The 61,504-nt window shown below is 41.5% G+C and overlaps 3 protein-coding genes and 1 long non-coding RNA gene across 6 annotated transcripts in view; 2 read left to right on the forward strand and 2 right to left on the reverse strand.

Annotated features, from left to right (window-relative positions):
- Positions 1 to 1,061, reverse strand: part of LOC311445709 — a 1,433-nt gene extending 372 nt beyond the window's left edge. Inside the window, exons 1-3 of the long non-coding RNA XR_014698593.1 lie at positions 1,001 to 1,061; positions 685 to 738; positions 1 to 584 (exon numbers count right to left, since the gene is read on the reverse strand). The exon at positions 1 to 584 is cut by the window's left edge and continues 372 nt beyond it. This is a non-coding gene — a long non-coding RNA (uncharacterized lncRNA). The remainder of the gene's footprint in view (positions 585 to 684; positions 739 to 1,000) is intronic.
- LOC311445708 (uncharacterized protein) overlaps positions 1 to 3,036 on the reverse strand; it is a 13,338-nt gene extending 10,302 nt beyond the window's left edge. Inside the window, exon 1 of the mRNA XM_084538060.1 lies at positions 2,984 to 3,036. The gene's annotated coding sequence lies outside the window, so the exon portion shown is untranslated. The remainder of the gene's footprint in view (positions 1 to 2,983) is intronic.
- A 23,638-nt stretch (positions 3,037 to 26,674) lies between these two features.
- Positions 26,675 to 39,228, forward strand: LOC311445706 (protein-glutamine gamma-glutamyltransferase E-like). 2 transcript variants are annotated; one of them, XM_084538057.1, is made up of 13 exons: positions 26,675 to 26,788; positions 28,673 to 28,840; positions 29,147 to 29,389; positions 29,618 to 29,736; positions 30,241 to 30,369; positions 31,107 to 31,284; positions 31,466 to 31,601; positions 32,507 to 32,610; positions 33,719 to 33,964; positions 35,446 to 35,751; positions 37,466 to 37,623; positions 37,840 to 37,973; positions 38,846 to 39,228. In XM_084538057.1, the coding sequence occupies exons 1-13, from the start codon at positions 26,779 to 26,781 to the stop codon at positions 38,991 to 38,993; spliced, it is 2,079 nt and encodes a 692-aa protein (XP_084394183.1). In that variant the 5' UTR covers positions 26,675 to 26,778; the 3' UTR covers positions 38,994 to 39,228. The 2 variants fall into 2 exon arrangements, with proteins under 2 accessions (XP_084394183.1, XP_084394182.1); XM_084538056.1 differs by lacking the exon at positions 26,675 to 26,788 and adding an exon at positions 27,017 to 27,182.
- LOC311445705 (protein-glutamine gamma-glutamyltransferase 6-like) lies at positions 34,768 to 60,698 on the forward strand. Of its 2 annotated transcripts, none has more exons than XM_084538055.1 (15): positions 34,768 to 35,012; positions 41,590 to 41,792; positions 42,691 to 42,805; positions 44,823 to 44,996; positions 45,223 to 45,462; positions 49,891 to 50,009; positions 50,632 to 50,760; positions 50,924 to 51,104; positions 51,313 to 51,448; positions 53,335 to 53,438; positions 53,518 to 53,760; positions 54,857 to 55,174; positions 55,850 to 56,013; positions 56,756 to 56,880; positions 57,892 to 60,698. In XM_084538055.1, exons 3-15 carry the CDS (start codon positions 42,799 to 42,801, stop codon positions 58,040 to 58,042), a joined length of 2,091 nt encoding a protein of 696 aa, XP_084394181.1. In that variant the 5' UTR covers positions 34,768 to 35,012; positions 41,590 to 41,792; positions 42,691 to 42,798; the 3' UTR covers positions 58,043 to 60,698. The 2 variants fall into 2 exon arrangements, with proteins under 2 accessions (XP_084394181.1, XP_084394180.1); XM_084538054.1 differs by lacking the exon at positions 34,768 to 35,012 and adding an exon at positions 41,151 to 41,406.
- The last annotated feature ends 806 nt before the right edge of the window (positions 60,699 to 61,504 follow it).

Genomic DNA, 61,504 nt, shown 5'->3' on the forward strand with positions numbered 1-61,504 from the left:
AGATGACTTCTGCAAGAGTGAGGATGGAAACAGACGCGATCTCAAACAGAATACGATGCACGAGACCTGAAACAGAACTGCATTTCAAGCAGCGACTGCAAGACAAGAAGTGCTCGGATCAGAGCCACGATGACAAAACAAGCACTGAGGCCCTTCAGCACCGCTACCAAGTCCCCTGTCTGGTCAGTCCAGTGTCAAAAGCTAGGAGGATATCAAGACCCGAGAAGCACAGAACAGACGCTGCAGAAGCAACACTACAAGACAGACGGACAGAAGGAAACTGTCCTGCCTGGCGCACGCACTCACGCTACAAAATAATCCCGCTGCTTCTATCAGCCTGGTGACCCAGCCACAAGCAGCCTGAACGTGACCCAGCCTGAACCACCCTCGCAGTGGCACCAAGTATTTTCAGCCAGCTGGCTCCACGCTGCTCTGACTCCCAGCTCCCATTAGCCACCCCAGATATGCAAATACCAGGTGCCCCCCAACTTAGCTCTCAGGTTGCTGCATGGTAAATTCCCTCCGCCTCAAGAAATGCACAGGCACTGGTCGTCATCTTAGGCAATTGCCAGGCTCATCATCAGCTGCAAAAACAGAGTACCAGCATTCACTAGCATGCCGGTCATGATGCCCACCTTCTCCACAATGCTGACTACTGCTGATGCAACATACAACTACGCTCACCTGTTCCTCTCCAAATCCAAGCTCCAACAGTGCAACCAGTATCATCCACACCACCTGGGAAAACAAAGGGATTAAATGATCGTTGCGTTCACAACACGTCACCCAATGGTGGTTTTTTTTTGTTATTGTTGGTTTTTTGTGTGTGTGTGTGTTTCCTTTATTTATTTATTTTTTTTGGTCTGCTTTAGCTCAACAGCATGCAGAGTGCAAACAAGAAAACTGGGGTGTTTCTAGAAGCAACAATCCCCATGCTTTTGCTGCAGCTTTGAATATTAAAAGGACAATACGACCCAGCAAGTAACTGGAACTTTCTTACCTGGAATTAGCTCAAACTTTTCTTCACATTGAAAGAAAAATCTAGGAGCAGAACACATTATACACCAACAAAATTAATTCCATTTCATCCCCAGAAAAAAAAATAAAAAATCACATACTCTCATCCCCTCCTGTACCTCAGCCGCTTGCCTACCCCACGTGGCACACACTTCCATCTGTTCTCTTTACCCACTTATAGCACCTCTAAAAGACAAACTGGAATTTTACTCTATTGGATGTACGAAAATAACTGCAGTGACAACCGCGCCCCAAAAACAACAGTTACCTCTGCTCATCACGCACCAGAGTCACTGCAGAGGCAGCTCGGGTCAAGACGTCCTGCACTGCGCACTGCGTTTCAGCCTGAACAAAAGGAAAAACACAGGCAGAAGATAAACATTCAGCTGACAGCAGTAGCACCCATCCCTCAACAACAAAAGGGACCCCATCTTTAGTTTTATCCTTTCAAAACAGCAGGCCACTTGCCTCTGTACCTGCAAATTAGGTCCAAGCTTGAAAGGAGCGGCCAGCATCACCCACGCCACCTGGGAACACAAAAGGACACAATGACCACTGTGCTTGCAAGCAACCACCTGCCACACTGCTCCTCTATCCCACACAGCCTCACCTCGGACCCTCACAGGGAAACACCTGAGCGTCTTCCCTTCGCTTCGGATAAGGGATGACCAGGCTGACAACACTCACCTTCCCTCAGTGCTTCGTGACATGAGGATTTCCCTTCCCTGTCCACGACTGCACAAAGCACCTGTGGAGACGAGAGAAAAGCACACTCTGAGGCACCTCACAACCACAGCGTACCTGCTGCAATACCTCTCTCTTCCCAGCTCCTGTACTTCAGTTGCTCAACAGCTCTAACTCAGATTCTTCGCTCACAGCGCCACAGCAGATTCTGCCCGGGCCACACAAGCTACATTGCTTAGGACACACAAGCTGGAACGTTCCCGCCCAACAATCAGTCACATCGCACAGGATGGATGCCGCATACTCCTAGAAACCAAACCTACCAGTCCTGAGCAGCTCCCAACCTCCACCTGCCTACCACGTTCAGCACACTAACTGTTTACCCCTCAGAAAACCAGAAACTTAGAACATACACACACACAAACAAACAAAAAAACCACAACTCCACAAACGCCAAAAAGACATGCACACACAGCAACCCCGGCAGGAGTAATCACAGACTTACCCTTTGCAGATGAAAAAGGTGACTCTGATACAACCCTGCTCAGTCTCTTGGTAATGCTGCATCTACGCTGCCAAGCCACATGTAGCATGTAATCAAGCTGGTGTAACTCTCCAGGAGACTAAAACAAGTGGTTTTAAACATGTAGAGATTAAAATATATCTCAAAAACAGGAGATTATGCGGCCATCCTAAAAAAAAGTGAGCCAGCAGCCTCTACTAAATATCCCTCTATTTCAAGTACTTAGAGATCTAGAATTCCAACCACTTAGAAATCCAGAAATCCATAGACTCCAGCCTGCCTAGAGAACCCTGCAACTGACTGAAGGAAACACAAAGCGCTGCCCCCAAAGAGCAGCCCAGGCAGAAGGAGCTCTCTGATGCACTGTCTGGGGCTCATATACCTTTTGGCCCCGCCCAGCACCCAAACCCAATCACCTGGGAAAGGGGAGGGGCAAAGCACAAGAAAGTAGAAATAGAGCAAGAGAAGTAGCTGTTTTTCTTTTTGTTTCTTTTTTAAAATAAACTTTATCTCAAAAGCATGCAGAGAGCAGACCAAATATTTGCAGTGATTCTAGAAGCAAAAATCGCCTTTGGCTTATTCTGCAGGTTTTAATATTGAATTGACAATATCACCACGCTAATAACTGAAACTTTTTGAACTGGAATTAGTTTACACAGGCTCATCCCCATCTGTAAACACAGAGAACCAGCATTCACTACCATGCAAGCCCTAATACCCATGTCCTGCACAACGCACACTACAACTAATGCAACATACCATTGTGCAATACTTCTCTGTTCCCGGTTCCTTTACCTCACCTGCTCAGTAGCACCACCTGAGTAATGGGCCCGGGCGGCGCCGCGCCGAAAAGGGCCCGAACAGACTTATTCTTCAGTGATGAAGAAGGTGACCCTGCTCAGTCTCTTGGCAGTACTGCACTTATGCGGTCAAGAAACCGTACCCCACGGTTTCCCTAAAACAACGTACCTGGCAACCCCTCATAAACATACCTCAAATATGTGAATTCCATGCACATAAAGCCTAGAAGGCTTTATGGTCTAACGACTCGACAGACAGCAAACACACAGGCAAAAGCTCCAGAAATACAATAAACTGTCCCTAAACCTGAAACAGAATACCCCTTACATGCCCACTGCTGCCATTTTCAGATACACGCTCACACAGGGAGCTTCAATGATACATTTCTCCTAAACCATGCTCCATCACTTTGCCACCAAGGTTGTGACTTTGATAAGATTTGACATAAAGGCAAAGACTCACAGAAAACCCCATAATTCTGCAAAAATCATAAGGGACCCAGAACCACAAAGCAAACACACAAAGTAACATCACCATACTATCCGTAACACTGCTATAACAATTACTCACCTGAGGAAGAGCTGCATGCAATACAGGCACCTACTACTAGATTGCTTTACAATGACAGATCCTGCCAGTTGCCACCTCAAAAAGATAGGAGTACTGGTTTCTACTTGAAAACACATCAGTCCATAGACTGACCCACCTAACGAACCCTCCAAACAACTGAAGGAAAACCAAAGCACTTACCCCAAAGTGCAGCCCAGGCAGAAGGAGCTCTCTGATGGCATACCTGCAACTCAGTTACCATTAGGTCCCACCTGGAACCTGAAGCCAATCACCTGGGAAAGTGCAGGGGGAAAGCACAAAAAAGCAGAAAGAGGAGGAGGAGCAGCAGCTGTGGTTTTATTAACTTCTTTATATGGCTTAGCTCAACAGCATGCAGAGTGCAGACAAGAGAACTGGGGTGTTTCTAGAAACAAAAATCCCCATGCTTTGCTGCAGCTTTGAATATTGAAAGGAAAATACAAACAAGCAAGTAACTCTTTTTTTTTTTTTTTCCACCTGGAATTACCTCAATCTTTCATTTACAAAGAAAAATCTAGGAGCAGAACAGATTACATGCCAAAAGAAGAATTCAATTCCATTCCACTCGCAGGAGAAATCACTTACTTCAGTAGGCTATCTGAGAACCAAAAGGTTATGCTGATGTGTTAAAACACACTACAGGACACTGGGGCCAGGCCCTCCGCTGCACCCACTTAAAACCCATCCCTACACTCACCAAGGTGCAACCCCAACCAAAACACAGACACAGCATTTCAGCCTCAACACAGTTTTGAGAACTGCTGGAAAGCAAGCTTCATACTCAGCGAGGCGTGCCCAGGCTACACAGGACAGGGCTTCGGGCACCTCTTTGCCTACCAAAGAAGACTGCCATCAGCACCTGCTTTGTTCCGATTCTAAATACTAACATCACAGCCCACATTGCCTGGGACACCTGATAAACAGAAGAGAAAGCAGCCATACCGTTTTCAAGCCGTCCCTGCAGGTATCACTCCTCGATGATCTGCAACCTCTTCTCAAATCCTCAACCGCTTCTGTGGAGAGCCTGCCATGGCACCTGCAAAGCAAGATGGATACCCTTCGCAGTCACCTCGTGCTACTTGGCAGTTCTGCTCCAATCCAGCTCACAAACAGCCCGCCCTTCTCGTGCTGCTCTTCAGAGTGCAGCTTGGCCCCACTCAGCCTGTGCAACACACCTGCAAAAGAAAAAGAAAAGCATAGGCTGAAGCAGCATCCAAAGACACAGCACAGATAGGACAGTTACTCTCATCTGCTCCCTTACCTCTGCTCCCTCACCTGCCCTAGAGGCAGGTGCTTCCATCTGCTCTCTTAGGCCAGCTACAACACACCTCTGAAATATAAACAGGATTTTTACTGTACTTTGTGCAGTTAAGTAACTGCAGTGACAACTGCACCCCTAAAGTAACTGCTAGATCTGCTCATCGCTCACCTTGCTAAAAGAAGCTGTGGTCAAGTCCTGTGTTGTACACTGTGTTTCAGCTTTAGCAAATGAAAACGGTCACAAGATAATTATTCAGCTGCCAGCATTAGCACCCATCCCTCAACAACAGAAGGGACCCCATTTACAAATTGTTTCAAAACAGCAGCCCCCTTACCTCAGCACCTCAGAAGTAGATCAAGCCAGTCACCGAGCTGCCTACTGAGTCCTGGACAGTTCCAGAAGGAGCTCTTTCCTGTGAGCAATTCCTACTAAGGTTCACACTCTGCTGGGGACAGGAAAGATATAAAAATAAAAGTTTCAAAACCCCGTATCTGTAAGCTTTCATGATTCAACAGTGCACCGTTCAAGCATTATGGGAGCAGCTGCTCGCAAGCAGCTCAACTCTGCCAAATCCACATCTACCAACCTCCAGAGATGACTGTGCCAGCTGCCCGTCAGTACGCGCCCAGAGGCAGACCGGATGTCTTTGCCAATACAGTCCGGACAATGTATTAGTACACCCATGCACTGCCACGTTAGCTGTCATCACTAACTGCCAGGCAGGACAGCTTCAGTACTTTATGCAGTTAAGTAACTGCAGTGACAACTGCACCCCTAAAGTACCTGCCACATCTGTTCATCGCTCACCTTGCCAAAAGCAGCTCCGGTCAAGTCCCGCGTTGTACACTGTGTTGCAGCTTTAACAAATGAAAACAGTCACAAGATAATCATTCAGCTGCCAGCATTAGCACCCATCCCTCAACAACACAAAGGGACCCCATTTACAATATTATAATTTCAAAACAGAAGCCGCCATACCTCAGCACCTCAGAAGTAGACCAAGCCAGTCACCGAGCTGCCTACAGAGCGCTGAACAGTTCCAGAAGGAGCTCTTTCCTGTGACAGGTTCATCCAAAGGTTTACACTCTACTGGGGACAGGAGAGAAATAAAAATAAAAGTTTCAAAACCCCTTATCTGTAACCTTTCAAGATTCCACAGACCTCCTCCTCAAGCACATCGTTCAAGCACTATGCAAACAGCTGCTCACAAGCAGATATACTCTCCCCCCCCCCACATCTGACAAACAACACTGAGATGACTGTGCCTGCTGCCCTTCAGTACGTGCCCAGATGCAGACCGGATGTCTTCGCCAAAACACTCCTGACAATGTATTAGCACACCCATGCACTGCCACATTAGCTGTCATCACTAACTGCCAGGCAGGACAGCTCCAGACCAAACACATACACACACAGCCACGCCACAAACACTACAAACAAAACACACAACACAAGGCGCAAGAAAAAGAGACCCCCGGAGGGAAGCCCTATGGCAACAGCAAGTCAGAACAGGTGCTCTGCACCAGACCCTAGAGGAGACTCAAATGTCACGACACGCGACTGGAAGCAACTGCCAGAACTGGGATGATGGAGGCCGAAAAAGCCTGCCTTCAAGACAACAGACCAGAAGGATGGGGACTGAAAACCCCATAAGACGACGCTTAGGAAATCAATTCCCAACAAGAGCTCCTGATGCGGCCCAGATGACTTCTGCAAGAGTGAGGATGGAAACAGACGCGATCTCAAACAGAATACGATGCACGAGACCTGAAACAGAACTGCATTTCAAGCAGCGACTGCAAGACAAGAAGTGCTCGGATCAGAGCCACGATGACAAAACAAGCACTGAGGCCCTTCAGCACCGCTACCAAGTCCCCTGTCTGGTCAGTCCAGTGTCAAAAGCTAGGAGGATATCAAGACCCGAGAAGCACAGAACAGACGCTGCAGAAGCAACACTACAAGACAGACGGACAGAAGGAAACTGTCCTGCCTGGCGCACGCACTCATGCTACAAAATAATCCCGCTGCTTCTATCAGCCTGGTGACCCAGCCACAAGCAGCCTGAACGTGACCCAGCCTGAACCACCCTCGCAGTGGCACCAAGTATTTTCAGCCAGCTGGCTCCACGCTGCTCTGGCTCCCAGCTCCCATTAGCCACCCCAGATATGCAAATACCAGGTGCCCCCCAACTTAGCTCTCAGGTTGCTGCATGGTAAATTCCCTCCGCCTCAAGAAATGCACAGGCACTGGTCGTCATCTTAGGCAATTGCCAGGCTCATCATCAGCTGCAAAAACAGAGTACCAGCATTCACTAGCATGCCGGTCATGATGCCCACCTTCTCCACAATGCTGACTACTGCTGATGCAACATACAACTACGCTCACCTGTTCCTCTCCAAATCCAAGCTCCAACAGTGCAACCAGTATCATCCACACCACCTGGGAAAACAAAGGGATTAAATGATCGTTGCGTTCACAACACGTCACCCAATGGTGGTTTTTTTTTTGTGTGTGTTTTTTTTTGTTGTTGTTGTTATTGTTGTTTTTTGTGTGTGTGTTTCCTGTATTTATTTATTTTTTAGTCTGCTTTAGCTCAACAGCATGCAGAGTGCAGACAAGAAAACTGGGGTGTTTCTAGAAGCAACAATCCCCACGCTTTTGCTGTAGCTTTGAATATTAAAAGGACAATATGACCCAGCAAGTATCTGGAACTTTCTTACCTGGAATTAGCTCAAACTTTTCTTCACATTGAAAGAAAAATCTAGGAGCAGAACACATTATACACCAACAAAATTGATTCCATTTCATCCCCAGAAAAAAAATCACATACTCTCATCCCCTCCTGTACCTCAGCCGCTTGCCTACCCCACGTGGCACACACTTCCATCTGTTCTCTTTACCCACTTATAGCACCTCTAAAAGGCAAACTGGAATTTTACTCTATTGGCTGTAGGAAAATAACTGCAGTGACAACCGCGCCCCAAACTGAGCCAGCAGCCCCTACTAAACATCCCTCTCCTAAGTGAATTCCAAGCACTTAAAATCCAGAAATCCATAGACTCAAGCCTGCCTAAACAACCCTGCAACGGACAGAAGGAAAAACAAAGCACTGCCCCCAAAGAGCTGCCCAGGCAGAAGGAGCTCTCTGATGCCATGCCTGGGGCTCATATAGCATTTAGCCCCGCCCAGCACCCAAACCCAATCACCTGGGAAAGGGGAGGGGCAAAGCACATGAAAGTAGGAAGAGAGCAAAAGAAGCAGCTGTGTTTTGTTTTGGTTTTTTTCCTTTGTTTTTTAAAATCTGTTTTATCTCAAAAACATTCAGAGAGCAGACAAGAGACCTGTGGTGTTTCTAGAAGCCAAAATCCCCTTTTGCTTTTGCTGCAGCTTTTAATGTTGAACTGATAACGGCACCAAGCAAGTAACTGAAACTTCTTCAACTGGAATTAGTTTAAACACGCTCACCGTCATCTGCAAACACAGAGAACCAGCATTCACTAGCCCTAACCCTAACCCCAACCCGCACCCTAAATTCTAACCCTAGCCCCAGCCCTAGTCCCTAACCCCAACCCTAGTTCCCGAGAACTTCATTTCCAGGCATGCTCTGGGCGCTCAACATGGCCTCCCGGAGGTCCGGAGTCCCAGAACTACATTTCCCGGCATGCTCTGGGCACCCAACATGGCCTCCCGGAAGTTCGGAGTCCCAGAACTACATCTCCCGGTATGCTCTGGGCAGTCAACACGGCCTACCGGAAGCCTGGTGCCGGAAAACTACACCTACCAGAATTCCCTGGACAGCCAGCACGGCCAATCAGAGGCCGAGTTTTCGAGAACTACATTTAACAGCACTCACTGTAACCCTAGCCCTTCCCGCCCTTACACAAAAAAGCCTCAAGCCCTATCCCTAAACATCCTCGAAACCCCTACAGACCTAACCCAAACTATTTACCACACTAAACCCCTGAAGTCCTATGCCTAAAACCCCTAACCCAATAAATTAAGACGCTCAAATACCAAACCCGCAAAATTGAGATGCTCAAATCCCAAACCCAAAAAAATAGGACGCTCAAATCCCAAACCCCCTTCCAAAAAAGAAAAAGAAAAATCAAGAAAAAAAAAATCAAACAAAACAAAAACAACAAAAGGGGTAGATCTGGTGGCATCTGCCCTGTAACCCTGCAAAAATCACGAGGGACCTAGAACAACAAAGCAAACGCACAAAATAACATTGACATCCTATCCATAAATGTGCTATAACAATTAATCACCTCCAAAGAGCTTCAAGCAATAAATGCACATACTACTAGATAGGTTTCCTCTAAAAGATCGTACCAGACCCTGACCCACCAAAAGAACCCTGCATGTAGCTAACAGAAGCATCAACAAAGCACTGACCCCAAAGAGCAGCCCGGGCAGAAGGAGCTCTCTGATGCCGTGCCTGGGGCTCCTATACCATTTGGCCCCGCCCAGCACCCAAACCCAATCACCTGGGAAAGGGGAGGGGGCAAACCACAAGAAAGAGAGCAGGAGCAGCAGCAGCTGTGTTCTTTTATTTATTTATTTATTTGTTTGTTTTTGTGCCTATCCCTAGTTTACAGCATGCAGAGTGCAGACAAGAGAACTGGGGTGTTTCTAGAAGCAAAATTTACTGTATTTATGCCTCAGCTTTGAACATAGAAAGGACAATACAACCAAGAAAGTAAATGAAATATTTTCCACGGGAATTAGCTCAAACTTTAGTGTTAGGTCAGAGGTTGGACTCAATGATCTTGAGGTCTCTTCCAACCTAGAAGATCTGTGATTCTGTGTGATTTACATATGAAGAAAAATCTAGGAGCGTAGGAAATTACACAGCAAAAAAAACAACGACATAATAAGCAACGCGCATGCACGGCCCCACGGCCGCCTGCAGTACTCGCTTTCCACCAAAAGGAGGCGGAAGAGGGAGCCCCTGGGCCCCAACGCGCATGCGCCCCCCTCGGCCGCCTGCAGTACCCCTTTCACACCAGCAGGTGGCGGAAGAGGGCGCCCGCGGGCGTCACCGCGCATGCGCGCCCCCCGGCCGCTTGCAGTACTCGCTTTCCACCAGCAGGTGGCGGCAGAGGGCGCCCGCGGGCGTCACCGCGCATGCGCGCCCCCCGGCCGCCTGCAGTACCCTTTTCCCACCAGCAGGTGGTAGCAGAGGGCGCCCGCGGGCGTCACCGCGCATGTGCGCCCCCCGGCCGCCTGCAGTACTCGCTTTCCACCAGCAGGTGGCGGCAGAGGGCGCCCGCGGGCGTCAACGCGCATGCGCGCCCCCCGGCCGCCTACAGTACCCCATTCCCACCAGCAGGCGGCGGCAGAGGGCGCCCGCGGGCCCCTCCACGCATGCGCGCCCCCTGGCCGCCTGCAGTACCCGATTAACACCAGCAGGGGTGGCGGCAGAGGGCGCCCGAGGGCGTCTCCGCGCATGCGCGCCCCCGGGCCGCCTGCAGTACTCGCTTTCCACCAGCAGGTGGCGGCAGAGGGCACCCGCGGGCGTCTCCGTGCACGCGCGCCCGCCGGCCGCCTGCAGTACCCTTTTCCCACCAGCAGGTGGCGGCAGAGGGCGCCCGCGGGCGTCTCCGCGCACGCGCGCCCCCCGGCCGCCTGCAGTACTCGCTTTCCACCAGCAGGTGGCGGCAGAGGGCGCCCGCGGGCCCCTCCACGCATGCGCGCCCCCTGGCCGCCTGCAGTACCCTTTTCCCACCAGCAGGTAACGGCACAGGGCGCCCGCGGGCGTCTCCGCGCATGCGCGCCCCCCGGCCGCCTGCAGTACCCTTTTCCCACCAGCAGGTGGCGGCAGAGGGCGCCCGCGGGCCCCTCCGCGCATGCGCGCCCGCCGGCCGCTTGCAGTACCCTTTTCCCACCAGCAGGTGGCGGCAGAGGGCGCCCGCGGGCGTCACCGCGCATGCGCGCCCCCCGGTCGCCTGCAGTACTCGCTTTCCACCAGCAGGTGGCGGAAGAGGGCGCCCGCGGGCCCCTCCACTCATGCGCGCCCCCTGGCCGCCTGCTGTACCCTTTTCCCACCAGCAGGTGGCGGCAGAGGGCGCCCGCGGGCGTCACCGCGCATGCGCGCCCCCCGATCGCCTGCAGTACTCGCTTTCCACCAAAAGGAGGCGGCAGAGGGCGCCCGCGGGCGTCTCCGCGCACGCGCGCCCGCCGGCCGCCTGCAGTACTCGCTTTCCACCAGCAGGTGGCGGCAGAGGGCGCCCGCGGGCGTCTCCGCGCATGCGCGCCCCCCGGCCGCCTGCAGTACTCGCTTTCCACCAGCAGGTGGCGGCAGAGGGCGCCCGCGGGCGTCTCCGCGCACGCGCGCCCCCCGGCCGCCTGCAGTACCCTTTTCCCACCAGCAGGTGGCGGCAGAGGGCGCCCGCGGGCGTCTCCGCGCACGCGCGCCCCCCGGCCGCCTGCAGTACTCGATTTCCACCAGCAGGTGGCGGCAGAGGGCGCCCGCGGGCCTCTCCGCGCACGCGCGCCCCCGGCCGCCTGCAGTACTCGCTTTCCACCAGCAGGTGGCGGCAGAGGGCGCCCGCGGGCGTCTCCGTGCACGCGCGCCCCCCGGCCGCCTGCAGTACCCTTTTCCCACCAGCAGGTGGCGGCAGAGGGCGCCCGCGGGCGTCTCCGCGCACGCGCGCCCCCCGGCCGCCTGCAGTACTCGATTTCCACCAGCAGGTGGCGGCAGAGGGCGCCCGCGGGCGTCTCCGTGCACGCGCGCCCCCCGGCCGCCTGCAGTACTCGCTTTCCACCAGCAGGTGGCGGCAGAGGGCGCCCGCGGGCGTCTCCGCGCACGCGCGCCCCCCGGCCGCCTGCAGTACCCTTTTCCCACCAGCAGGTGGCGGCAGAGGGCGCCCGCGGGCGTCTCCGCGCACGCGCGCCCCCCCGGCCGCCTGCAGTACTCGATTTCCACCAGCAGGTGGCGGCAGAGGGCGCCCGCGGGCCTCTCCGTGCACGCGCGCCCCCCGGCCGCCTGCAGTACTCGCTTTCCACCAGCAGGTGGCGGCAGAGGGCGCCCGCGGGCAGTGACCCTTGTTCACTTCCCCTTCAAGCGCAGTGTGGGGGAAGAGAACCAGAAAGGTGGAAGCAAGAAAAGTCACGGTTTGGGGTCAAGGCAGCCTAAAAGGTACAGCAAAAGCAGCATGCGGAAGCAAAGTAAAAAAAAAAAAAAAAGGAGTCCAGTCCTCCTCCCCCCATCTCTGTCTTTACCCCAGCTTTTACTGCTGAGCACACCACACATTGTGGTCAGCCGTCCTGGCTACATGCCCTCCCAGCTGCTCTTGGTAAGTACAACCCATCACAAGTATAGTTGCTATAATATGCTTAAATTGTAATCCATCGTGAGGGTTTTCACTGCCATAGTATTGCCGTGTTTGTTTACTGTGTCATAATAAGCTCTATTTGCTGCAGTATGACCCCTCTACACAACATCAAGTTGCCTTTTGATTACCTCTTAATGCCGCTATTTATTATGGTTATTCCCTCAGTATGCTACCTGCATTTATTTACTTCCTGGGAATATCCTGTTATCAATACTCACACATACCTTTACAATAATCACGATGTGTCTGCAAGTGGTGATTTGTGGTAAGCAGCAACAAACAGAAATTTGAGACAATAAAGCCTCCACGTCCATCTGTAGAGGGGAATCCTGCGAACCCTGGTCACAAGTATCGCCCCCGACAGCGTGGAAGCCCCGCGGGCGCGAGCTGGCCACACAGCCAGCCCGGCACATCAACCACATAAGGGAGTCCTCTTGCAAATACAGAGGGTTTGGAATGGCAAAAAAAAAATAATAAAAGAAAAGAAAAAATAAATAAAATCTTGTAGTCATCTACATGTCCACCCATCAACAGCCTTCACCAAAAAATGCTGTAAATTTCTTCTCCTTTAAAAGGCTGCATAGTGAAGGAAGAGAGAAAGGTGTCGTTCGATATTTATTAGCACACCTTTTATAAATTAATATATTACTAATAAAATCCTGGCTGTGTCCCCTCCTAACCTCTTGCCTAGTCACAGCTTACTCATTGCAAGGGGACAGAGTGAGAAGAGGCTCAATGCTGTTCAAGCTCTGTTCAGCGAGAGTTTAAACACTGGTGTCTTATCAACACTGTCTTAGTCACAAATCTAAAACACAGCATCAAACAGGCTGCTATGAAAAAAATTAACTCCATCCCAGCCAGACTCAGTACAGCCCCCATCCATAACTCCATGGTCATCTGCGTCATGAGTCCTGTACATGAGCCTGGACTCCCTGGGGACACAATTAAACACACAGTTGGTGGTATTTGTTTATCTGTATAGGCTTTCTCATCACCAGAGAGCAAGATATTCTCAAGGAAGGAAAGTTTCTTGTGGGTGATTTACAGGAAAGGCTGGAGGCTGGCTCAGGAAGGCCTCGTGCAGCAGCCTCTGTAAGCTGAGAGGGGCTAGGAAAACATGCTAAGAAGAGTTGGTTGTGGAACACTTGCCCTCTTAGGCACCTGCCAAAGCCCTCTGCTATGGGGCACTATCATACAGCTAACCACGGGCCAGAGAGGGTATCTCCATCAGACACCATGGCTAGCTACAAGCTCTTTGGGAGGGAAGTTAGTAGGAGTCTTGCTGCTCTCCTGTGGAGAGTGATAAGAAAACCGTAACTCCCAAAAGATAAACAAGCAGCACAACTGATAGCAGGGCCTGCAAGATACTGCCTAGCCTAGGCCTCCGATGTTCTCTTCTGTGTCTGCCTCTGAGAAACACTTGTCGCAAGTCATACTCATTTGAAATTCATTATCTACAGCTGTTTTTCCTTTTTGCTTGTGGGTATTTTGCCATGAATAGGGCCTTTCCTTGCAGCCACATCTCTACCAGTCTGCTACTAGGCAGCTGAGGCATGCCAACATATTCAGCACTGTTCCCCACCACCACCCCAGCAAAGCCAGAATCACTAGGTGAGGTTGGGAGGAAGGGAACCCTCTGGAGATCATTCAGTAAAATGCTTCCTGCTCAAAGCAGGTTCAACTAGAGCAGGTTGCTTGGAATATTGTCCTGTTGGTTTTGAGTATCTCCAAAACTCGGGACTCTACAACCTCTCTGGGCAACCTGTTACAGTGTTCTACTATCACTGTAAAAAGCTTTTTCTTACAATTAAGCAGAATTTCATGTATTTCAGTTTGCACTTTTTGCCTCTTGTCCTGTCACTGTGCACTGCAGAGGAAATTGTCTCCTCTTTACTGTCTCCTTTCCAGGCATAAGATTCCTTCTGAGTCTTCTCCAGGCTAAACAATCGTAGCTCTCTCAGCCTCTCCTCATATGTCTCCTCTCCAGCCCATTAATCATCTTTGTACCTCTAAACCAACCATCCCCTTTCCTGTTCTGATCTGCCCACCTCTTGTCCTATCCTCTTCCCTCTCTTGGCTTCAAGAGAGAGAGGGAACTTCTCATACTATATGAAGGAGCAAGTGCGGTTCACCTAGCATGGTCAGGGCACTTCCATATCTTCAACAGCATTCCTCAATAAAAGGAAAGGCTGCTTGGTAGGACTATAGAGAGAGCCTGGTGATAAGGGTAAGTGTGGTTGCTGGTGGCAACAGATAAGGTGAAGGCAGCTGTATACTGCAGGGAGGAGGAGGATCAACCTCCAGAAGGTAGAGGGAGGACTGTTGCTCTCTGTTACATTATTTCCCACCTCTCTAATCTTCATAGCTGTCCACATTTCTGAAAATGTACTGCTGCCAAACACCACAGACCTGGGTCCCTGAAGGGTACAAAAGCCACATCCAGAATGACCAGACAGTTGACTGCAAAAAGAACCCACAAAACATGATGATGACTCCAAATCTGTCATCCTTTATCCTCTGTTTCACCACAAGTAATCCTGGCCAGACATACACATCTTGATTCTTGCTAAAATGTTGATATAGAAAACAAGTATGACAGATTAGCTGAATGAAATCTATATGAAAATTAACATGAGAGATTTAAATCAGTTTCATTTAAAATAAAATCAGCCTCCCCTCTTATACAGCATTACTACTAGCTTTGCTGTATTCATTTTACACCACGGCCTACTCCTCATAGATCACTTAAAATTTTCAATAAATCCTAATAGTGTGTGGTTACAGTAGCATGTCAAAAAAGGGAGGGAGCTATTTAGGGAAGCAAAGATGCAGCGAGCTTGCAATAGCTCGTCTTTCTGAGGCAATATTTTTTTTACATGTTTTGCACAAAGGAAGAGATTTGGCACATTTACAGTTTCTGCTATTACACCAAGAAGTTCTTAGTTTTCAGTTCACAGAGAAGAAATAACTGTTAAAATAAGTTAGTTTCTCAAAAGTAATGCCAAGTATGAAATTACAGGAAATGTCCTAAATATTTCTGTACAGTGATACCCATACGATTACGCTAATACAAGCACCCTGAACAGAGTGAGGGCCAGTAAAATGAGTATTTCTGTCTACCTGAATACATGTGAGGCTTAGAAACCAGATTTCAAATACAAAATACAATTTGCAGATTTCATGGATTCTCAGAATGTTACTATTTTTAATTGGATGGAAAAAGGAAAGACAGAATCATCTGCAATAGTCAGTATCATTACTGTTAATACCAACAGCAGTTGCTTAAAATTGAGGGATATTTGGTACAAGTGACTTGTTCTTTTCCTGGGTTGCCAAGTCATACCAATGATTATTTTTGTTCAACACAAGGAAAAAAAAATACTGCATTCTCATTTATTATAATGTTATTTGCTTCAAAATTTTCCAAATAGAAACAATGTTCCAATAATTTATCATAAAAGACAGGATTAAATAGGACAAAAGAGCTGACAATAATGTGCTGGGGTAGGACTTAGGTGTCAAGTCGTGGCACCTATCTCGTCAGTTTCCCCTTCTACTCTGTTGTCATAAGATTCCATCTACATTCCATCTACAGTACTGCTTTCCGTTCTGGGGCCTCCAATGTAAGAAGGACACAAATCTACTAGAGTGAGTCTGGGTGGGGGGTGAGAGAGGGAGGGGCAATTAGGATGAACAGAGGGCTGGAACACCTCTCCTATGAAGATGGGTTGAGAGATCTGGGGTTGTCCAGCCCAGAGAAGAGAAGGCTCTCTGGAGACATCATTGTGGCCTTGCAGTACCTAAAGAGGGCCTACAAGAAAGCAGGAGAGGAACTCTTTGTCTGGGAGTGTAGTGATAGGACAAGGAGTAATGGCATTAAACTAGAAGAGGGTAGGTTTAGATTAGATATAAGGAGGAAGTTCTTTACTATGAGGGTGGTGAGGCACTGGAACAGGTTGCCCAGAGAAGCTGTGGATGCCCCATCCCCCGAAGTGTACAAGGCCAGGTTGGATGGGGCTTTGAGCAAACTGGTCTACTGGAAGGGGGTTTGGAACTAGATCATCTTTAAAGTCCCTTCCAGTCCAAATAATTTTATGATTCTGTAAAATAGGGATACTATTCACTAAGGATACTAGCTTTAAAAAATAAGAGTTTAAGGTAAGCTAATTGTGGTATGGATGCTCTTACCATAGCAAATTGTTACGTGTCCAGAGACACAAAATATATAGTAACAAAGCCAGAATATCTGCAGATAAGAACATAATCCTTACCTGTGTTTCTTCCCCTCTTTTGCAATTAAAAGTGCCTTTAAGCTTTCAAAAGTAAATCTTGTCCAAATAGTAAGTTTCTCACGTCAAATCTAACTCATGGTTACAAATGACAGAAGTCTCTATGTTTTTACAACAAAAGGCATTTTCTTTCCTGTACAGCTAGAGAAATTTTGTTTACATTTTCCATAAAGACAAACAAATGGTCTCTGTGACACAATGCACCTTCTTTGATGTGTTAATGCTTCCTTAAATCTGCAGTGAGACTGACCTAACTCTCTAAAATGCAAATATAGGCTGATCTTTTACCTTGTAAATAATCCTCAGCTAGGCCCTTCTTTTGCTTGTCATGTTTTGTGTTCTCCAATCTTTTCCCAAATCTTGGTCACTCAATTCACGCCAGTCAGACTGATAGATTCAGTCTATTGTGGGAATTAAATAGATAATACTCTATTTTAGCCATAGCTACATGTTCCAAACTGACTTTATGTTTTATTGATGGGGAACTCAAAACAAGCACAGGAGGGCCTTGAAACTAAGTAAGATGTCAAACTGGTGGCCAGAAATATCCGGTCTGATTTGAAACTGACAAAAGTGGTGTGGCTGTGAGTAAAGGTGAGTTAAGGAAAAGGGAGTGCTAGACAGTCTAGCACTGTACAGTGCTAGATTCTGAAAAACAGTTTCGTTAGTTTAGGTTTATGCTGTGCCAATGTCTGGGGAGAAAAACTTCTCAAAACCATAGCACAGTGTTTGTTGGCCAATATATAGTAGGCATGACCTCTTCCTTGCCACACACAGATTCCAGAGAATTGTCTTTCAGAGAGCACATCGGGCACAATTATTCACTAATGCATTTATAGCAAACTTCTAACTATCTATTTCAGGTCTTTTAAACTCTTAAACTCCTGTCTGACTGCCCCTGCTGAAAGAAACAGAATTTGGAAAATGACAGTAATGCACAACAGAGCTGTAGAGACAGCCCAGGAGAAAAGGGACAGATGGTATGGCAGGAGGTGTGGATGGTAACCACTGCTTTGGGGATGGGCACCCCATACTGCTGCAGAAGTTATTGCTGCTGACTGGATTTGTAGCCTTGGCAGCAGCAGTAACAATTGCCAGGCTTTCCAGCACTCTCACACAGACAGAGGAGGCATCTTGCTGACACCCCAGCAGTCTTTGTACTCAGCAGTTCGTTGCTTTGTCTACTACTGGAGCTAGTCCGCATGGCCAGCCCTCATCTGTCAAGGGAGCTGACATTGTGGAATGCTGCTACCTTAAGCATACTAGTTAAGCACAGCTACAGTGTATAGTGCTACATAATGTCCTGGGGGGGGGGGGGGGGGGGGGGGGGGAGGAAGTCTAGTTAAAAATCATAAGATTTGTGGTCAGAGAGGCAAGCGCTTAGTTCCAGATGAAGTACTACTTAAAATTCTTTGAAAAATTTCAGCTTTGCCAAAAAACATGCTCTTCTAATGCTAGTGTTGCTTTAGCCATAATGCTCTGAGGTTACAAAACAAATAAGATTGGCAGGGTGATCACATGCAACTAGAAAACATTTTCAGATTTCAAATATGCACTTCGCTATTCATCTACACATCTAAATATCTTGTCCAGGGTCTTATTTTATATCCCATTATGGCAGCATTCGTTTGTAAAGGATTCAGAAGTAGAGTCTTCTGGGATGCTTAAAACAAACAAAGCCACCAAAAACTGGATTAATGAAATACAGATCTAGAAATTCTAAAAAGTATTATAATGCTATTTATTGATGGTGTATTCTTCCTGCTGTATCACGTTCAATACTACACATAAAAAAATATACATAAGAAATTAAATGAGCTTCAGAAATGCATGACATAGTCCAACTAAGATATCAGTGTGACAGGAGACTGAAAAGTCTGAAATTATGTAATTTTAGGGATAAAAATATAATATTTTACATGAATATAAAATACTGAACAGTAAGTGAAGCAATGCCATGGGTATCTCTTAACTTTGACAGCAAATTTTAAACGTGAAAGGAAATGTTTAGAAGACTGTTTACACAACTCATAATTACTATGTGAAATTCATTGCTCTAAGATACAGAAAGCCAGTGAACTTTAATAGATTCTAAAAAGGAGGCAGCTTTTCTCTGCACAAGAAGAAGATGAGGTTATTTTAGGGTCATATATAAATGCCTTCTTTTGGGGAGCAAGTGCCAAAGTGTCTGAAGGTAGGACAAATTTTACCTTTGTGAAGTAAGCAATAAAGACTGCTGTGGGGTTTCCTGACAATTCTTGGGAACTGAGCTGTATTGACAGAAATAAGAATCTCAACTGATGTTATATTGGGCAAATACTGTGCTAACATTCTTCTGTTTTTGTGCAAAACTTTACATTCCTTTCTTGAAATGAGCATTTAAGATGAATGTGACATGCAAGAAAACTACAGGCTTTTGTATTAGGAAGTCAGGAATTCAGAAACTTTTCACCATAGGACACAATAGGAAGTTATTCACTATGGGTAAGTAAGTCACAGCAATGAAGCAACAGCAAGGCAAACAAGACAGCCTAAATATTGGATGCAGACTACTTAGTTTCCCAGCTAAGTCCCTCTCTACATCATACAGTTCAACTTCTAGTACTAGGAGTACACAACAGGGGCAAAAAGTCACTGTGACAGCTTTGACATCAAAATAAATTCCAGAAGATAAGATTGACTACAGATATATGCATTATCCTTGACAAATGTGCATTCAGTCCATTCTTAATATCCATGAGAAAAAAAAATATGAATATTTTCACAAGCTACCTATAGTGTCAAGCTGAATACCTATCTGCATTGCCAACATTTTATTTGGTACTTAACCTTAATATTTTTAGTCACAGACTAGAACTTTTTAAGGTCATGACTCCTTGACTGGCCTCCACTTTCAATAACCACTTCTCACATTTTTGAAAAATTGTCATCATGTATTCCCACTTGCCTCTGTTTTAGACTGATCCAACCTGATCCCCAATAGAAAGAGCATATTTAAAAGACATAAAAGTTCTAAGGCATCTTTTCATGGAAATTCAGTCACTACGTCCTTCCACTTTGACAGTGAATCTTTGAAACAACACTCTATTTATTTTATTTAAACCAATTATGCCATTACCTAACAGAATTTTTGTGTAAATACCGTTTCCAAAGTATGAAAATGCTATGTTGGCTCTTGTTGCAAACAAAAGTCAATGTGGATGATCTCATTTGTCCTCCGGTTTATTGATCTGTCTAGGAAAAAAATTAGATGAGCGTAGCCGACTCCTTGGCAAGTTCATGCTAGCTGTTAATCATCTTCTAGATGCTAACAATTTTATCTATTCCAGTATTTTCCAGGAAATTACGTCAAATTAGTTGATGTAAACTAATTTCTAGGCTCTTTCTCATGGCTCTTACCTCATTTTATTATATGCAGGTATTATGCTTGTTCATTTCTGATCTTATGAAACCTCCACTCTTGAAGATCTTCAAGATAAGCACTAACATTCCCGAGATAACTTCAGGTTCTGCTCCTCATTGTAGATAAGTGAGATAAAGTGATAATAAAATGAGACAAAATACCTTATTCAAATATGTGTAAAGGTAAAGAAATGGAAGCTCCAATATAAAAAGATACAGAGATCCATGACCAACAAATCATTTTTTCCTTGTATATATAAAATGCCCTGTACATGCAGATCAAAGTATTTTAACTTATAATGTTGTGCCTTTATAGTCAGAAACTAGATGAGTAACCATCTAGTCTTAATAGTCTTAATTTGTACCTGCTACAAAATTAGTGTTTTCTTTAATTTGATGAGGATGAAGTTTCCCTTTGTGCAGGGAGAATTACTATTTGAGATCTACTCCTCAGAGCTATTCAGCATTCAGTACTTTGTCAAGTTAATAGCAGCTTATATTGCATTTACAGCATTAATGCTATTCGTATTAATTCACAGAGACTCTAAGGAGGGACTGACACAAAGGCATTACTGTGGTGATCCCAAAAAGGGGACTGATGAGGTAAATGAAAAGGTTTTTTTTGTTTGCTTGTGTTTGTTTTTTTTAAGGCTTACGAGTATACTCATAGGGAGGAAACCATATAAATTTTATTATGAATACATACTTTTATTTCATTAATAATCACCTGTGGATCATGCTAGGAAAATATATTCATTCATACTGACTCAAAAAATACCCTGTCCTCTTCCCAAGTGATGCATCAGTGTATGTGAAACTCTGGATTCCAAGTATGCAATTAAATGTTCTACTTTTCTGAACATCTCAGTCAACCCTCTGGATATGTAGCCTGAATTGCATAAGTGTGGTGTGTTAAAACCCATGAGCTAATATATGGTCACTAGGAAGTTTACATGCCCACTGGTATGACTTACCTGCCTCACCCACCTAATGTGAATTATAATTGGTTTGAACAGAAGGAGAGGCCTAAAGTTTTCTCTATAAATGCTGCCACACAACCAGAGCTTGAAGTCTTATCATATAACCCTACAGTTGCTCACAGAAATACAAAGTCCAAGACACAGAGGAGCAAGGAAGCATGGATGGTAAGTAAAATAAAATAAAATAAAATAAAAATTAAATTTAAATAAATCTCTTCATGGATAAGGAATGGGCAAGTGAATAATTTACCATACTTTTTTTTTTCCTGTGGAGTTATTGTTTGTAAAGGGTTCTGAATTGTTGGAATACACTACATGCAGAGATTTTGAATGGGTTATTTCAGCATTTTCTTTCCTGAATTTTCCAAAAGACACAAGCAAGGAAAAGAAGATAATCCATCCACTACCATACTGGAGCTAAATATTATAAAACTGCAAATAGAGTAGAAGTACTGGCAAACTGCAAGCCATCTTTTATTGTGAAACATAATGAATCAGAGAGTTCAGGTATGAATGAGTCTTGTGTTAATGGTCACATCTATGCTGAGAACAGACTATGGACTAGATTCCTTCATGGAGATTCAGAGTCAGCAGAATGCAATGTGTGAAAAGCAAAGGGACTTTAAAATACAGACAAATCAGTACAGATATCTTCAGCAGGACAGATATTGAATCAATACACTTTAGCAAGGTCGGCCTTGTACTTGCTTAGACCCAACTTGTTGGGACCTCTGTAAAAATGTATAATGAGGCATGAGTGCAGATACCACTTTACCTCTTCTAGGCACGGAGCTCATGCTATGCAAGCTTTATGTGACACAGGTTTGAAAAGTTCATGAAATTAATGAAAAAGCAACAATCCACAGAACAGAGGATGAAATGCAGAAATGAGGGGTATTGTTTCTCCCTCATGGAGATTAAAAGAGGCACAGCTACCTCATTGTCAAAAAGTTTTAAGAGAACTGATTGCATAAATTCTTAGGACACAAGTATTCATCTATTTACAAGCATCTCAAATAATTTATGCTATTGACCTGAATTACTTGTGCTAGCATCCCTCAACAGCGTCTGCTCTTTGCCTGGCCTGACTGTGCTTACTTAATGACTGTCTCAGTCATTAAGCGTAATGCTAAATGTAATACCATTTAAATGTTCGCTTTTTAAGCGCTTAACATGGTCTGGGAGGGAATCAGGTGCATGCAATGACCATAAGGCTGTTGTTTCACTCATAAATCTCCACTGAGCAGAACTTAAATAAATGGCAAAATACGAGTCAGTCTGAAAGTCATTGGAATGAGTAGAAAAATCCTTCTTTTTAACAAAAAAAAAAAAAATATGTACTGTATAGTAGATAGTAAAAACCTTCAACACCAGCAGTGGTGAAATAACCACAAACCAATTGTTTCTCCATTGCAACATTTCCTTTTAAGTAACAATGTGCTAATAACTTAGCCAAGCCATTTTAGCAAAGCAATCCTTAAAAACTTCCTTTTAAGGTGTCATACAACAGTCTGTCCTTCCTAACCACAATTTTCTCATCATACTAAATGCAAGAAGCAATAGCAGCATTTAACGAACAAACTGGCATTTGCTGATCATGGTCAACTCTTGCTTGTGAAATACCCAGGTCATATTGCATGCCCAAGTTCATGTCAAAAGTACCCAGAGGATCCTGCTCACAGTACCATGCAGATTTTTAGTGTAAAAAGCTGTGAGTGTGTCTGTGCACGCAGAACTGTTTTCACACATGCACATGTTCTAGACACACACATCCTGCAAATATAGTCTTTTTATTCCAGAAAGTTTTTTGCATCTGTGTGCCAATCTCTAATGGATTAACAGAATCCAGAAAGAGAAATGAAGGAGGTGCATAAAGAAAAGGGAAAACCTACAATGATCATATAAATTTGATAACTTTAAAAAAAAAAAAAAAAAAAAAAAAAAAAGATTTTATCAATCTGCAGCAGCACATTACTTCTACTAGGGAGTCAGCAATTTGTTTAATAGTCTCACACTCAAAATAATTTCTCAGCTTCTACCTGTCACCTCTGTGTCATTACTACTGAGGCATGAATCACACCTGCAAGCATCTTGTTTGTAAGGTAGAATTAAGAGTGCTTGTCCACAGAATGGGACAGTATGCTGGATTCATGTTCTTAGAATAAATGAGCAGAGCCACGTAGTGAATGGAGCTTGCAAAGAGGTATTCTTTGCTGATGAGTGGGCAGCTGTAACTGGAAGTTACAACTTCCAAATAACGTCTTTACTCCATTCCAGTGGAAGGGATGTGTGCGTAAGAGGGAGAGGTAGGGAAATACCTTTAAATATAATAGGTTATAAATAACAGGTCATGTGTGACTATGTGGGAGTTGGCTGGGAAGCCTGGCATAGGTTCAGCCCAGTGTGTGCGCCAGTGTGTTTGATTCATTCCTGGGTGCTGGTCCCCTGGTACTTTATGAAGTTCACACAGTAGTATATGTCAGTAATATGTCACTGTCAGTTTCCTGTCTGGAATGAGCCATCATATTCCTGCCAAGATCCTGATGGAAAATCTGAGCCCAGCTAAGAGGGGAGTTTACCCTTACACAAACAGTATGAGTGCTGACTGTTCCAAGTTTGGCTGCCTGCAAAGCTGGGCTATTGTGAACTTCAGGAATAATCCTCTGGGAATTTCCTAGCAGGCTATGCCCTGCTAGTTAGGGCACGTTGAATAGAAAAGGAAGAGAAAAAATAAGAACTATGTCTTGGACAATATGTAGGGCCTAGAGGAGATCTCAACCAAGTGCTTTTCCATGTGGACTTGACCCATCCACATCAGAGGGTGTCAATAATGAAGAGCATTGACATTAGTCAGTCCATACCACTATTCCAGGGTCCCAACTCCTGCCCCAGTGTGGTTTACCAATATAGTAATAGCTGCAGAAAACCACTTGACTTCCAGCATCTAGAATAGCAGGAGTGATTTTGGTGATGAAATTCCTTGCTGAATTATCCAACAAAGGAATGAGAGGGGAGACAGAATAGTTCAGACTTCCCAGGGAACTGTGATGGTCTCCAGTGAGTGATGGCCAGATGGTTGTTACATCGTGTTTTAGGGATATGAATGGAAGAGCTATTCTCAGAAAGAATAAAGGGGCAGAAAAAGACTGATTTCCCATCCTCAAAAAAAGGCACAATTATTCATAGGTGACATTTGATAGAAATCAAGTATCGCTGTAGATTACTACAGAGTTGGTGGGGAAGAGAAAGCTAACTGAAAGAAGGGTCAAAAGTAATAACAAGGGTAATTACTACAAATCATGTCCTTTGCTGTTCAGTGCTGAACTCTTCCTCCTGTATATTCATTTCTTTAACACAGTTACTGGAGTGAGGGAAGAAATCTGCATGTTACTAGAAAAGGTTGTCATGAGTTATGCAACTGAACCAGTCTGCAAAAGATGATTCTGATACAGCTCATTCTGTGTACATGAAACAAAATACTAGTACGGCTTAGAACTTGCTTTTTGTGAGCTCCATAATAATCTTTTCTAGCTGACCACCAAGCATATCAATTGCCTACCTGTGTACGTGTATTCTTCACATTTACAGCTGCAATGTAAGCTCTGCAACTATCATTTGGCTTACAGGAAGGTGTGTGGGTCAGATGCATTCTGCTTGACTACTATTCTGACTAGGGCTAATGTTTCTCCATAATTCATCTCTCATTCTCAACCTTTGCCCATCATCTTTAATACACAGGTCTGGTATGTATCATTCATAAGTTTTACAAATGAAGCAAAGGAGAAGCCTGCAAGGCAACTTAGCCAGAATTAGGAATATAACACAGGAAGCTGCTGCAACAGAAACAACTTGTTTTCCTCGTCATACTGTCTTCCACAATATTCACAGAATCACAGAACCATCTAGGTTGGAAGAGACCTCCAAGATCACCAAGTCCAACCTCTGACCTAACACTAACAAGTCCTCCACTAAACCATATCACTAAGCAATGCATCTAAACGTCTATTAAAGACATCCAGGGATGGTGACTCAACCACTTCCCTGGGCAGCCTATTCCAATGCCTAACAACCCTTTCAGCAAAGAAATTCTTCCTAATGTCCAACCTAAACCTCCCATGGCTCAATTTAAGTCCATTTCCCCCCCATCCTGTCACCAGGCATGTGGGAGAATAGACAACCCCCACCTCACTACAGCCTCCTTTAAGGTACCTGTGGAGTGCGATAAGGTCGACCCTGAGCCTTCTACCTGTTTTCCCTAATGTACTGTTTATAACTATACTATCATACCATCAGGTACCAAAAACAATTACGCCATTGACCTATGGGACAATACCCAGTACACCACTGCTATCAAAAAAAAAAAAAAAAAGAGAGAGAGAGAAAGAGAGAAACGTGACCGTATATGAATTGACAGCTATCTCAGGAATAAGTAATGACCTTTTTGTTTTTCTTTCAGTCATTGTAACTAATCTTTCTATTAAAGAGAAAAGGGTTGCTATGTCTCCAATGATAGGCTCAAACACTACCAAGAAAGTATTCTAAAAATTGTTAGTGTGTCATTGAAGATAATGTAGAGTATGGGAAGGAGAAGGTAGCTTAACATCTGAAACCTTCATAGTTTGGACTTAATATTTTAAAATCAGATTCTAAAATAAAATAAAATAAAATAAAATAAAATAAAATAAAATAAAATAAAATAAAATATAGGAATTAAAGTTATATCTTTGAAAAATCACAGTTGGATATATTGCATGTGATAAAACTATGGTCCCCCCTGAAATTAAATATCATTAATAAACAGAGATTCACAGCAGCAGTGTGAATTACACCCAGGTAAAAACTGTTTCTTCTAATAAAACCTTTTTATAGGAAATATGAATAAAATAGTTGTATGTGAAATGGATACAGCAACTTTCACTTCTAGACTTTTCAGAAATCATCCAAACTTGAGAACAGAACTATTTGGGCTGCTGAATACTATGTCCAGCCAATTAAAACTCTGCAGTTGGGAATACGTACAGCTGTGGCCAGCCCAGCATACTGGGTCTCAGTTAGAGGCATGCTTATGACTGTGCAGTGAATACATCAAATTTAACACATGGTTTCAAAGAAGCATCAGAATTAGAAAGAAAAAAAAAAGAAAAGAATTTTCTTTTTTGCCAGAAAATGGAACTGCCTTCAAAGCACGTGTAAAAATTTTTCTCCTTGAAATGAAGTGAAAGATATTTGTGCACAACTGCATGTTGCCATCAAAAAATAATAGTATACCAGTTGGAAACAATGGTAGCTATTTTATCACAAATCACAAATGTATTTATTTATCATCTCTGCAGTGTATCATGCAAATATGACATTGAGTGTTTGTCTACTTAATGTTGTTAAACAGTAATTATGTGATAAATGAAGAATTGGTTCTTTAAATTTTGCATGATTAGATTTGGACAGAGACAATAGCTTGTTCATTGTTTTGCAACTACTACACTGCAGAGAAAAAATAATGTAATTACAGTATGAGGTACACTCATTGTTTTTCTATTCGGGGAAATAAACTAAACTAAACTATTTACATGGTATGCACTCTGATTAGCCCCAGCAAGAGACAATGACCTTCTTCTTCCTCAGAAGACCTGGAAACAGGCTTTATGTGCAAGGGCATAAATTCTTCTGATCCTCATTTAGACCTGTGATAGATTCAGAAACATGGGGAGCAAAGGAGGCTATTGAAGCTCCACCCCCAACCCCCACCCCCCCACAGGAAATGTAACAAACTGGCAACTTTACAACTAGATTTTTAAAGAAGTGAAAAGCATCACACATTCCTTGAGTCAACAGTAGTAGAGGCAGCCATTCAGAGGAAACCTCCAAAAGCTGTTCTTACAGGACATAGTGATCAGATATGGGCCAAGGTGAGCAAGGGGCAAGCCCCTTCTGTGGTGCTCTGTTATTTTCTTACATTGATACCTCATATTCAGCTCTGTAATGGTCACTGAAGGATCACTATTCTAAGGATTTTTGATCAAAAAAAAAAGGGGGGGGGGGGGGGCTTTTGTTTGCTTGTTTGTTTTTCCACTTAATGTGCATATGGAAAAAACAAGCTTATGAGAACAAAATTTGGGAGACCAGATGTTATCCAATATAGACATGTTGCATTTTGCAAATAGTAAGGAAAGGAATTCTGCAGCTATTTGAAGTTGTCAGATGAGTGCAAATGAAGACTGACAAATCTGACACAGAAGGCAACACAGATCTTGGAGAAGTTATCATTGAAAAGGCTGACGGAGGCTACAATGAGAAGAAGAGGTTGATACCTGAAGTTAAGGCTGAGAGGATGCAAAAATTTAAGGATTTTGTTTGTCTGTTTTTTCTGTTTGTTTGTTGTTGGTTTTTTTTGTTGTTTGGTTGGTTGTGTGTTTTTTTGTTTGTTTGTTTGTTTTTGTTTTTTACTTGCTAGTATTTATATATAAGCAGTTTGCCCAATCTAGTAATTATTATAAATTGTCCCATTTATAATAGTCTTTGCCTTTCTAAAGACAAGTCTCCCCTACCTCTGGGCTTGCTTTACAACAGATGTGCTTCATTGCTAAGTTTCTGAATTCTTTTTTTTTTTTTTTAACATAAGTATGTTCCTGAAAAAAAATCAAAGTACATGCTGCTTGCCTAGATACTATGAAACACGCTCCCCCCATTTAAACTGTGACTACCTTGCTAAGTTATTTGCTATAGTTGTTTCAAGGCTTGCCTAAACTTCATAAGCTTAAGATCATGCTGAAAACAAACAAACAAACAAACAATCTTTCTGTGGGTGAATCTGTTTGACCATTGCATAGCAATTTTTTACTCAGTAACAGCACAGGGTACTTCTGTTCCACTACTAAGAACTACACTGTTACTCTTAACTGTTATCCCTCTTTTTGGGGGTGAGTAGAGGAAGAGGTGGATAGAGATTAATAAAACAATTTAAAGAAAACATACAGTGCCATCTTTTTCTTCTGTACTGCTACACTTCATTTCCACCATCAAGGTGTCTTCTACTAGTTAACCTTCCATAGACTGCTGATATCAGAGCCAAACCAGCCTCAAATACCTGTTCTCTGGCCTCTGATGAAGCCATAGCTCACACACAGGAGCTTTCTGCGGCTTATTTCGCATACATGACTTTAGTAGTGCTCTCTCTCCAATTCTGTCATTTCTCCCACTGCCAAATGACAGCCCAGTGTCCATCAACACATTTTTGGTAAGTGCTTCCAAAAGATAGTGGCTGGTAGTTATATCAGAGGTACATGTAACATAAACGCATCTAGAGATTACTTATCACAATTTAAAATGCAGAAATCTTTCTCAGGTCATTTAGGTTTCTTTGTTTCTTGTTCTGAGACAGCAAATCTGTGACTTTGTTAGTATAACATCAAGTCATGGAATGAATGAAACCTTGAAAGAATTAGCAGAGTTCAGCTGGAATCCTTATTCAAGTAACTCACAAGTATTCAATTCTCTCATGGTTCTCTCCTCTTAGATTTCTTTCCGATTTTTCTTTACTACTGGATATACTTCACCTTTTTTACTGAATTTTGCAGATAGCCTCTAAAGTCTCTGCAAGGTGGAGGATTTCCAAAAGAAATAAATAATATGCTTATAATTAAATTATTTGTATTTGTGGTGCAAACCTCACATGGCTACTAGTCAGCTATAGAAAGTAACATGCAATTTGTAAGAGTGTTTGTGTGCCTCTTCCTCATTTTAAAATCTTGGATGTACTGTAAAATTTTCTTGCTCTTGTCACTTTTTCATAGCTGCAACGCAGCCAAGTACCAATTGGCACCTGAAAGAAAATACAAGAGATCACCACACAAGTAAATTTTCTAGCAAAGAGCTGATTGTGAGGAGAGGTCAAGCCTTTGTTGTCACCTTCAATGGAATAGAACAGCCTGAGCAAAACTTAACATTCATCGCAGAAACAGGTATGGCTCCCAACTTCTTTCACAGAAATTGTAATGCCACATAGGCCACATTCTTCTGGCCTGATATGTGCTATATGGTAGCAAGATAATACCTCAGAACCTCCCTGCTGCTTTTACATAGGCATGGAAATCTTTGAGTTCTTTGTTGTATTATTCCCTCCCCAGCTAGCAGTGATAGTGTACTTCAGTTTCAAACATGTGGCAAATTCATCTGAGGGGAGGGTTACACCTCTGCTGAATTTCTTGACAACTAAATTTCAGTAAGCTGGAAAAAAAATACTAATAATAGTTTATTTTCCTTAAAAGGTCCAAAACCCTCAAAGCAGGCTAAGACCCAGGCCACATTTGGTATTTCCAGCACAGTGAGTAAGGAGAATTGGAGTGCAGTTCTGCAGTCCACCAGTTCCAACTCTGCAAGCATCGCCATTTCCAGCCCAGCTAATGCTGTCATCGGACGTTACAAGCTGAGTGTTCAAAGTACTTCAAGTGGCAGCTCATCTCCAGCAACCCTTGGCACTTTTGTTTTGCTCTTTAATCCTTGGTCTTCAGGTATGAATATGTTGGCATTCCCCTGAAAGAACTCACTCATTTGTAGTTTGATTAATATTTGTAGCTTCTCCGTTTGATCTATACTTTAATACAGGGGCTGAACATTCACCACATAATCTAGTACTGAGAAAAGCAAAGCATATAATAGTTTCTTAGGACCAAAACTCTGGAGGTTTTGGATTTATTTTGCCTGCTGTGGTGGTACATGCTTCTGTTTTGTCTTTTCAGGTGATGATGTGTTCATGTCTAACAAGGCTGAGTGTGAGGAATATGTGCTGGAAGAGTTTGGCATCATTTTTTCTGGCAATACACATCATATCAACAGCTTTGGATGGAACTTTGGCCAGGTAAACACAGCACTGAAACACCAGACAGTGTTTTGTGCTCTAGTTTTCACATAAGGTGGGTGACCAGCTTGTTTGCTTTTTCCAGTTCATCACAGTCATACACCTCTGAAAAGCAGGGGTCTAGTATTCCAATTAGAACCCCTGTCAAGCCCTGTCATGCTGATTAATAAGAAAATTTGTAATTGACCAATCAGTTATACGATCTAGGATTCAGAGATGCAGCCAGTAGAAATCCCAGTGTCTGCTGGGTAGTATTGTGTAGCAACACTGTATGGCACAGGCTTGGCCTTCATTCCACAGATTCTGACTTTTGAAAAGCTCTTTGAATTTTAATACTTATGTTTTTTTGAGGCTGTGTTTTTATGTGCAATTCCTGGCTGAGCTGCAAGATTTATTTTAGAGATTAAATAAACATTAAAAGCTTATGTAGCTCTACTTATCCTGATTTTTAGCACAGTAGCATAATCTGTGGTTCCAATACACTAACTTATTTCTATAACATAGTTTCAAGGAGATATTCTCAATATTTGCCTTTCCATGCTGGATCGAAGCTTAAACTACCGTCAGGATCCTGCCACAGATGTATCTCACCGAAATGATCCCAAATATCTGGGCCGAGTTCTCAGCGCAATGGTAAGCAATGTGTTCAAAAAGTCCAAACTACTAAACATTATTTTAAAATAGTTAGTTAAAGGAAGTATGAAGAGACTTCTCAGAAAATTTTAGGCCACTGTTTGTATATACCAGAAACATAGGTCAGAGAAATCCCTACGTAGCTGTCTGATCTGAGCCTTCTAGATTTATGTCATCTGTGGTATGTCTGATACTACAAACTTTAATATCCAGCAGTCAAACTGAAAGTTAAGTTGTGGGGTGGTATACAAAGGCCAGTGCTTTGTAGGCCTTTAGTCCAATTTCTCCATTTGAAGTGGGATGTGGTGGCACTAGATCAGGTAAGCCATGGATTTGTCAGGTTGTCTTGAAAATCTCCAAGGATGAAAAATTTCATGGCCTCTCTGGGTGACCAGTCGAGAGCTGCCGTAGCCTCTTAGTGATTAATTTTTCTGTTATGTCCAATATGGTTTTCCCAAGCTACAACTTAATGCTGGTGCCTCTTGTTATATAATATGCCAGTACAGAGAAAAGTTGGACTCAAAACTTGTTGGACTCAGAAATGCTCCTCATTTATGAGGACACATACATGTATTTTATTTCCCTGAAAAGATGAGACTTCCTCCGGAAGACCAACTTCAAGAAGCAATGACTTTTGTCCACTAAAATGTCATTCAATGCTTTTCTCCTTTCCTACTGCCACTTAATCTATTATAAACTCTTAATTTGTCTTATAAATTCAGTGAATATTTTTACAGGTCAATGGCAATGATGATCAAGGAGTGGTACTAGGAAACTGGAGTGGAAATTATGAAGGTGGGAAAAGTCCAAGCAGCTGGACTGGAAGTGGTGAAATCCTGCAAAACTGGAAGAAATCAGGATTCAAGCCTGTTAGATATGGACAATGTTGGGTTTTTGCAGCAGTACTGACCACAGGTATGCTTTATGTAATGCATATAAAGACAGTGCACAGATTCTGTTAAAAATAAATAAATAAATAAATAAATAAAAGAATTATGAATAACACTTTCAATATGAAAGTCTATCCAGACATTAGTATGAAACAATATGATGGAATACAGTGTTTTCTGACTATGGGTTTCTATTTGATCTTTAGTGCTTAGATGTCTGGGGATTCCCACTCGAACGATTACAAATTTCAGCTCTGCCCATGACGCAGATGGAAACCTGCGTGTGGATGAGTTTTATGATGCTTCTGGAAATCATTTGGAGAGAGGAGCTGACAGTGTCTGGTAAAGTTCTACAATACTTAATAATAGGATCTATTAGTGATTATAGTCTTCAGGTACAGAACATATATTCTAATGACAGATGCTGCATTAACTTATTGAAAACTGACCTAAAAACAACTGCACACACAGGATCAACAAAAAATCGGAGAACTACAAAATTTGGTATTTTCACTCTTTCTTAATTAAGCATGACTAACAACAGCAAATTGAAACGAAGGCAGACAAAGCTGTAGCTAGTTATGACACAAATGACTGAGAATTTGGGATATTACACTGGAAATATCAAACAGTGGGACTTCATTTAGTTTGGAACTATTCTTCAGAAGCAGCTCCTGTTATACTATTAAAATTTTGACAGAACCTGTCCCCCTTCCCCTATCTTTTTTTTTTTTTTTTTTCCCCTGCAGTGAAGTCATTTGCAGTGAAAATAATTTAATTATCACTCCTGAGCATCGAATGCAATTGAAACAAGTTTGCATTCAGCAAGGAACAGGTGCACCCCTTCACTTCTTGCCTTGATTACTTCCCTGCTTGTTTTGAAACCATCCTAAATATAGGAACAGAAATAACTGTGTCATTGTGCTACAAGGAAGACACCTGAAACTAAGAATGTGCACAAACTCAGAACTTTTCTGGGAAGAAAAAAAAAAAAAAGGCTCAGGAATTTGTATATAATTTCACAAATTTGCTTTCTCCCCTTGAACATTTATGTCTGTTCCACAATGCAATTTTCAGCTCCTGCCTAATTAAGATAGCTAGGATCAGAGTAGAAGTGGTTGGTCTCAGATAAGAACCTTTACAAATTAAAATATTCAATACATTTAACTAAGATGACTGATTAATGGATGTGAATAGGAATTTGGAAACACATAACACTGGTTTACTTTGTCCATTCATGAATGTAGGAATTTCCATGTCTGGAATGAAAGCTGGTTTTCCCGCAGTGACTTGGGCCCCTCATACAGTGGATGGCAAATTCTGGATGCAACTCCCCAAGAAGAAAGTGGAGGTACACAGATTTAATTCCAGGAATAATGACAAAAAAATTATGAAGTCAGCCACTTTCTGAGAGAAAAGGAAATTATAAAGCCATTGTAAAAGTAATTTCTTTACCCGCTCGGAAATAGTGACAGTACCTGTCTAAGTAAAAAAAGCCTCTTATGGGGCTGCCAAGAAACAAACTATGCTTCTAGGAGCAGTTTTTTGTAGCTGTTCCTGTATTTCCAATATAGGCATCCAGAGCTATTGAAGATTGATGAATACTAGAAAAACAAATCAAGTGTATCTTCAGAATAAATCACACATTGGTGATCAGCCTGGTATGAGGATCTGCTTCTGTAAGGTTTTTGACATGGTCCCACATGACATCCTGATCTCCAAATTGGAAAGATATGGCCCAGAATGCTAACTGTGTCCTGGGCTGCATCAACAGAGGGGTGACCAGCAGGTCAAGGGAAGTGATTGTCCCCCTCTACTCTGCCCTCGTGAGGCCCCACCTGGAGTACTGCATCCAGGTTTGGGGCCCCCAGCACAAGAAAGATGTGGACCTGGAGTGAGTCCAGAGGAGTGCTACAAAGATGATCAGAGAGCTGGAGCATCTCTCCTGTGAAGAAAGGCTGAGAGAGCTGGGGATGCTCAGCCTGGAGAAGAGAAGGCTCCAGGGATACCTCATTGTGGCCTTTCAGTATTTAAAGGGGGGTTATAAAAAGGATGGAGAAGGATTCTTTATTTGGGTAGATAACGATAGGAGAAGAGCAAATGGTTTTAAACTAAAAGAGGATAGATTTAGATTAGACGTTAGGAGGAAATTCTTCACTGTAAGGATAGTGAGGCACTGGAACAGGTTGCCAAGAGAAGTTGTGGATGCCCCATCCCTGGAGGGTGTTCAAGGCCAGGCTGGATGGGGCCTTGGCCAACCTGATCTAGTGGGTGGTATCCCTGCCCACGGCAGGAGGGTTGGAAGTAGATGATCTTTAAGGTCCCTTCCAACCCGAGCCATTTTACGAGTGGGACACCAGCACTTGGTAATTCATGGGTCATTGGTAAATATCTGTCTAGTAAGCTGCTTACTGTGAAACCATTGACTAGTTCCACATTATTTTTTCTTGATCCCATAGGAATTTATCAGTGTGGTCCTGCCTCACGGAATGCCATCAAAGAAGGAGACGTAGATTTGGACTACGATTGCCCATTTGTATTTGCAGAAGTGAATGCAGACTGTATGTACTGGAATTATGACCCTGCAACTGGAAAGAAAACATTAATATTCTCTAAGTCTACAACAATTGGTCAGTTCATCAGCACAAAGGCAGTTGGTAGAGATGATCGTGTAGATGTCACCAGTGATTATAAATATGAGGAAGGTAAATATAATAATAATACTCTAGTTCTATAGTTGCTTCATTCCACAGTTTACATAAACTTCAGGATAGGAGTCCTTTGGTGGGCAGTTTTGGGCATCTATAAGGTGGGAGCATAATTCATTCAGCTGCTTCATTTCTAACATAAAAGGGAAGAGAAGAGAAAGAGTAAAAGACGATGCCTTGCCCTTTCTGATACATAGCTGCTTTGTGGGACCTAAGTAAGGCAAGTCCAAACAACTTTGAGTAAAGCATTCACTGTTCTGCCGGCCTATGTTAATGTGCACTGACTGCATCTGCTTTGTGAGAATTAGCCTACAATCCACTTATTTGACAGCAAGAATGAAAGGCCTGTGACAGAAACCTAAGCTAAATCAACATTTAGGTCCAAGAACAGCTACTCTTTCAAAGGGTCATACAGTATGCAAACTTGTCAGATCTTTGGTTTTGATAGTGCAGAAAAAAATATGATAATCATGAACTTTTGCAAGTGCAAGGAATGAACACTGTTATTGGAAATACATATATGAAGGGTAAAAAGCAAGATGAAGTGGAGCCCAAATAACTAGCTTCCACTGTATATTGGGTCTGGCTGAGATGGAGTTAATTTTCTACGTAACAGCCCCTGTGGTGCTGTACTTTGTATTTGTGGCTACATACTGATAACACACCAGCATTTAGGGTATTGCTGAACAGTGTTGCATTGTGTCAAAGCATAATTTCTCCCTCCCCCTTCTCCCCTGTCCCAATGCATAGACTATGGGTGGGCAAGAGATTGTTAGGGGACAGAGCTGGGACAGCTAGTCCAAACTGAACAAAAGGATATTCTGTGCCATACAACTCAGCAATAGAAGTTCAGGGAAAGGAAAAGGAGGACTGGGGAGACATTTGTGGTTGTGGCATTTGCATTCTCAAGCCTCTGCTGAGGCCCTGCTTTCCAGGAAGTTGCTAGGCATCTGCCTGACAGTGGGGAGTAGCGAATGAGTTCCTTTTTTTCCTTTGCTCATGTGCAGCTTTTGTTTTTCCTTTTAAACTGTCATTATCTTGGCCTGTAAGTCTTCTCACCTTCCGTTTTCTCTCCATCCTGCAGGAATGGGGAGTGAGTGAGGGGTTAGATGGTTGTTTGGCTGTTGGACAGAGTCAACCTAACACACAGTACCATAGCCATTCCCTTATATTAGGGTCCTTTTCTGTATCAGCAAATATGAATTTACATTTTTAGATGTTACAACCATTAAGAAACATAGAAAAGGGAAGGGTAAGAAACTTTGGGCTTAAGATTTTGTGTTACAAAAAGATGCTATTACAGGAAAAGTGACATTGCTGGCAGCAGATCTAGAAAATTAAGTGTGGCAGTGGAAAATGCTGGCTCTGTTCTTCTCTAAGAACAGACACTAAGTTCAGCTGACTAGTCTCTAGGTGTAATGTAAAAGAAGAGATGTGTATTAATTGTTGAGGGTAATTTTCATGGTTCTTTCTAACAGGCTCTAGAAAAGAAAGAGATATTTTTAAAAAAGCCCGTAAGAAGCTGGGACTTGAAGATAAATTTGATCCTACAGCACCAACACCAAAGGAAATTGAACAAAAGCCTGATATCTCAGGGAAGTTCAAAGTGGCCGGTCCTTTAGAAGTTGGCAAAGATCTCAATCTGATTCTGGTTCTTGCAAATTTACAGTCTGATGTTAAGTCTGTTCATGTAAATATGACCGCTTGGAGCACTGTGTACACTAGAAGACCAGTTCGTGAGATCTGGAAAGACTCCATATCTGTTACTCTGTCTCCTGAAGAAGGTAATATTTCAAATTAAAAAAAAAAAAAAAAAATCACACAATTCTTATTAAAAGTTATCAGTAAGCAGGCAGTAGAAGTTGGTCAACTTGGGGGAAAAAGACAAACTGTAATCTAAAAGTTCTGTACAGAAGAGGCTGAAACAGCCAAAAATATACTGCACTTATAAACAGATTAAAAAGACATGTTTCACCTCATCATTAGGAATTGCAATCTCAGTGAATAGACTAGACAAGACTAGAACAGTTAAGTTGGAGGGGACTTTCACAAATCGTCTAAGTCCATCTGCCTGACCTCTTCAGGGCTAACCAAAAGTAAAAGCATATCTTTGAGGTCGTTGTCAAACATCTCTTGAACACTTGCAGGCACAGGACATCTACCACCTCTCTAGGAAGCCTGTTCCAGTGTCTGACCACCCTTATGATAAAGAAATTTTCTCTTATATCTAACCTTCCCTGGCACAGCTTTATGCCATTCTCCCTCCTGTCATTGGTTGCAAGGGAGAAGAGAACAGCACCTCCCTCTCCACTTCCCCTTTTCAGGAAGTTGTAGAGAGCAATGGTATTGCCTATCAGCCCTCTCCTCTCCAGAGCAGACAACCAAAGTATCCTCATCCTATCCTCGTAGGAGATGCCCTTCAGCCCTTTTACCAGCTTAATTTCCCTCCTTCGTACATTTTCAAGGACTTGAACATCCTTTTTATACTGGGGAAACTAGAACTGCATGCAGTATTCAAGGCGATTCACACCAACACTAAACATAGTGAGAAAATCACCTCTTTTGACTGGCTGGCTATGCTGCATTTAATGCATCCAGAACATTCAATGCATCCTAAAATGCAGTTTGCCCCCGCCCCCCCCCCCCCCCTTTTTTTTTTTTCCTGCCAGGGCTCACTTGCTATGTTAAGCCATTGGCTGAATATAGTCAGCAGGGAGAGTTTTCCACCAAGTCTGATGACAGGGGCCATTTTTGCTCCCTTCTGTCAAGTGAGGTATGCTCCATTTGCTAGGATTTGTACTTAACAAATCTTGCTACTGGCCGAATCTAGGAAATTCAGTGTCTCCAATTTGTTGCTTGCTTTTGTGAGACTTTATGCTGGTGACTTGTCATCTTTTCTTGTGTTTTTCATCTGCTCTACACTGCTGAAAAACACTTTGTGGCTCACAATGCCTGCATGTAGCACGAATGCTCTACAGTTCATCTGAACTTGACATCTATTGTATGAATGGCCACTGTGGAATTACCTGGACTCAAAGACAAGAGAGAGCCTTGCCAATCCAATGTCCCTTGATTTGAATTACGGCATGGAAACTACTGTAAAAACACATGAATAACAAATAGTGCTAGGAAAGAAAAAGGGAATGTAAACACAGCATTTAACCCACATCAGAGCAGCTAGGACTGATGAGGCCTACCCAGAGAGCATCCCATAACAAATGTAGTGATGTGTAAATTCCTTAAAATGTCTTATTTTTCAGGGCAACTGGGAGGAAAACAAGCCAAGCAAGATAATAGTAGAGACTAGAGGAGAGATAATATTGAAGAAATCTCTGTCTCTCTAGCAAACTGATAGATTCACGTGAACTGAGTTTGGCAGTGATGGCTACAGGCCTTTCTAGTCAGGCACAGCATAAAAGGAAAACATTAATACTTGGTATGAAACTCTGTTCCCTTATAAAAGTGTTTACCATTTCTTTTTTTTTTTTTTTCTTTCAGAGAAACATTTTCCAGTTAAGATATCTTATGCTGAATATCAACAGCAGTTAACTACAGACAACACAATTCAAATAACAGCTTTATGTCATGTAGAAGGTGGAATTCAAGTACTAGTGCAAAGAGACATTACTCTGGACAATCCTGCTATCGACATACAGGTGAATCACTGTCCTTTTACTCTAACTGCAGCGTAGGACATAAGGGAAAATGAGCTTTTATAAGTACTTCTTTCCCCAGAAAGGGATGTTCTACTCAGTTCTGCCTTGGTCTGTAGTAATGAGACACTAGGATGAGTGTCTCTTGTAATGCCTTAAGAGGCTTAGATTTGAAAAGAATACTGAGAGTCTGACCTTTTAAGCATTTTCCTTGTACAGGTACTTGGTGAAGCAAAAGTGAATAAAGAAGTTGATGTAGAAGTGGTATTTACCAATCCTATTAATGCAGAAGTGATGGACTGTGTGCTGCAGGTAGAAGGCAATGACCTGCTGAGAGGAATCCTTGAGATAGAGTAAGTACTAGAAGTGCCTTCTTCCTGCTATCAAAAATACATAAACCAGAACATAGACATGGATGACTTTGAACTGAACACTGAGATGACACAGAATTTTCTTCTTGCACATAGCTTTAAACCAGCTTTCCATCTCAATTAGGCTTTGGCTCCATAGTTTGGGAGGGTAAATAATTACCGTCATAATTTGACAGAACTTGTTTGTTTATCTATCTAGCAGGACCCCACAGTTTCAGCAAAATATAAATGTGTACCCATGCAGTGAATGTTGCTGAGGCTGGCTATGTTGCTATAGGCCAGATGGGTTAAACCTTCTTGTTTTGATCATAGGACCAGCAATAGACTATGGGCATTTCTGTCCAAACTATACTGTATTTTAACCAGGATATTTCTTCCCACTTTTTAAAATGGACTGCAAGTGCCAGTCTAATTGTTCAGACTTATAAACAATTTGCATCTACATCACACAGACACACATGTAAAAAGCAGATCACAGAATTGTAGGGGTTGGAAGGAACCTCAAGAGATCATCGTGTCCAACCCCCCTGCCAAAGCAGTTTCCCTAGATATGCCTTTTGTGCCTCCTGTTCTGCTTGAAGTTTTAGCTCATATGATATTAGTATGCTCCCACCTTCATCCCAAGTGAGCTTATTTGGATCACTGTGCAATGCTTTGTGAGAGAACACTTAATGCATGAACTTGAGTATTTAGGTATTTATCAAATAGTTAAGTCCTCTACAGTCGTTTCATGACCATCCTACACTGAGCTGATGGGAGTGCTTACGTAAAATGGGAGCTGCCTATTGAGGAAATTCAAACATGATTCAAGCCTATTTTCTGCTGATATTTTTCACTTTGTTTCCTAATTCTAGTGTACCGCCATTGAAAGCTGGTGAGAAGTCCAGTACAAAGTTTAAACTTACTCCTGTCGAGACGGGATCCAAGCATCTACTTGTTAATTTCTCCTGTGATAAATTTTCAGATATCAAGGCCTTTAAGACTGTAAATGTGATTGACTAATAGGAAGATGCATTATAAATGGTCTGTGTCTCTCTAAATTGAACAAAATGTCATAAGAAATCTTGTATAAGAAAACCATGAGGAAAATAACAAAATCCTTGCTTTCCTGATAATGGGTTTCCAACTTTACATCATTAAAATTTTACATTGTAATTTTAAATAAACTTTGGAATAGTTGATTCGTCATTTACTGATGTGAGTGTTCATGCTATTAAACAGAATATCTTACCTTCTATTCAGAGACTGCTTGTTTGACTTTCATCTGTTTATGTTTGGAAATCATTCTTTCTGGCTCCAGAAATGTTCCTACACAAGCATTCATAAATACATTTTTACATATTCAAAGCCTTATTCAGTGGACTTGCAAAGTGGTGCTTCCCCTTCACTGCAACCATGGAACAAGAAAGTAGCCAGGATTAGGTACATGATTTATATTACTTAGCTTTTGTCTTCTTCTTTTTCTTTTTTCCACTCCTGTAAAGTCTGTCACTGTAACTTGAGCACTTATCTAGACATGTTCTTTTATTTTTCTCCTTCTTTTTGCAAATCACATGACAGAAACATTCTAAGTGAATTTAGGATGATGTCCAATTTGAGAGCCATTTCACAAACAAATTGGGATAATTGACAGTTCAGTCTTTTTATTATTTTTTTTTCCCCTCACTCACTGATACTCTTCTTTGGGAATCAAAGGGAGAGTAATCTTAAGACCAGGGATATTTTACCTAGAGAATAATTAGAAACTCTTCATTATAGTTTGAGAGTCAGGAAGCCATCCCTTATCAGCAAATAATATTTTAAATACAGGGTCCGGATAATATCAAGGTTATCAGAATTCAGATTTAGTAAAGTTTACTTAAACCCTTTATCAGTAAATGGGTACAGACTGAAAGCATGGAGAAAAACAAACAAACAAACAAAAAAATAGCAACGGAAAGAATACTTTCAAATTTGTTTGGGTGTTGTGAGGCCCAAAAATGGTAGTAAAGAGGTGTTCTTAATAAAAGGTGTCTTAGGCTTCATTTAAAAATTGTATAATTAACTTAACTATTGAATTCCACATCTCGAGTTCCTGTTGCTAAACAGTATGTATAATAGCAAATGTTCTTTCAACACAACTCTATCTGACAGGTGGAGAAGTACTTTGAGTGGGAACAAAAGCTAAAAGCTGGATTCCAGGACCTAGAGCTACATGTAGCCCCTGAGTGACTGGGTTTATGGATTATATAATTATACAACAGTAAGTCAATATCTGGCTGAAAATGAGCTGTGTAGATGAAGTGAATGGAAAGTCAAGCTACTGCTCTATTGTACTTGGACTGCAAGGCCAGGTGACTGGTAAACATTTAGCAAGAGTCTGGAGCCAGCTCTGTGCCCACACTTCTAACCCACAGCACAGAGTACGTGTGACTTTCAGTAGGAAATGCTCATTGTCACATGAGCAGCCATCACTCAGATTAGCTATAAATCCCTTGTGTCCTTTTAGCTTGCAAGAGTACTTTAGGAGGGCACTTGCAGTCACTTAGTTTTCCAGTGCCAGTCACATAACATCAGTATGACAGCATACAGGCTATGTAATGAGATGGACTACAGAGAAGTTGTACAAGCAAACCACAGTTTTTCTCCTGATGTTCTTCAAGGCTTGCCAGAGGCAAAAGCTCTCATCACATAGACCAAATGATGACAGTTCAAGCTCAAGCATAGCCTTACACTCACAATGCCAATATACTCTTAATGACTTCTTTTTGCATCCCTTTTATGAGTGAAAACCACCAGACTCTGCTAAGTCACGTGATTTGCAGTAGCAGAAAAGACAGAATGTGGTGAATGGGACCTCTAGGTGAATTAAAGAAAGGCAACACCCTTCCCCTGTGTTAGTGCACACATGCTTAAAGTTGATGTGTCTAATTAAATGCGTACCTACTGGGATACAGACTCACAGAAAGGATTCTGCAACATTTCCATGGAAGTTATACTGATCTCTTTCTAGTAAAGACTAGAAACATTACAAGTTTAAGGTGCAATATGGATACTCTGAGGTTATGACACTGCAATACTTGAACAACAACTTATTAAGGAGGCAAGACAAATATGAAATTATGTTTTCCTTGGAAAGTTGAAGAACTGCACAGCAGTTTCAAGGCCATGGAACTAGGGAAAAGAAGGAATAAAATATTTTGAGCCATTTAGGATTATAGGTGGGTGGAATTGGGCTACGAAAAACACCTGTGACACTATTAAGTCATTAGTTACATAGGAACCACGACTGCTGCATTCCAAAGGGATTACAAAAGCAGCTGCTGATGCTTTGGTGTGGTGAAGGTGCCAACTGTCAGGTGTCAATCTGGGATGTAGGCCACTCTGAAAGTTTCTGGTGGCTTGGTGAACACTGCTGTGGGTGTGTCATGCAGAGGTAAAGGAGGTGGCTACTGCTGAGACAGAAAAAGTGGCCTCAGATTTAATTGCTTGTATGAGTAGCAAGGAAGAAGAAAGGAAATAGTCATGCTCCAGAGGGAGCAATGTGCAGTGTCTGAAGCAATCACTATAAGTACTGAACATATGAACTTAAGAACTGGTCGATGTGGTTTATCACTAGGGCTGCGTGTAAATATCAAGTAACATCAGAGGCTTGTGGCTCTTCTGGTTTCCAAGGAATACGAATTAAGGATAAGAGAAGAAGACCAACTAAAACAGATCTGTACAGCAATCAAATCTGTTCAAGAAGATTTCTGAAACAAATTCTAAGAGACTGAACATCCCAGAAACTTCCAAGAAGAGGAAGGACCTCTGAGTTATAATGTAAGTGGAGATATACAAGGTCATAGCAGATATCATACTGTCAAATACGTAAAGATTTAGTGTTTTTCTTTGAAGACAGGGATATTCACAAAAAGATGTAAGAAGACTTTTTCTTTTTCTTTTTTTTTTTTTTTTTTAATCTGCCTTAGAACAATTGTTAGAGCTCAAGTTCTACTTGTTTTCTATTATTTCCTTTGTAATTGTAAAATTCAGACTACTTTGTTGTTGTTGTTGAAGTCTTTACTGAGTACTAAAACAACCAGTGGAACTGTGGAATCTTAACCAGATAATTATGCATCCCCACAAAAATGTCACTTTATTACCTGTACGCTTTTTAAGTAGACCTTAAAGTTTGCACTGACAGAAGCTACTTGTGCTCCATAGTTTTGCTTTTGTTTTGTTCTTAAGATTTTTTTATTTTTTTTTTATAGATAATATGGAGCTGGCTAACAAATCAGGTAGACAGATACTTGTTCCAGGAGTGTAGGGGTTGAGTTAATTTGAGACAAAAAAAAAAAAACAAAAAAAAAAACTCACAGTTGTTAAACAAAACCAGAAGTGACATGAACCAAACTGGAAGTTAGGTAATCAGGAAATGCCTCTTTTCCTTCATGTGGTTCATATGTCCCACCACGCTCCCTGTTTCCTCATCCCTAAAGATAACTTATTCATGGCACACCTATTATTCTTTGTAGGAAGTTCTACTTGTCTTGGAATCCAAGAGAATGCATTTCCTCTGAGTAAATAATTTTGGTATCTCCTCCCATAATTACACCCACGTTGAGCAGTACCATTGGCATTAGATTTACATATATTATAGTAACTAGTCAATTCATTTGACAAGTCTACAGGTATTAATAACAAGTGCTAAGTACCTGTTCCTTCTGTTGAATTTCAGCTGACAGCACAAAAAGCTTGCTGGCTTTTTTCTTTTTATGATTAACGTGAATTGGACATCCTTGAAGAACAAAGTAGAAGGTGTATGCAATTCACATAAGTTGAGGGAATGGCAGGTGAGTTCTGTATGTCATTTGCTTCCCTTCAGCAAGTTCTTTGTTCAGGACTGTTTCTTTAAGATATATGCCCCATAGGTATCTGCATAGAGATGTCTTATCTAGAGGAAATTTTATATTGTAATTTGTTCTTGCGTTTCATCTCCAGTATTTTGTTGTTTTTATCAGATCTGTTTGAAAGTAATTTTCAAGATTAGCACAAGATGTTGGGGGGGGGGGAGGAGAGGGAAAGGAAGAGAAAAAAAATCCCATTTCTTCAATGTCACCACACATAAATCTAGCTAAACTCTTTATTTTTAAAATGCTATTTCACACACATCATACTTTACACTAATTTTGTTAAAATAAAACAATCTATCTTAATGGAGCCGTGAGCATGGAGCCTATAGATGGGATTCAAAGAAGCACTGAAACCATACTCACGGAAAATGGTAGTAAGAATATCTCTGCTTAGTATTAACAGAGATCAAAATTAAGAATGACTGGTGACCTGAGCAATTGGAAAGCAGCTCTATCTTTTATTCAGTGATGAAAGAAACTTTTTCAAATCAGTTTTTAAAATGTTGTTTTGCGGGGTAAACAACAGCCTAATGCAGTTCCTGTTTGTCCAAGATATTAGTGCTAAAGATTGTCTCTCAGCCCATCAGAACTTACTCACTTTACTTCTATATGATCTTGGACTAAAAGAAAAAAATCCTTCTTTCTTGAATTATAGCGCTTCACTTTTTTGGCAGATTAATGAAGGAAAAAGACTGAAATTTAATTTAAAGGTTGTACATAAACTGTATTTTAATATGCAGTTTTATTGCTTCAGATCTGACTTAGTATTTCATTGCTGTGCTTTATGGTATATGACAGAGTTGGAAGCTTCTTTGAAGATCTCTGCCATAACACTGCATTGTGCCACAAACCTTAATCTGTCTCAATCCATCTGTTCTACTCATTTTTTTTGTTGTTGTTTTCATTTGAGTTTCCTTTAAAATGGTAATGGTGGTGTCACCCCCTGCTCCACCCCCCAAAAAAAGCTCATTGCATCTGTGATACTAGCACTAAAAAATTATTTTTTAGAATCTTCCCCAAGGTATTTGCAATACAATGCCCCAGATGTACTCTGTGGAGTCTCATAGGACAAACACAGGGCCTCTCAGAGCTTCTAAAGGCAGTGTAACTGCACCAGTTGGAGCATGGCAATAGAGCATGAGCAAGAGAAGGGAAAACACTCCTGGTAGGAGAATCATATAAATACTTGCTTTTATGTTGGCATAACATATATGCTATATGCATAATCATACGTGCTTAAATGCTAATACAACATTTAAGGCGGCAAATGCCACTTTGTGGGTTTTAGACTGTAGACCATGATAACAGTATGTAGGGAGACATTTGATATCAGAGAACTGCAAGCACACTAAGTCATCAGAATTCCTCTAGGCCATAAGGACAGGGTCTATGAGAATAGAAACACCAGCAGACCAGCTGTAACTTCAGATGGAGCTATATTTAGTCAGATGGCTTTCTTTGTCAAAAGCTCCAACGCATGTAAAAGACAGACTCTCTCTCACTATGTATCCTTCCCTAATGTAGGCCAGATGGCACCAGAATGTAAGCAGGAAAACACCTCCTAGTAGCCATTTCTAGAATTATAAAAATGCATATGTTGAAAATGTAGAGGGGCTGCTAGCCACCTTATTTGGTGCCAACTTTGAAATGACTCTGATGTGCCTTTTTTTTTTTTTTAATCACAGTCCACTGATAAAATAGTATCTTATACTGTATATGAAGTAAATGAGTTCTTGGTGTATAACAGGGCAGTAACAAAACCCAAGCACAGTTGTGTTTGTTTGTTTTTTTGTTGTTGTTGTTATTGACCACTAGACTTAATTTATTGGACCATCTACTCTTTATCCATCCTTTTTCCAGTAAAAGATAACTGCTGCTAGCAATCTCATTGTTCCACCTGGAATAAATGGCTTCTTTCCACACTGGCTACTTTTTAATGTCTTCTCTTATTTTACAGATCTGACACCAACACATATCAGCTGGCAGCCATCAGTAAACGCAGGTGCACACCATACTGACAGATATGCTAACACTGAGTTGACTGTGAGGCGAGGACAAGCCTTCACTATTACTTTGTACTTCAACAGACCAAAGCAGCCTGGGGAGAGCCTAGCCTTCGTCACTGAAATAGGTAACACTCCCTTAGCTTTCTCCATGCTCTCATAGAGCTGTAAGTGTTTATCCCTTTTAGCTTCCCCTTATTCTGTTTAGAAATTTGAATTTTCTTCATGTATTTCTAATACTCCCCCTGCTCCGCCCCCTCCCCCCCCCCCCCCAAAGTGTGCTCATTTCAAGTGTGAGATTAATACTGAAACCACACTCTATAATGCAAATCAATCATCCCTTCTTTCTGGCAGGGCCATCCCCCTCAGAATCTCACCGTACAAAGGCTGTGTTTAACCTCTCTGAGGTGGGTGCAAGTGGCTGGAGTGCTGTCCAAGGATCCAGTGAGTCTGGCTACACTACTTTTACAATATCTAGCCCAGCCAATGCCATCATCGGCCGATACAACCTCATCCTCCAGGTAACCTCAGGGAACAAGATCTTCTCCAGATTCCTGGGGCAGTTTGTGATGCTTTTCAACCCTTGGTGCCCAGGTAGGTACTGATGCCGTAGCTCTTGAACGTAACTCAATTATTTGCTTTCTTATCTGCATGGTAATCTTGGTCCCTCAAGTTGTGTCTCTGGGGGCAGCTATCTTAGCCATGTGTTCACAGACCTGTTTTAACTGCATTAAAAATGCACCAGCCCTCCTCCCTTCCCCCCATTTATTATTTCATTAAAGGGAATGTGCTGTAGAGGTGAACATCAGACTCTTTCTTCAGGACTGAGCAGATGACTTTTTCTGTAGATGAGGGCTGAGAGACTTTCATAAGCACATGTACGTTTCAGAGCAAGCATACAGTGATGTCCTTTACTTGCACCTAAATCAAAGCAAGTCTGCTTTTGTAGATGTTACCTACAAAGATAATAGCTCAACTAGCATTATAAACTGATAGAGGGCTAGTGTGAGGAAGATTGGTATTTCCCATATCTTTCATCATGGGTTAAAAATGGACATCTCTTAGCACTCCTATTTTTTATTTCTGCAGCCTCGGCATATTGCATAGGAAATGCAAGTTCTTAAACTCTGATTTTGCAAATACATGAAAGAAACCTAGACTAGCCCTAAACTATATCACTTTGGAGTTAAAGACTTCTTATCCAGCCAACTGACTATACAGTTTACGTAAGAAGAGAGAAGTTACCACCATCATCTGCTGTTTTCTTCATGTGATCAGATGTTAGTCAGGGTCCACTAAGAAGTACGTCAAGAGCCAAGATTAAAAAATAAGAAACTGCTAATTAGTTTGGCATGTCTTGGAAGACAGAAAATATTTATATTGAGGAAACTCAGGCTGTATCTGCATGGACAGTCCTGAAGAAAAAAAGAAAAAGAAAACTTCTGTAGAACCTCCTGAAAAATCATTTGTTGCATAACTTCTAATTGATAGGAACCATGCTGCAGGGACATTAAAATTGTCAGTTTTTGACAGTGCTATCTGTAAGACCAGACAAACTGTTGCTAGAGGAAAAGAAAAAGGAAGCTATGACCTTACAATTTGAAGCTAATGATTTTGCAGAAGAGTCCTCCAGATCTATCAGACAGCACAATGACCACTGCCAAATAAAAAGGGAGCATCCTTAAAGTAAGATGTGGCTGAACAAGCTTCTGCGAAGCATAATAGCTCTCTGATCCTGACAGACAGGAACACGTTCGCTTTGAGGATATGTTACCACCATAAAGTAATTGTCACAGTAGAAAGGATATAGAAAAAAATATGTTCTCAAAGGATAAATGGCAGAAACAGTCTGTATATAGTGTTCCACATGGGAACTTAGTCACTAGACTGGAAAAGACAGGGATTAATTCATAAACTGTAGTATCAGTAAAGAACTACCTAAAACTAAACTGTCAGGACTATAGATGAATGGAAAAGCACTGGGTTAGAGAAAAGCTGCTAATGGATCTTTAAGCGCCATCTGAAAGGACACACTCATCAAAAGCTTCATTATTGATTTTGTTATGCTGGCAATAAGTGGCATTGTTCATAGACTGGGACGCCACAAAAATAACTGGATGACCTTAGGGACTGGAGCCCTAGAGAAGGGATAAGGTGGAATAATAGGAAAAAAGACCAGGGAGAAGTAAGAATTCCAATGACAGGCTCACCAGCTGGAAATCACGTGTAATGTGAAAGTACTTTTTAATCAAAGGATGAGAACCCCAGTGAAGTGGTTCTGAAAAAGGCAAATGCAATATTAAGCTGGGTAAGAGGAAACAGTCCCTCTGATATGTAAATATTAATGGCATTGCACAAGGAGGTAGTGTGATCTCACTTGAAATATTCTCAGTTCATCTTTCATGAACAAGAATTATGAAGTATAACAAGTTCAGAGCAGGGTTACTATCATGACTGAACACAAGAAAAACCTTCTGGATAAAAGAACTACTTTAAAATTTTTAGTTTAGCAAGCAGAAAGCAATTCATTTCACAGGTTGTATATCTGAAGTAAGCACAGAATTTGGACACAGAAAACACTGATCTTCCTACAATGGTAATAAGCCTATAAGCTTAATAATTCAATTCAAGTATTTGTTTCAGACCTGTAGATAAAACAAAAGTGATGTTTCAGCATTAAATGTCCTTTTGAGACTTAAGTAAAAGCAAACAACTTCTTTAAGATACGTGCAAGCCAGCCTTTGATAATAATGCATTATATCCTGATGCTATTGAAGGAATGTACAGTCAACTACTAGAATAAGAAGTGAACAGCTAATCATGGAAACCATTTCCAGGTACATGAAGGAGAAGATAACCATCAGGAGTAGTCAGCATGGATTCACTAAGGGGAAGTCATGTCTGACCAAACCAATAAGCTTCTGTAATGAAATCACTAGTCTGATGGATGGGGGGTGTTAGAGGTGGGGGGGAAGTAGTGAATGTCATCTTCCTGAACTTCAGTAAGGTCTTTTAGACTATCTTTAGACTATCACCTATAAGATCCTCGTAGAGAAGCAGTTGAAGTATGTGAAGTATGGGATGGATGAACAGACAGTGAGGTAGATTGAAAACTGGCTGAACTGCCTGATCCAGAAGGTAGTAGTCAGTGGTGCAAAGTGTAGTTAGAGGCCATTAATAAGTGGAGTACCCCAGGTGTCAATAGTAGGCCCGATCTTTTTTTTTTAAACATCTTCATTAATGATCTGAATGATGGGGTAGAAGACACCCACAGTAAACTTGCAGAGAGCACAAAACTGGGAGGAGTGGCTGACTCACCAGATGGTCATGCTGCTGTCCAGAAGGACCTTGACAGACTGTAGAATCATAGAATCATAGAATATCCTGAGTTGGAAGGGACCCTTAAGGATCATCAAGTCCAACTCTTGACACCGCACAGGTCTACCCAAAAGAGGGAGAGGCAGGCTGACAAAAATCTCATGGAGTTCAACAAGGAGAAGCACAGAGTCCTGCACCTGGGGAGGAACTCCAGGCACCAGGGCATGCTGGGGGTCACCCAGTTGGAAAGCAGCAGAAAAAGACCTGGGGGTCCTGGCGGACACCAAGTTGGACATGAGCAGCAATGTGCCCATGCCGCTAAGGAGGCTAAAGGTATTTTTGGCTGCGTTAGGCAAAGTATTGTCAGCAGGTCAAGAGAGGCGATTCTTCGCCCTCTGCTCAGCTTTGGTGAGGCCACAGCTGGAGTGCTGCATCCAGTGATGGGCCCCCAGTACAAGAGCAACGTGGACATACTGCAGATAATCCAATGTAGGGCCACCAAGATTATCAATGGAGCACCTCTCCTGCAAGGAGAGGCTGAGAGAACTGGGATCGTTCAGCCTGGAGAAGAGAAGGCTCAGAGGAGATCTCATCAATGCCTCTAAATACCTGAAGTGAAGGTGCAAAGAAGATGGAGCCAGGCTCTTTTCAGTGGTGCCCAGTGCCAGGACAAGAGGCAATGGGTGCAAACTGAAAGTAGACAGGAAGTACCGTCTAAACAGCAGGAAGCACTTCTGTGCTGTGCAAGAGATGGAGCACCGGTATAGGTTGCCCAGAGGTGTTAGAGACTCCTTCTTTGGAAATTTTTAGAATCCATCTTGACAACCCGTTCTAGGTATCCCTGCTTGAACGGGGGGTTGGACCAGATGACATCCAGAGGTCCCTTCCCCAATTTAAATCATTCTGTGAAATAAATTGCACGTTATTTTTACTTGCAGGGAGGGAAGGGAGTTCCTTATAAGAAGGCAAAGAAATTGATTCAGTAAAATAGAAAACTTATTTATAAATTATTTTTTTTAAATCCTGAAGTTCCAGAAAATAATTTTAAATATTATGAGATTTTATATAGCACTAGCACTAAATAGATAGTGCTAACCTAAAGAGAGAAGAGTCTAACCTAAAGAGAGTGCTTTCATAGCAGCTACATACTGTGTCATAGACTAGGGCAACCAATGAACAACAATGAAAACAAATTGAATGGTTCAGCAGGATATCCTAATAACATTTCTGATAGTGCTTTGGACTCTTAAAACAATGTTAACATCACTAGAAAATAGAGTAAAATATCACTATCATCTGTATGATTGTTTTCAAATGTGTCTTCTGCTTGTAGCTCACTGCCTTATTGGAGTAGTTAACTTGGACATTTCTCTATCTTCTCCACAAAACTACAACATAAAGACAAGGAACACTTTTATAATATAAAAAGGCTACGCTAAAAATTGGGGGAAAGGGTCACAGTAATATACCATGCATTTCCTTCCCTCCCTCTGACCCCTTCCTCCCCCCATAAACAGTAACTAGTATTTTCGCTGAAATGTACATGTCTAAGGAGTTATAGCAATAAGATACTGTTTTCCAAATAGTAAAGCTACTTCCTCATGTTAGGTCAAGATAAAGTTGTTTGTTTGTTTGTTTGTTTGTTTCCAAGATTACTAGTGTTCCCAGCTTTAAGTGTAAAAGCATGTCCAACTTTGTTTTCAGGTGATGCTGTCTACATGGCTAATGAAAATGAGAGACAGGAATATGTTCTAAATGAAAATGGAATTATCTTTGTGGGCAATGCAAAGTACATTGAAGCAAGAGGATGGTACTATGGACAGGTAAGCTGTAAGGAATTAATCAGGACTCTCATTCTGTCTCCAATATCATTTTCTCTTACCACTGTTTGCCTCTTTGATAAGTATACATATGTATACGGAAACTGGACAAACCTGGCTAGCTCTATTTGTGGTTTGCTCACTGCGCACCTTGTAGGACTTAGGTCTGAGAGATGACTTAGCACAGCACTGCAGCTAGGACTGACTTCTACATGTACCATGGGCCTCATCTGTGATCAGAGCATCCACAGTACGACTGAAAATATACTAACGTGGATCCAAGACACCCACTGTTTTTTAATGCAGCTACAATGGGCTAGAACCAACATTGATACAATTCCAATAACTGCAGACAGAATAAGCTTGCCAGATTCAGTTTTACTGCAGTCATTTTTTTTTCCTGACAGCCAAAAGACACCATGCCAGATTTCTGGTTTGTTTAGTTATCCCTAGCTTTAGCCAGTATTGCAGCGTGAACCAACCACACACTATCATCTTTGTGCCTCACTATTCCTGCCACTTTTGAGCTGAAATAGTTAAAAAATGAAGGAAATCAAATTGAATCTCCCCTAATTTTGTTAGCATAACTATTTATTTCTTAAACATTTCTCCTATCTGATCACAGTTTCAAGATCAGCTTCTAAACATCTGTCTCACCATGCTTGATCTGAGTCTGTACTATCGTCAGGACCCAGCCATTGATGTATCCCGAAGAGGAGATCCTAAATATGTGGGCCGAGTAATCAGTTCTATGGTAAGAAATGGACAACTTAGTCTAAACTCTACACACAGAAAGCAGTCTCTACCCCAGTGAGACTTAACCACCTGATCCTTGAGCAATGTAATTGAAAAAAAAATAGATATGGTGCATTACACACAGCTGATTTTGCCCATTCTGTCCACTGGCCTATTTTTAGATCAATGGAAATGATAATGATAATGGAGTTCTCCTTGGAAAGTGGCAAGGAAGTTTCCATTCACATGAGAATCCATCCAGATGGGATGGCAGTGTGGTAATCCTCCAGAAATGGCGTCAGGACAACTACAAACCTGTTCAATATGGCCAGTGCTGGGTTTTTGCAGGTGTGATGTGTACAGGTAAGCTTTGAGAATAAAAGACTGTGGTGAAATGGAGGCAACACGTGACCTGTGGTTTTGTCAGAACTACAAAGCAATTAATTCTACAAGAGGAATAATGTTTTGAAGACTGCAAATGCTGAAGAACCACAACATATTTAGAAACAACTTTGTTTCTAAAATATTTGTAATCACTGGAGTTTTTTGTTTTGTTTTTAATGTATTTCAGTTTTGAGGTGCTTGGGGATTCCAACTCGTTTGGTTTCAAATTTTAACTCTGCCCATGATGTGGATAGAAACCTCAGCATTGATAAATACTATGACAGCTCCGGGAAGAGTCTTAACATCAGCAAGGATTCCACATGGTAAACTTAAGTTTTTGCATCTCACTCACAGTTAGAGAGAGGATTTATGAGATCAAAAAACATGAGCATTAGTAGCACAACAGCAACAGAATGGATATTTATTTAGATGTTTGTATTTGACCAGCCAGCCATTTGGAAAGAAACCATATTGCACAGATTTGGGGTAACATTTACTTCAGACAAACAAACAAACAGTTTTCTTGCAATCCCAGACCTCAGACTAGTTGCAGCTTTTTAAAGAAAAACGTACGTTTCGTTTCCATTGAGAATGTACCAACTTCAGAGGCTTTGATTTATTTACCCTTAATCAGACTGTCCCTAATAATGCAGCTATGTACCTTCCATGATCCTAACTAGTTTACTGCTGCAATAACTTTTCCATTACATGTCCAAAGCCTGTGTTTCTCAGATTGGCCTGCCATTCTCCTCAGGGAGATAAGAGCCTCCCCAGGAAATTTTCCAGTACTTCTTTAGCTGTACCTTCCTTTTATGGGAGCTATAAGAGAGAACAATCCCAACACTCTCCAGACTTGATTACTGAGGCATCGTAGTCCAGTGCTGTAAACTGTAAAGTGATCTACAATCATGACTCAAGTCACAAAATTTGATTAGCCGAAGAAACTTTTTTGTATATTATACCATTTTATACTTTATTTACCCCCCAATTTCAAATTAGAACATGAATTAACTACAGCCATTTACCCAAGGGTATATGACATAACTCTTTTTGTGCTTAGCCAAAATTTCACTTTCACGTAGTGTTGTTTTTTTTCCCCACTGAGTGTATGTGGCTGAACAACATGGGAAAATTTTCCATTCCTTAACTTCCTTAAAAGCATTGGCCTCTGAACAATGCAGACAAAGCATCTTTTCTGGGTCCTCCTGTGACTTACAATTAACCAATCCTTTGTGCTATCCTGGAGAAAAGGAGGCTCAGGGGCGACCTTATCGCTCTCTACAGGTACCTCAAAGGAGGCTGTAGCGAGGTGGGGGTTGGTCTGTTCTCCCATGTGCCTGGTGACAGGACAAGGGGGAATGGGCTTAAGTTGTGCCAGGGGAGTTTTAGGTTGGATCTTAGGAAGAACTTCTTTACCAAAAGGGTTGTTAGGCCTTGGAACGGGCTGCCCAGGGAAGTGGTGGAGTCACCATCCCTGGAAGTCTTTAAAAGACGTTTAGATGTAGAGCTTAGGGATATGGTTTAGTGGGGACTGTTAGTGTTAGGACAGAGGTTGGACTCAATGATCTTGAGGTCTCTTCCAACCTAGAAATTCTGTGATCCTTTCCTTTGGCCTGTGGAACTCAAGGAGGTTTTAAACAGAACAAGAGAGATTCATAGAGAATAAGATGACTCATAACCATTAACCTAGTGGTCTCAACTGACTGCTAGAAAGCAGTAGGGCATATCATGGCAGGGGTCATTCAATTCACATACTCTTCTTAGCTTGTTTCTAAAAATTTCCTGCTGCACACTACTATAGATGCACTATTGTACTTTGTTAATATTCCATTTTATTCTATTATAGCTTTGTTAAATTTCTTTTAAAACTTAGCAACTCCCACATTTGAAGGTTACTGAGCCCAATCCCCAAATGTTGTCTATATCCACAGCCTAAATCTTTCATATCATTACAAAAGCAAGCTGTTGACTTCTGTTTGTTATTGTTGTGGGTTTTTGTTGTTTACTGATTTGTTTACTCACAGAGGCCTACATCTCAACAGCAAGCAGTGAATTTGTAATTTGAGAAAGGCAGTGAGTTGTCATCTCCGGACAGCCTGTATCACATTTTAGGGAATCTTTAAATACCGCAGTTCCCTTCTTCTTTCAAATTGGAAGTTTGTATGCTTCTATATTACCACGCTTTCTAGACACTGTTCTTTGTCTCCAGGGACTATCATGTCTGGAATGAAAGCTGGTTTATTCGCCCAGACCTGGGAACACAATACAATGGATGGCAAGTTTTAGATGCGACTCCGCAAGAACAAAGCAAAGGTAACTGTATCATGACTTAATATTGCTTCTCCAAACTAAGCATGACTAATGAAGTTTGATGCTTTTTTTCATGTTATAGGATTATTCCAGTGTGGTCCTGCATCTGTCATAGCCATCAAAGAAGGCGATGTAGACTTGGATTATGACACATTATTTGTATATACAGAGGTGAATGCTGATTGCAACAGATGGATAGTATACAATGATGGAACTAAGAAAAGAGTTTATTGTGATACTGAAATAATTGGCAGGTCTATCAGCACCAAAGCTGTGGGCAGCAATTCCCGTGTGGATGTCACTTATAACTACAAATACCCAGAAGGTAAAGGAAGAGTTTATCACAATTCATCTCCTACAGAATTCTTGGCGGTAGGCAGCTAAGATGGGTAGCCTGTTTTGCTTTGGGCATCTCTAATTCCTTTAGAAAATATTTTCTACTTTCCTAATACAGTGTGTATTATATTTATGTTTTTGTATACTTGGTAGCTTCCTTGCTAAGGCACAGCACAAAATATACTCTAGTCTCTCACAGAAAATTACAAAATGAAATGTATACAGAAAACAGGGCTATAAATTATGTTTTAGTACCCAAGGCAGACAAATTCTCAAGCTGTCATACAAAGAGTGCACAGGACTGTAGTATGGAAGTTACAGATCGATAGCAGCTTTCCGGTTTATCTGGCAGATGGACTGGGACAACAATCAAACCTCTAATCAAAAGCTTTAAACTAGTCCTAACACTAGACATCTATCATCTCCCATATGACCACATACTCAGTCTCAAATTCTTCCCTGCCGTGTCTGTTCCAATACTTCATGTTTCATTTTGAAGATGCCACTATACTCTGCTCCCAAGAGTGGTGATTTACTTGGTTTCCCTCTCTTGCTAATACACCAAACTATGCTCTTTTGTGCTTCTGCTCTGACATCCAGCCATCAGCTAACAAGCTGTTCAGCTGTTGTGTGTTTCTACTCCCTGTAGACTCAGTCTACACAGTATTGGATTCTAGAAACAGAACTACTGGGAAACAGTAAAGGGAATAATTGCCATTCACCTGTACTTAGGAAAACAAAGCAGCAAAGTTTAAAAAAAAGGCCTAGTCATGTTTGCAAGAATATTTTTATCTTCCCTTAAACACTCGCTATCTGTCTTTTCATAAGAGTTGAGGCTTGCCAATCAGAATCAGTGGCCATATTTCAATACTCCAGTCCACAAGCTTTTAGTGCAACCATATTTAATACAGAGGCTGGTTATCATCAGATTAGCAGAGTGACACTTATCACACTACTCCATATTCTGACCAAAGAAAAAGAAATCTTGCAGTACAGAGTTGACATCCTGTGTCATTCTGATAGTCTTTAAAAGTTCAATGGAAGAAAAAAAGCCTGAATCTGACTTGGTTCTCTCCTTCAACTAGGTTCTTCTGAGGAAAGACGAGTTTACAAAAAGGCTCTGGCCAAGATATTTGGATCGAACATCACAGAAGGACACACTGAACCTCCACGTGAAAGATCTTCAGAGGCCGTTAGAAAACCTGGGATCTCTGGGAAGTTCAAGTTGGCTGAACCTCCAGTGTTTGGCAAAGATGTTACCCTTATCTTAATTCTCAATAACCTATCTTCTGACCACAAGACTGTGAAGGTGGACATGAGTGCATCAACTGTCCTGTACACAAGGAGAGCAGTGGCAGAGATCCTGAAGGCAACCGCATCTGTGGATCTCGGTTCTAAGCAAGGTAACCTTTGATATCCCCAAGGAGCCTATATAGGCCTCCTCTTAGCCATTAAAAATCACCTGAAGGCAACTGGAAAGAACAAATGTCAACATCATGTCTGTATCAGCCTCAGTACATTGACTTAGTCCATATCTTATCTTAGCAGCATTGTTTGACTATTTTACAATTATTTTCTTTCTCCCCTCTGAAAACATTCACTAGTTCAACCAGGAACTGAAGGTCCATGAGTTCTTACATAGAAGGCCACGTCTATATTATAGCAACAGAAGCAGCACACATGTACGTGTGTCTGTGGTCATTATGACATGTATAGGAACTCTTAAGAAATAAGAGAACTCTGATTTATGCTTTCTGGCACTCAACAAGCAATATGTTAATATAATAGAGTTTAACAGAAATTAACAGGGGCAAAAGTTAAAATTTACAGTTACTAGCCCCCACCCTATCACCTCTCCTCCGCCCAGCCAAGGTGGAAACTAGCCAAAACTACTATAGAGATCTTTTTCATCCCTAGCATCTGCAAAGAACACAGCCCCCCCCCCCTCCCCCCCCCCGAGAAACACAGAGAACACTCTTTCTTCTGTTCTCTTCTGTAATTTCAAAGAGCCTCACACTAACTCTCTCTTCTTTAGCATTCTTTGAGAATGTAATGGCTCCTAAATGTCTGAATTGCAGGAAAACATATCCGGTTAAAAATCCCTTATTCTTATTATGGAAAATACCTGACTACTGACAAAAGGATTCAAGTTACCGCTTTGTGTGAAGTCATGCACATGCATGGGGTAAAGCTGCTGGTGGAGAAGACAATCATTTTAGAGGACACAAACATTATCATTAAGGTAAACAATTTTCTTGTTGAGGTCCTAAATGGACAGAAAGAACTAAAGAGTCTTTGGAGCTCAGAACTTAAGATGAAAATTTGAGGATAAATGCATGAATTTAGACTGTAGTTTCAGATGTTGCTCTAAAATTCTGGATGCTTAAATGGAGAAAGTATGTTTTCTCAAAATGGCAGTATATGTGAGAAACCAGTTTTGATTCTGTGCTGGAATCTCCCCTGGTTCTTCAGAACAGCTGCTACCTTTCTTCTTTCCCAGACGTGTTCCACCGCTGGGAGTTTACAGAAATTGTTTTCATTCCATCTGTATTCTAGTTGTTGGCAAGCCTTTGTGTTGCCTTTAAACAATTTTGCCTTCTTCTCCTAAAGCACAGACATAAGCCCTGAACTCTAATTTATATTAGGAACAGTTTATATTGTTATAACACTTTAATCAATGCTGTGCCCAGAAAACCAGTTTCAACCCTAATATCAGACAGGTTTAATGAGATGTCTGTATAGTCAGTATTTTGTTTCACTGAAATTGTATATAGAACACTTGGCATGCAGATTGACAGCTCTATTTAGTAAATCCAAATCCAACTTCACATATTAGCAAAGGCTTACCATGCGTGAAATTCTAGTGCTCCTACAAATATCTTATTCACCTTCAATTAGAGATGCTCTGCTTACAGTTCAGCTGAGATCTGACTCTAGAAAAGCATAAAAGAGTGAATGATCAGAAAAGTGTCTTTGTCATTTAGATTCCTCGGCGGGTTGTACTGAATAAAGCTGCTACTCTAGAGATCTCATATGCCAATCCCCTCCCTGAACCTGTGAACCGCTGTGTACTACTAGTGACTGTGATGAATCAACAGGTCAAAATACAGTAAGTGAAAGCTGCAGCATTTACTCATTGCTTCTAATATGACTAATAACATGGTTAGTTTCTCAGTAAGAAAAAAAAATCATGGTTAAATTGAATATATATATTCCATAATAAAGACAATTTCTGAAAATAAAAACACCACCAAATAAATATGTACTGAGAATTGATGATTTCTCAGTCACGTATTTTTTTCCTACCTAGGAACTCCTTCAAGAACTAAAAACTGTTAACATTCTTCTTGGGAGAGCATGTGTGCATGCCATATTCTTTTGTCTCTCTGTTAGATCAGCTTGGCTTTGCATTTCTGTTTTTATATACAATACCTTGATAGTACAACAGTAAGTCTGAGCTAGAGCAAACCAGTAGAACAGTGTCACAGTTTCTCTGATCTCAGCCTGAACAAGAAGTTGCTCTGTATTTCATTAATGTAGGAGAAAATTATGCCTTTTCAAGACATGACAGCAAGATGTTCTGTTACTTTTCTTTTTCCCCTCTAGACCCTGATTTTTTATGGGTTAACTCAGCGTTGCATACTTATTTTCTAAAGCCTGTTTTATTTTGAAACAGCCTGACTTGCTGTGGCTCTGGAAATATTTGGACATGATAACCCATAAAATACAGGAAACATAATTGCAGTGAAAAACTAAGCTGAATGGAGACACACAAAAAAAGGACCCTGGCCATGAGAAGAAATCATATTATTGCTAAAATGGATATGAGCCAAGCAGGCATCAAGCAGGGAACTGACTTTAACAATGTCTTCCTATTCTGAGTTTCTGTTTCAAACTTTTATCCAGCTCTAATATGGAAGCATGCTGTAGTGCTTCTAACTCCCATCATGCTATTCAAAATGAAATGATTGTGGTATTGTCCTCCCTCACTTCTTAGTCTGCACAAAACCTTAAGTAATTCTCAGAAAACAAAGTTGGGTCTGGAATCCTGTTGGTTATTGGGAATCTCAGTGAAACACAATATAAGCCTGAATGAATTTATTTTTTGTTTTGTTTTCAGTCTGGCACGACTGGCACCAAGGGAGAGATCAAGAATTTATTTTGAATTTACACCTCGAAGGACTGGGCCCTTACAGCTGCAAGTAGACTTCTCTTGTGACAAATTTTCACATATTAAGGGCTTTGTAACCATTGCAGTAGCACCCATGTAATGTGATGGAATCAATCTCCTACTTCAGCATTAACATGACAAGACATTCTTCTTTGTATAGGGACAGTGACGACAGCAAGAAACTTCCCACAAAAATGAGTGACTTCTTACGTTACAATAGAATTAAGTTTTCTGCTTTTACAGTGCTTAGTTATCTAGTCTCTACCTGTATTTCTTTTTAGTCTTCTTGTCCAGAGAAATAAAACCCCTTCCTTGTAGAGATAGTTTCACTATTCTATCAAATCTACTCATTGTGTTAAGCTTCAGGTTTTGACTTTTCCATCAGATAATTAATGCAATCTTTGTAATCTCATTCTAATTGTCAGCAATAAAAAAAATATTAAAATAACTGTATTATTTTATAATGGCTTGTATATTCCATGAAAAATATTGAGAAATCAGAAAATTGAGGAAAGCTTTTTCCTGCATTTAACAAGTTTTATACCTTAAGAAATGGAACATTTCCCCCATTGATCATTTAATTTCTTTATTTTGTGACACCTGTACCTTTGTGAATGGGGGGAAAAAAGCCTACAAAGACTGAAAAAAGTAATCTTTCAGACCCATGAAACAGTACTTGTCTAGTCTGTAGGAATAGGCCTATAACAGAGCAGACAACCTATATACATACATATCCTAATCATTAACGTGACAGATTGCCACGCACAAGACAAGGAGAATCTGACATTAATATAGAAGCCCAGCAACAAAAGCTAACTAATGCTTTTTGCCCTCTATTGTAAGATCGCTAGAAACGAAGAACAGTTACCATCAAATCTTCCAAATGTAACTTCTTCACGAGCAGCCCCCACTTCACATTTCTGTCATAGCGTTCACATACAAATGGCCCTTTTCTGGGTTCCTGATCCTAACAATGCCAGGCACCAGATGTCACCAACAGCACCCTTTCAAAGAGGCTCAGAAATTCTATATTACCGCAGCTAATGTAGACTCTCCGGGGAGAGCTGTAAAAGCTAATGGCTAACTGGGCACAGTAACTATCTAGACATACTTTAGAACTAGAGTGTGATGCAATAATGGTGTAGAAAAGTCTCTGCCAAGCTTGAGAATTTAAATTTGTTCTCTTGCTTATAAAATGTTTAAAGCAGAATTAATAATGCCAAAATTCTGAGCCACAGAGCTGGTAGGAGGTAGACATGGATATCTGGTGTCTGACAAATGATGGTGTTTCGGATCTGACACATCTGGACACCACTAAAAATTCTTACTGAAAAAATTACACAAGAAACTGTAAGAAAACTCTAAGAGTCCCTTTCTAAAATAAATGTAAGCAGCAGGTAACTAACTTGCCTTTCTGGTTGCATGCAACCTTTATATGAAATTGGAAACAAAACAGGAAACAGCTACGGAGACAAAATATAAAATGCAGAAGTGTTAAGGTGAGGAAAATAAGGGATCACCCTTTTTTCTTCTATCCCCCTTACTCCTCAGTCACAGTCCAACGGAAATTCAGAATGGTGTGCAACATCCTGCCAGGACAAATTGGTAGGGAATTTTTCTAGATAAGACCTGGCACAAGATGAGGCAGGAGAGAGCATGAGAGAGCTTAAAGGGTGGAGAAGAGTGTCTGTAATTAGAATGGGCAGGGCTTACACCAGAAAAACAACTCTGTAGCTTCCTCCAGGGTGCAGCTCAGGATGCCATGTCAAATAGCTACAGAGAAATTATGTACATATATTATGAATGCAAATTATAAACAAAAATGATTAAAAGCAAAGGCAGACACTAAACACTCCTCTGTATGTAATAGAACCTCCTGATGCACAAATGACTGTATAACCATGCCTTCCCAGTGGAATGTATTGTATCTTATATAAGAAATGTCTATTACAGGTAATCATGTCAGAAACAGCTAATGAGAATATCACAACTCAGTATGCTTTCAAGAAAAAATCAATTACATGAAGTTATGTGAAAGATCTTCAGGCAGGTCTGTTTTTTGTTTATTTGTTTGTTTTAAAAAAGGATTATGCCATGCAAAGTCATGATGATACTGAGTTATAGTAACACTCATAAATTACAAATCTATTCTGATTACTCCACATCCCATATACACTTGTTGTAGAATATGCATAGGGTATTTGTCTATACCTGCCCTCTGCTCTTGCAGTCTCCAGAAACCTAAACTGACACAAACTACACTATCCAAAATGAAGTTTCTTTAGTCTCCTTAAGGACTTTTTATTTGTTTGATCCAATTTGGATTTTTTTTTCTCTCTTAGCAGTTAAGACACAAGGATACCCTTTATAACACTTCCTCAGGGATTCACCAATTTTAAATAGTCATAATTAGATTCAAGATTGTGCAATTAAATCAGTCCTAAATAGATGCTTTTGTAGTATATTACTAAAACAACAATAACTAGCTACCACAAGTCACACCCTGCTTATATAAACTCTAGCTTATTTAATGGAGTCTGAGTCCTAAGCCTTTCATTACCTATGCTGGTGGAAGAGGATTCAGAAAGTTATTGCAGTTTTTTAGCCATAGCCTGAAATACACAAAAGGGTGGAAAAGAAGAAAGAAACCTTATGGCAGGTAAGTTTAAAAAAAAAAAAAAAAAAAAAAAAAAAAGCTTGATTCCTCCAGACATCTCTCTTCCAATACAGATAAGTGATATTTGCTGATGGAACAGGCCCAATTACATCTCATTGTTCTTTTGGCAAATGAACAGATTTATTAGTTATGCTATTCACTTATGCTTATTATTATTGATATGATGTGTCTTGAATGTATTTTTTTTCATGTAACAGAAAAATAGATAAGAATTTTTATTTATTTATTTATTTAATATCAATTAACTGCTCTATACAGTGCTTTTGCTGCCATATAGGCAACTTTGTTGGTTAGTGACTTGAGAATCAAACTGCTATGCAGAAGTCCCAGGCTTTAGTCCTTTTCCAACACCAAACTGACAAATGGCTTCAGAAAGATCTTTCAATGGCCTCTGGACTCCCACATTCATCTCGACAAAGTGGGTGTGTTGGCCTGTGTGCTCCTTGGTTGAAGTGCAGTGCCAGTATCTATGTATTGCCTTACACTTGCTCTCACTCCCATGCTTACAGGAAAGTTTTCTAGTTAGATAGATCTGTCATATCACACACACACTCACTCTATCTACAATTTAGTCTTTAGGATTTTTTTTTTTTTTTTCTGTTATAGCTTCAGCTTTCTGTCAGAGCTAGCAAACAAGAACCTTGTGTGCGTAGTGGTCTGCATTTTCAGTTGCTAACATTAATTCTGCAGGGTCTTGCTTATGAGCATGCTCCCAAACTCTATACGTTAGAGCATAATCACTTTCCCAAACTACTTTTTTTTTTTTTTTAGTAGTTTTTCCAATTGTTCATTGACAGGATTATTGAAAATATGCTTTTCCAAAAGAAAGATAATGAGTCAGAAAAATATATTAGAAGATTAAAATTGAAAACTAACAAAAACCAA

Source organism: Aythya ferina (genome assembly GCF_964211825.1).
Source record: "Aythya ferina genome assembly, chromosome: 16".
Lineage (NCBI taxonomy): Eukaryota > Metazoa > Chordata > Aves > Anseriformes > Anatidae > Aythya > Aythya ferina.

What these genes read in the sequence shown, in the direction of transcription:
- LOC311445706 (XM_084538056.1), top strand. An exon ending in CTTTAATCCTTGGTCTTCAG is followed by an intron (nt 29,390 to 29,617) that starts GTATGAATATGT and finishes TTGTCTTTTCAG; the next exon opens with GTGATGATGTGTTCATGTCT. An exon ending in TCCCCAAGAAGAAAGTGGAG is followed by an intron (nt 32,611 to 33,718) that starts GTACACAGATTT and finishes TTGATCCCATAG; the next exon opens with GAATTTATCAGTGTGGTCCT.
- LOC311445705 (XM_084538055.1), top strand. An exon ending in GCCGAGTAATCAGTTCTATG is followed by an intron (nt 50,761 to 50,923) that starts GTAAGAAATGGA and finishes GCCTATTTTTAG; the next exon opens with ATCAATGGAAATGATAATGA. An exon ending in AATCAACAGGTCAAAATACA is followed by an intron (nt 56,881 to 57,891) that starts GTAAGTGAAAGC and finishes TTTTGTTTTCAG; the next exon opens with TCTGGCACGACTGGCACCAA.